General features: G+C 46.1%; 1 protein-coding gene across 2 annotated transcripts; it reads right to left on the minus strand.

Annotated features, from left to right (window-relative positions):
• Positions 1 to 12,151: 12,151 nt before the first annotated feature.
• LOC144164130 (uncharacterized) lies at positions 12,152 to 20,785 on the minus strand. Of its 2 annotated transcripts, XM_077694670.1 has the most exons (5): positions 20,541 to 20,785; positions 20,267 to 20,464; positions 19,705 to 19,771; positions 17,999 to 18,077; positions 12,152 to 12,578 (listed from the first exon to the last, which is right to left on the minus strand). In XM_077694670.1, the coding sequence occupies exons 3-5, from the start codon at positions 19,767 to 19,769 to the stop codon at positions 12,366 to 12,368; spliced, it is 357 nt and encodes a 118-aa protein (XP_077550796.1). In that variant the 5' UTR covers positions 19,770 to 19,771; positions 20,267 to 20,464; positions 20,541 to 20,785; the 3' UTR covers positions 12,152 to 12,365. The 2 variants fall into 2 exon arrangements, with proteins under 2 accessions (XP_077550796.1, XP_077550795.1); XM_077694669.1 differs by lacking the exons at positions 20,267 to 20,464; positions 20,541 to 20,785 and having other exon boundaries at positions 19,705 to 20,146.
• Between the last annotated feature and the right edge of the window lie 51,304 nt (positions 20,786 to 72,089).

The following is a 72,089-nucleotide window of genomic DNA, read 5'->3' on the forward strand; positions in this document are numbered from 1 at the left end:
GAGACTCACCTCCGGGACCTAGAAGCCCCACCTATCATAGACAATTATGTCTGGGAAGGTTGCAACAGGACCACAGGAATGAAGAAAGGGGGAGGTGTTGGCATGCTCATTAAACAAGGGACCGACTGGCAGAGAGTGCATGAAAGTTGTAAAGAGCATCTATGGGTTAGAGGCACCATAGAGGGGAAAAATACATGGTTAGGAGTGGTGTATCTGTGGACCGGAAGTAGTGCTAAGGAAGAAAATGAGGAAATGGTAAACTGTTTGAGAAGAGATATAAACGAGTTCAAAGATTCGGGCGAAATAATTATAGTTGGAGATATGAATGCCCATAAAGAAGGTTTGGATGGATACACAGACCACAACGGTTCTCTAGTGATAGATCTATGTCAGGAAAACCGGCTTGTAATAGTAAACACGGAAAGCAAGTGTGACGGACAAATAACGTGGGAAAGCGGTAACAGGCAGTCCAGCATAGACTACGGTTTAGTATCCGAGACAGTATACGGAAGGCTGCGGGAAATGAGGATAGATGAAAATGGAACAGACAGCTTAGGAAGCGACCACAAGCGGTTTAGCTTGCACTTTGGAGGCGCAACCCGGACAAATGCAGAAATAGGTACAATAGGAGGAAATAATTTGAATAATGAGCAGTTAAAGATCATCGCTGATAGATTGGAAGATGAAATCAATAAATACCCATGCAAAAATTGGGATTACGATGAAATAATTGCGTTCATAAAGGGTAAGATTAATGAAGAAAAGGAACGAAACCGATGGAAAGGGAAGAGAAAGCCGAGAAGCTGGTGGAATAAGGAAATAAAAGAGGCTATCGACCAGCGAAGAAAGGCGTCGAGAGAACATAGAGAAGCAAAAAGAACTAGTATAGAACCGGAGGTAGTGAAGGAAAAGTGGGATGTCTACCGTGGGAAAAAACTAGAAGTGCAGAAAATGGTGCAAGCGAAGATCAAGCAGAAAAGCGAACAATGGATGGCAGAAATACGGAAGAAGGACAAAAGCGCATCCAAGAAGTTTTGGAACCATGTAAAATCACTAAGCTCAAAAAACGATAACCATCAAAAATTCCTGATTGATGAGGAGTTGGAACATTTAGAAGGAGAGCACGCGTTGGCGCATATTCATCGAGTGATTAGTGAGAAGTTTAGGATAATAGTGGTAGGGAAACCGGCACCGATAACATCAGCGCCACAAAAGACTGCGGAAAGGGAAATAAGTTTGAGCAACCTTGATTGGAAAAAAGCAGAGCAAAAGGTTTCCCCTCAGACAGCAGTGGGCCCGGACGGAATACCAATGCAACTGATAAACCTACTTGGACCTAAAAGTAAGGAATCGTTTATGAGGGCAATAGATAAGGTAATAGAAACCAAACAAGTACCAGAGGACTGGTTAGAAAGTAGGATGAATTTAATATATAAAGGCAGAGGAGACAAAGCCAGTATTGAGTCATACAGACCACTCACAGTAACGTCAGTGGTGTATAGATTTGTAATGCAGGCTATAAAATCAGAAATTCAAGCATGGATGGAAGAAAATGAAATACTTGGGGAACTGCAGAATGGATTTAGACAAGACAGGCTTCTGGATGACAATCTGTTCGTGATAACGCAATGCATTGAAATTGCGAAAGCACAGAATAGACCACTATGGATTACGTTCTTGGACATTAAAGGGGCATATGACAACGTAAACAGAGAAGGGCTGTGGAGAATGTTGAAACTCCAGGGATTAGATGACGAGTTAGTACAGTTCCTTATAGCAATCTATAAAGACAATAGAGTGCACCTTACTTGGGAAGGACAGAAATGCGCCCAGCAGGTCAACATCCATCGGGGACTGAAACAGGGATGCCCTTTGAGCCCAATACTGTTCATGCTTTACATGGCAGGGTTAGAAAAGAAACTGGAAGAAAGTCAAGTAGGGTTTAGCCTAACCCATATGCTGCAAGGCGAAGTGGTACAACAGCATATTCTGGGAATGTTATACGCAGACGACATTGTTCTTTTAGCTGATAACCAAACCGATATGCCGCGGCTAATAAATATTTGCGGCCAGGAAGCCACTGACCTCGGGTTAAATTTCGGTGCAGAAAAATCAGGAATAATGGTTTTCAATGACGCTACCACCGACGTACTGTCTATCCAGCAAGGCGAATTACCTAGAGTCAAGGAATATAAATATTTGGGAGTGTGGATAAACGAAGGGGATAGCTACTTAAGTACTCACGAGGAGCAACTTAAGGTTAAGGGAAAGCGAAACGCAGCTATAATGAAGCATAGAGCTCTGTGGGGGTATAACAAATATGAAGTAGTAAGAGGAATGTGGAAAGGAGTAATGGTTCCGGGTCTCACGTTTGCGAATGCTGTACTCTGCTTAAAATCAGACGTTCTATCACGCCTTGAAGTAAACCAGAGAACGGTAGGACGTATGGCCTTAGGCGCGCATGGAAAAACAACTAACAAAGCAGTTCAGGGAGATATGGGCTGGGCGTCGTTTGAAGTTAGAGAAGCTCAGAGTAAAATATGCTTTGAGATGAGGTTGAGGGCAATGGATCAACGAAGGTGGGCAGCTAAGGTTTTTAGGTACCTATACTTGAAAAGCGTGGACACGCAGTGGTTAAGAAAGACTAGAAGGCTAACGATGAAATACGGAAAGAACAGTGGGGAATCCAAAACAGCCAAGGTAACCAAAAAAGAGGCAAGGCAGACTGAAACGAATAAATGGAGGGAAAAAATGGAAGCCAAAACGTCGTTAGAGTTGTACAGGGCTGAGAAGATGAACATCAGAAAGGAAAATTTCTACGATAATTCCCAGGGCAGTGCTTTGCTTTTTGAGGCTAGAGCAGGTTGCCTGCGAACTAAGAGTTTTGTGGGGAAATATTCACAAAATGATGGGGTATGCGTGGTCTGCGGAAAAGAAACAGAAACTATGCGGCACATCGTGCTAGAATGTGAGGGTATCCATCCAAATCTACATGAAGGGAATATTGGGCTGTCAGAAGCCCTAGGATTTAAAGGTATCACAGAGGAAGTGAACTTCAAGGCTGTCGAGGGGACGAAAAGAAGATTAGAATGCTGGTGGACGAAAAGCAGAGAGGGGAATATTGCCTAGGACAGTTACCACTTGTAACAGAAAAAAAAAGTATTTTGTGCCTAATAAGCTTTTTGTGCCTGCCCTAAGCAGTGCTAGTATTGAACCAAAAGTGTAAAACATAGGTATATTAGTCTTTTTTGGTAAGATGACATGTCATCACCCCGATACAAAGGGGAAACCAATAGAAATCATCATCATCATCATCGGGTTGGTCGTCTTTGGCTGAAGCACTACGATTCCCGTTTATCGTATGCAAGGTAAAACGGGTTTTTCTACCTTGCTCAACGCTGGAAATTATTTTGTCATATTACTTTAAGTTATCATTGCATGCAAATAAGCCGACATGACTTATGGGCGCAAAAATGTAGGGTGAGTTCCGAATAACATACTGTCTGCATAGGCACGCGCTGATTTTGTACGAGGCTTTTAACCTGTATAGAGGCTTATTCGGCCAAACGACTCACGTGTACGTTACAAATACTGTAACACCATGGTCGTCCTCACCTGGAGGATAATTTTAGTACCTTCCCACAGCCTTATCTTCCTATTATTCAGATATGCGTCATAGTAAAACCAGAGTCCTTCAATGCTTTTCTGGTCACGAAACTCCGTCCGAAGTTTCATTCAGGGACAAAAGCTGCCGCTAGGATCGCCCCTGTTAACGTGAAGGCGGAGGAGTAGGTATGCTGGTACGGCAGGGGACTAATTGGAAGAGAGTGAAAGAAGACTGTAAAGAACATGTGTGGATGAAAGGGATAGTGGAGGGTAGGGAGATGGCTTTAGGGGTGTCTTGCCTGTGGACGGGTAAGGATAGCAAATAACAAAACGAAAAACTGGCGGCGCGTCTAAAAAAGGACATCGAAGATTTGAAACGTTCCGCGGAGACTATATTGGTAGGGGATATTAACGCCCACATTGAAGATTTAGACGGGTACACCGACTTCAACGGAAATCTAATGCTAGATATGTGTGAGTACCAGAAGCTGATCACAGTAAATAGGGAACAAAAATGCGAGGGTCAAACAACGTGGGAGTGTGGTAGGAGACAGTCGAGTATTGACTATTGCCTTATTTCAGAGGGACTTTATGAATGGTTGGATGGCATGACCATAGATGAGGAAGGGGCCACAGTCTGGGCAGTGACCACAAGCGCATAAACCTGAGTTTTGGAAAACTGGGGGGCGAAAAAACGGGTCGACCGGAGCAGCGCACAAAGTTAAACAGCAAACAAATTGCTGATATAGCCAAAAGCATAGAGGCTGACATAGAAAGAAATCCTGGAGAAGAGTGGGAATATGACAGGCTCATCATGACTATGCAGGAAAAAATAGCCAAGGCAGAGGGAGCCAATCGATGGAGAGGAAAAAAAACACGCAAAAGCTGGTGGAACAAAGAAATAAAGGCGGCAATAGAGAGGCGTAAACAGGCTTCTAGAGAGCACAGGCACGCCAAGAGGATGGGGAGACATCAGGAGGAGGTGGACCTAAAATGGGAGCAGTATAAGCAAATGAAACAGGAAGTGCAGCAATTAGTGCAGGCGAAAATAAAGGGGGACAGCGAGCGATGGGTAGCGCAAATACGAGGAAGGGATAGAGACGCGCCAAAAAGGTTTTGGAACCATGTGCAGGCAATAGGGAAACGTACGAGTCCCACAGAAGGCGGTACCATAGAAAACGAGCAGGGGCAGATGCTCAAGGGAGAGGAAGCATTAGCATACCTGCACAAAATCATCACGGAGAAGTTCGGTAAGGTGGATGAAGAGGCGCCGCAGCGACACACAGATGTCGCGGCGGGTAGGCCGAAATGTCTGGAGATAGATGCGGACAAGCTGAAATGGAAAAGAGCAGAGGAAAAGGTCCCCAAGAATACCGCGGCAGGCACGGATGGGATACCGATGGAGTTGATTAACCAGTTAGGACCAAAGAGCAAAGGAAAGCTACTGCAAGCCATCAGAACAAGGATAGAAGAAAAGGCAATACCGGCCGCGTGGCAAATGAGCAGGATGAACTTAGTGTACAAGGGCAAAGCAGTCAGGACAAACCCAAGCTCGTATAGGCCAGTAACCGTCACGTCAGTGCTGTACAGGTTAGCAATGCAGGCAGTGAAGTTCGAGCTAGAGCAGTGGGTGGAAGAAAATAGGATATTAGGGGAGCTTCAAAATGGGTTTCGAAAGGACAGAAGACTAGACGACAACTTATTCGTGGTAAGCCAATGCACAGAGGTGGCGAAGATGCAAAACCGACCTTTGTGGTTAGCCTTTCTGGACAGTAAAGCGGCGTATGATAATGTAGACAGGGAGCGGCTTTGTAGTATCCTGGAGGACGAGGGAGTTGGGGCAGAATTCATTAGCTTACTCAGGGAGCTATACCGGGAGAACCAAGTGCAAATAGTGTGGGAGGGGGTAACATACAATAGGCCTGTATACACCTACAAGGGTCTGAAACAAGGATGTCCTCTCTCTCCGCTGCTGTTCATGATCTACATGACGGGGTTCGAAAGGAAGCTAGAAGTCAGCACGATGGGGTTCGACTTATCCTACATGAAAAACGGGCAGGTGGTGGAACAACGGGTTCCGGGACTAATGTATGCAGACGACATATTGTTGATGGCGGACAACCGGATAAGTATGCAGGGCTTGATGGATATATGCGGTGAAGAAGCTATCCTAGGGCTATCCTTTAGCAGAGAAAAATCGGGGATCATGGTCTTTAATGACGGCGAGGAGCACAAAACAGTATCAGTGCAGCAAGTAGAAATACCATTGGTGAAAGAGTATAAATATTTAGGAGTATGGCTGAACAATAGCGAAGATTACTCGCAGGCGCATGAGGCTCACCTTAAGACGAAAGGAATACAGAACGCGGCTATAATGAAGCATAGAGCCCATTGGGGATACTGCAAATACGAGGTGGTAAGGGGAGTCTGGAAAGGGGTCATGGTACCAGGATTAACTTTCGCTAATTCGGTTCTGTGCATGAAGTCAGAGACCCAACCGGGCCTGGAAGTAAATCAGAGGGCGGTAGGCAGATTGGCCCTAGGGGCCCACAGTAAAACGAGAAATGAAGTGGTACAATGGGATATGGGCTGGTCGTCTTTCGAGGCGAGGGAGGCGCAGAGCAAGATAAAGTTTGAGGAGCTACTTCGTGACACGGAGGACGAAAAATGGGCCGCGAGGGTGTTTAATTACCTGTATATGAGAAGCGTGGACACGCGGTGGAGACGGAGGACCAGACAGCTGACCAAGCGGTACGGAAAGTCCGTAGGGGAAAGCGGGGTTTACACAACAGTTAAAAAGCAGGTAAAGGCAGCAGAGACGACGAAGTGGGCAGAGAGAATGGAAGCGAAAAAAACCCTGGAGACTTATAGGGCAGAGAAACGGGAAATTAAGAAGGAGGGATTCTATGGCAATACGAGAGGCAGTGCGTTGCTCTTCGAGGCACGGGCAGGGTGCCTGAGAACGCGGGCATACACGGGTAGCTACAGGCAGCAGGGTGAAACGTGTGCATGCTGCGGCAGTGATCGGGAAACTATAGACCATATTGTCAGGAGCTGCACAGAGATACGGCCACCGCGGGGTGAGGGGGAAACGACGCTGGCGGAGGCTTTGGGATTTGGGGCGAGGGGGAACCTCAACTTCAAGGCCATAGAGGTGACGAAGAGGCGACTGGAATGGTGATGGAGGAAAAGTAGGGAAGGGATGGGTACGCAGGCGGAGTAATCATGCGGACGAGAATTTAGAACAGCGAGGGGAGAAAAAAGGGGGGTGGGGGTGATGAGTTTAAAGGGGTCCTGAATTGCCTTCCGCCGATGCATGGATGTACATGTAACCAAATAAAGCAATGTATTAGCAATGTCCTCCTGCAAGAATTTTGTTAAAGCGATGGGTATTAGCTGAGAAATCGTAAATCAAAAACCGCGAATTATCGTCGCGCCGTATTTCCCTCCTTTCAACTGTTTCTTCGCTGTTGGCCTCCCCTCCCATGATGCTCCGCTCCTCAGCGGTGACGTACTTCCGCTATTGCGCTCCCACAGACTGCCGTCTGCTACGGGCCAGCTCTTTCGGCTTTTTCATCTCTGTAGACACCATGGACACAGGCTGGAAAAGCGAACGAATGACCTGGCCGCATGTGTGCGGCCTGGCCTTGCCCTTTCGCGGTGTACGTAGCTGCAGGGCTGCAGTTGGTATCGGCGGCGAACTCGCAGCCGCGTGGGGAGAATCGTGCGCTCGTTCCCTTTGGTGCACCGCGCACTGTTTATCCAAAAAGCGCGGTCTCAGATGTGGCCCCGCTGGTGCCGGGTGTTATTTTGCGGTGGTTATAATTCCTACTACCGGCGGCATGTGAAAAACGACATTTTCAACCGACACAGAACCCGTGCACAAAACGCGCCGGATCGGATCGCTTTATCAGCGGCGATGAACGTGAAGGCGAAGAGCAAACCAACGCTGCACTCGATCAGCGAGAACCCGTGTTCTGACAAGCTGCACCCATGTGTTGCATTCAACACTGACGGGAAAGCGTTTGTTTGCACTTGTTTGGATAGTCGTAAAATGTCCAAACACTCCGGCACTCCGCTAGCACATCAGCCGGCGAGACATTTCGAAAAACATTTGACAGATGGCGCCGTATGCATTAGTGTGTCGCTACGCAAAACTGATGAGACGCTCTACTAAAACTCCCATCGCGGTGTCACGTAGCGGGACGCAAAAATTTAGCGTTTAGCGTATGCAAAGGCCACAAACGCTGTACTAAAACTCTATTAGAAGCAAAATAGCGTGCGTATGTGAAACCGCTTGCGTTTACAAAGCTGCACGCCGAGCGCGTACGTTTCAAACCTAGTGACATCGTTTAAATACACTGGCAAGCACAGTGTAACGTAGTCAGATATCAACCGTATGCTCAGGCGACAAGCAAGAGCTTGTTTTATGTGGGGCGGAGATTGCGCATAAAGGCCCGTTCGCACTTGCGACGAACGCGAGTGAGAGCGGCAGGAATTCCGTCGCTTTGTCGCGCGACGATCGTTTTTGTCGAATGGTCGGGACAAATTTTGGTTGCGCGACAGAATTCCCGTCGCTTTCGCTAGCTTTCGTCGCAAGCGGGAATGGAAAGTTCTGCCGGTGCCGTCTGCTACGCAGCCCGGAGGTAACCGCGCGATCTGCTCGGGCCGGATGAACGCGCACACTCCCGCACGGCAGCGCCCCAAGCGGCAGACGGCCGCGTACATCGCTCCCGGCGCCCGCCTGGAGCCCGCCCTCGGCACACTATCCAGTATATTTCAGGCACTATAATGGAGGAAAGATTTTTTGCTTCCGATGAACCTAGTTCTTTGCCCCTGTGTTTTTAAATACGTGAAGTGGTTAGCACGTCGTCGTAACGCAGCTCTGTATCGTCGTAGCATCGCTGATTGTCCGAACGAAGCTTGCAGCTAAGCCAATGCAGCGACCGAAGCTGTGTGTGTGTGTGCATCGCCTCCTGTGTGTTGTGGACGCGTTCGTTTCGCGATGAAATGCGACATTGTACTTCTGCGGGTGGATAGTGCTTCCCATGGTCTGGATTATCTTTCTCGAACGACGTACCACTCAACCTCGCATGGGGTATGTGCAGTGTGCCTGGCTAAAAGCCTTCTCGCTTGCGCGCCAGAGTTGTGACTTGCTGCTCGTCCCCGCAAACCGGGTGTGAGGTGAGTGCCGTATTTACGACGGGCAGGAGGAGGCAACTCATCGTCTGTCAATCGCGGTTCAGACTTGCAACGCATGTTGTGACGTTGCGTTCGTTCGAAACGCATCTCTGGATTGTTTTGAAGTTGAATAAAATGTACGCGTCAAACCCGGGCATTCGGCTCAGGGCGTTCTCTGCGATTGCACCAAAGAAGTGCCACGGGACTTTCTTTATGGTACGTACTCACGTAAGATAAAATACACGTCGTGTTATGGCCGTGTTGCATTCAATACAAACGGTTAAGCGTTTGTTTACACTTGTTTCGTTTGTCGTAAAATGTCAAAGCACTCCGGCACTCCGCTGGCAGATCAGCCGGCGAGCCGACGCTGAGCAGACAACTCATCTCTTTGCCGGAAGTGCGTGAAAAAGCCGCCCAATAGCAGGATGTCTAGCTCATGACGAACATCTGGGAATCGATGATGTAGACATGTGAAGATGGCGGCGTCCAAAAACACGAAGGAAAGGGTGAGAAAAAAGCGACAAACTTTGCAACAAAAGTGTGAGCTTTCCGCTGCGCGTAAAAGAGTAATACTTGGCACAGGTGACGTTGGCGACCCAATCTAGCGATTGCGCTAGTTCATTTAGTGTGCTCAAAATGCCTTTTAGGGCCCCTTTAAACCAAATCTATAGGTTAGCTGGGAGTAGGGCAAGTAAACGTAATAAAACAGGCAAGTCGGTTGCTGACAATCGACGCCCCGATTAAAAGGAAAAGCCACTAATCATCATCATCATCATAATCAGGCTTCGCCGGCGGCCGACGACGCTTGTTGGCCGGCTGTTTTTCCGTCGGCAACGCGCCTACTTTCATCTGCTCTTCATTTCCACCTGTAAAAACGCGAGCGAAGTGTGCATGTTTTTGAGTCAGTTGTCGCGTAGCTCAGCTGTGAAATTGAGGACCATGGGTGTTACTGAGGCGCATACGTTGCAGTGTTCGTTCGTTGCGGCAAGCACCGCTACGTTCTCGCTTTGAGAAGGCGGACATCTGGCGTTTTCAATTTTTCACTAGCCTTTGAGCCGCCTGCATGATCTGCCTTTCGTAAGCTACGCTTCTTAAAACACAAACTCCGAAATTCCCCTTCTAACGTCAAGCTCCTCAGCTACTTTACTTTTATTAGACATAAGCTCGAATATGCCTGTACAGTCAGGGACCCCTACACTAATCGCAACATCCGTAAAATAGAAAGAATTCCTAGAAAAGCTGTAAGGTTTATTTACTCTGAATACTCCCGCACTGATTCTCCCTCGCAAATAACGCTTAATAACAATATCCCAAGCCTCTTATCCAGGAGAAAGTGCTTCCGCCTTGATTTCCTTTCTTCACTAAACAAAGGTGCACTGTCAATTGACCCATCTCCGTTCTTGTCACCGTTGTCAACAAGAACTACTAGGCATCACAACGCGAACGCTTTCGCCCCATATTTTGCTGCTACTGACACCTTAAAATATTCTTTTTTTTCGCGTACGATACAAGAGTGGAATGAATTACCCCCTGTATAAGTGCCTTGTTTGCTTGTATTGTATGTATTTTTTTGCATTTTATCTTCTTGTGCCCCCCTGCTTGGACCTAGCCATGGTCTGCAGTATATATTAAATAAATAAACTAGCGCCAGAATTAAATCTGTATTCAGCCGCTGGCGACATGATGCGCTGAGCAAATAGGTGTGCAAACGTACAGCACGTTGGGTTAGCGCTGTGTTTGCGGTATTTTATAGCACGCTAATATTGTAAAAAAATAATCGAGATTCGGAAAGTGAGCGTGAACAGCAGTAACAAAAAACGCTCACGAAATGAAAGCAGCATAATGTGCGCGCGGAGGGGCCAGGGTAGGTGTAAATGCTAAAGGCTTGAGCCACTTTCTCGGCTGCCCTCATAGGCATAGGGTGTCACCAGAACTCGTCCGCTTACTGGCTGTCACACCCCCCCCCCCCCCGGAAAGTTAAAAAACATTGATTGATTGATTATGAGGTTTAACGTGCCGACGCTACACAGGCAATAGGGCGTGCTCCGCAGTGTAGTTCTCCGGAATAATTTTAACCACTCGGGTATCTTTAACTTGCGCCGAAATATCGAACACACAAGCGTTTCTTCTTTTCGCCTACATAACAAAAGCGGCTGGGAACCCACGTCCTTAGGCTCTTCAGCACAACGCCTTAGCCCCTGGGCAAGCGCGGTTGGCAAGTTAAAAAGCGTCCTTGGGCTTATCATCACAACGCCTTAGCCCCTGGGCGATCGCGGCAGGCAAGTTAAAAAAATATATGCAGGTAAAGATAGCCATGCTCCGCTATCCAAATTCAAAATATCGGATTGGATAACCAAAATCACAGTAGCTGCAGTCCCATCGTTGTTCGGCGACGAAACGCGACGACGTTCTACCGACGAATTTTCTCGTTGTGAGCGCGACCGTGACTTGGGCTTCGTAAGATAGGCCGGCAGGTTTTCAATTATCCGGGGCGACGCGGAGCGTGAGCTTCTCGCGCTGCAGAAGCACAGATTGTCCACTTATTTTGAACTCTTCGGCTCGAGTAATGTCCGCGGGGTCGAAATGTTTCTCGCACACACGAACGGCCTTCAACTCGGAGCTTAAAGCGTCCGTTTCCTGTCGTGGAATGGCTCGCTTTCACCTGTCGCGTTGTGCGCGGTCGCTTGGGAGGCAGAGCAGCGAAGCCTTTTCCGTTGTACTCCGATAGCCAGAGCGGCAACCAGGTACGCAGCACGCCAGAGGCATGGTAGTTCACATAGTTTGCCCTTCATGATGAGTGCAGAAAGCTATATCACACAACAAACACCAGCAAGCTCGCGCTCCAACGCACTGCAAATGCGGCCGCCGCCGTCGAAGCCGCCTTCACCAGACTCGTATCGCCACCGCGCAGCCATACACACTAAGAAAAAAGGAGTCCCTGCGACCCTCTTTGGGGGGTATTTACTTGCCACAGATTTGACTCTTCATCGACCCCTTTCGCAGAGTCACGCTACTCTTATTGAAAGGGGGTCACACGGACGCCGTCACAGTAGTCACAGTAGAATATGGGTGACTACCTCCTTAATGTCAGCACTGACCTATCTAAAGAAAAAAGAGAGTCACGGGACTCCTGCCTGATGATCATTGCGACCCTGTAACAAGAGTTGTGAGGACGCCCCTTTTTAAAGAGTCCCGTGATGCTTATGGCGACAGAGTCGTGGAAGTATATGGGTGACCTTCCCAGAGATGGTCAGTAATACTGCTGGTGGAATCATTGCAGTATACGTGCAAGTGCAATTTTAGCCCACATATGCATGCAGCTTCATGAGCAGTTTCATACAAGTATAGCAAAGCAAACCAAAAGTATTTGAAAATTATTTTATTAAAGACGAAAGTGATACACATTTGAATGAAAAGCCAGCTTAGGGTATCACAGCTGTTTTAAATTACAAAATAACCAGCAAATAGCCTAAAAATACAGATACACTAAGCATGTTTTACTGCTTGCTATGGCTTGTCACAACGCAGGTTTGCTAGGCTAGCAAGCATGATATTAAATCACAAATACAAGTTTTGTGTTAACCAGCTTTGCATACCTGCTGGTGCAAGGTTAAACTGGTGTGGAAATAAATTGCAATAATTTTTAAAGGCTTCTTTCCTTGTTGCTGTTTTTCTAAGGCAGACTTCTTACACAAGTCCATGAAGTCAATCCAGAAATCTTCACAGGCCGTGCACAAGCGTTGCAAGGTGTCCTCGGGTCCTGGCGTCTCGGACCAGGCCTTGTCTCGGACCTGCCAGAAATATCAATGAAAAGAAATTGAACAATAAGGCAAAAGCAAAATGAAATTGTAGCCAGCACAGTAAAATCATCAACAACAGGCTAACTGCCCAGTGCCTAACAAAAAAGAGGGCGAGGAGCACACCTCTTGCCATTACATTTCCTTGCTTCGCCATTTGGCTTTTGTTATGAAATGTTTTGTATGAGGGAACATATGTATAATGTATGAAGTTACATATGGAGACCTCAGAAATGCAAAAGCTTCAAAAAATATTGCATCCATAAAGAGTATCTGAAAGCTCCAGGGAGGGAGACTAAGAATTTATGAGTGCAAAAGGCTGCTACTCCCCCCTTTTGATGGTATGAAAATATCTATGTAAAGCTTAAAGGCAGCACGAGTAACAAAGCAGTAAGTGAACTGAGATACCTGCTGCACAAAGGGCATGCACCACACTGCAAAACACTGGAGGGGTACAAAGTCTAACTCAAACTGTTCAGTAAAAAGCATGAGGCAAGTTGGTACATAGTTCTTAAAAAGTCGAGTCCATAGCACATGACAAAGAAGATGATAGGACAAGCACTTGCTTGCAACTAAGTTTATTGAGTGCATCGTCTAAAATAACACCCTTTAATAGTGGGCCGCACAATGGTAACAAAGGAATCATAGCGAAGTGTCTAAATATTCAAGCTTATTGCAACACAGGTTCACTGAGCTCCTGTTTTTTATGTAATAAACATCTGAAAGCTCCCAAATCAGTGCTTTAGCTTCTTTGCAGAAGTCAAACTTGGCCCTAGAAAGGCTTGTACTTGCATGATTCACAATGAGTGGGTACATGCAAAAAGCCAAGGGACAAATTGGATACATCGACTTTCCAGATGGGAACGACACATCATAGATCCTGCTTGTTCCGCTTTTCTTTTGCTTTTAGGCTTGATAGCAATTTGCCTGAACCTTCTATCTACGCTTCACTGATTAACTTTAACGCTTTTTTTTAAGTTATTTAATACGCTGACTATATTTTCTACTTTGCATGCAATGTCCGCACCCCGTTTAGTTTTTTCCTTCAACAGTTTTTAGCTTAAGTGAAAGCATGAAGCACTAAATAATGCTTACAGTTGTAGTTATCGAGATCACACTTATTACTGATGGAAAAGAAACCTAAGTTGTCAGTACAAAGGGCACCACTGCCTTGTTACGTGCCTCGGTTTCTTCATGTTTTTAGTGGCCACAAGAAAAAATTTTAAACCACTTGTCTATTTGAATTATTGTCAACGCGTTCAGTTTCCGTACCCTGATCTTTTAACTTCTCATATAATTAAATTTGGCACAAAACTTGTTCCAAAATTTCTAATTCCCTGGATGGGCTTTTCTGCACGAGTTGTGAGCGATGCAGTAAAGCTGACACTACAGCCTTGATGGGACATGCCACAATAATTAGTTTCCCTATCCCAATTTACTGACTTTGGATGTCCAACTTTTTGTTCTCGAACTTCTCATGCACTAGAGGGGCTTCTCTGCACAAATTCAGAGTGATGCAGTAAAGCTGACACCAGCGTTGATTTCAACTCTTTTGTTACTGCAGAAAATTGACCAGTTTTTAGGGCTCTAAGAAAACATTTCTTTTTGCTAAATGTGTTGGTTAGGCACATAGTGCAGTGGCAAAAATGTGGATGATTCAACGCCCTTGCTAGCACCAGTTGTGTAATGTTTGCATAAATAATGATCGCAAAAAAAAACCCAAATCAAACTTTTGTCACCGTAAAGAAAAATGAAAAAAAAAGAAGTTGTGTATAACAAACCACCAATAGCGGAAAAAATTTAGAATATGCATTTTGAAGGTTTACATTAAAAAATCCTGTCCAAGAAAAAATTCACTAGTGCAAATTAATTTGTCCCCATGGTGCCCACGTGGTGCTTGCACGCATGGTGCCCGCGTCTCGTGGTGAAGCCGAACATTCATTCGAAAATACACAATTTTGGATGGTTCTCTGAAATGGTTTGATATTATTAGGGGCCCAACTTAGTCCCCACGTGATGTAAAAACATCTTATTAAAGACTACAGCAAGCACCAGGTTCACGGCAAGCAAGATATACCAAAAAATCCGCTTGGAATTTAAAACCAATCTCAGTGGTGCATTTTTGTTGACATTCTGATCATCAATTATCTACCAGAACATCCACTTGCGGTTTATTGTCATCTTCTGACTCGCTATGGTAGCCCTGGTTGCAGGAATAACTTTCGATGCACTAGAATTGTGCCCAGCAAGCTTTCGCACGGCGAAAAGAGTGCTGCCTAACATTTTCAAAAAGGCACCATATCAAACCTTTTGGAGACTGCCAGAATAGACAGTTGCAGTAAGAAGCAACACTAGACCTCCAAAAATAGCCTCATACTAACAAAACTGGCCAGTGAACAGCTGGCAGTGTTCAAGGCTGATTGGAAATCTCTACTTGTCTGAACTGATATCCGATGACTTGGTGTTATTTTTTGAGTTTCAGCTGGAGCTGTTATCGCAAAAGTAGGGCATGAGTGAAGCGATATCACAAAAGGCGTTCTTTTTTCGGGGAATAGTAGAGGGCGACGGGGGTGCTATGGCAAATCGGCTTGAAGTTGGGTAACTGTGTAGTAGCACGAAATATTAGGTTTGCAACACACAAACAGAATGAAAACTGCTGGAAAGTGGCTGAAAATGCCAGGTCCACTTGATACACATGCGGGGAACCTTCAGAAATAAGCTTTCACAAAATAAAACGACCATTTCTTTGAACCAAAGCTCAGTAGTGGAAAGCTGGTGTCATTTCCAGGTAATTATCATCTGTCACTGCCATCGGATTGCAAAACTGGCAAAATGATTTGGTATTTGGCTTGCTGGAAGACTTTTGATCAAGAAAATTCCATGGTAATGCAGCATGACCACGAGTCGCATGCTTTTTTATCAAGCGCAGCAGCAACGCTCCCTTCTGAGAAAACATACACACCTCACCTTGCAAAAAACTGCCATATAAAATCGGCAATATAAAGCACCAATCACCGATGATCAATGCTGTATATTCCTGATATCCATGTTGTCATTTCTCTTGCAACTAACGCATCCCACTGGTTAGTCTAGGCACTGCAGTTTTAGAATCAGTTCTAATTTTCCTGCTCTGGCTACACTGAAATTTCTGACGGTGTTTTTGAGGGTTGAGCAGCATGTGTTGTTTCGATAGGTGCCATAGCTGCTGCGCTATACAAAAAAGGATGTCACTTGTGGTTACGCTGCATTAACATTAGATTTTTTGATCAAATGGCTCACAGAAGTCAAGTATCAAATGATGTCGTCAGCTCTGCAATCCGTCTGCGTTTAAAGGTGAGAACTACCAGAAAATGACACCAGGTATGCACTAGTGAGCTTTGGTTTACAGGACGGGTAGCTTTTTTTCAGTCAAAGTATTCGTGGATGTCTCCGCATGTCTGACAAGTGCACTTAGCATTTTCAGCCCTTTTCCTGTCATTTGTTTCATTTCTGCATTGCGCAATTTATATTTGGCACTACTAGACAGAGAACTTCAACCCGATTTGCCTTAACTCCTTCGTTGCCCACTACTTTTCCTAAAAAAAAGCATGCCGTTTGTGATTTCACTTCACCCATGCCTTACTTGTGCAATAAGAGTTCCAGTTGAAAGTCAATTGATAACCTCAAGTCATCGGACATCAGTTAAGGCAAAGAGAGAGAGCTTAAAATTGGCTTCAGTTTTGATTCTGTACGAGGATATTTTCGGAGGTCTAGAGTTGCTCCTCAGTAGAACTACATATTCTGACAGAGTCTGCCACAAGTTTGGTATTGTTTGTTTTCTAAAATGTTAGGTAGAGGTGCAATGCAGGAGGCTCATAGAGCTGAACGCCTTTTTCATTTGTCACGCAACAGTTACTCGGGGATAGCTAGCTGGGCACTGTTCCAGTGCATCGCACCTCATTCCTGAAAGCAGGGTCAGAAAAGTGAGCCAGAAGATTATAACAACCAGCAAGTGAAAGCTTCAACAGGTGCATGATAGTAAACTGACAGTGACCGAATTTTGTTTTCAGCCCCAAGCAGTTTTTGTCCTATCCCGAATTTTTACCTGACAATTAATGCGATGTTAACCATTGACAAGATGTTTCTACATCATGTGGGGACAAATTAGTGCCTCTAATAATGCCAAACCACCCGATTTTTTTCAGTAAACTATCCGAAATTGCATATTTTGAAACAGAGGTAGGGCTTCACTGCAGAACGAGGGCACCACACATGGTAACATGTTTTTCATATCTGACAAATTGTACTGGGCAACTAAACTTTTTTCCAAGATGTGTTTTTTATTTTTGGCAAAAATTATACTCCAAACTTTTTAAACTATTTGCGAACTGATATACACAACTTATCCATATTTGCAACGTTTGGCCAAAAACTGATTTTGTTAATTTGCGAATCTGCTCTTGTTGGAAAGGGCATCGAATAATCTGCATTTTGAGCTGATACAGAATGTGCCTAATCAATATGTTTACACAAAAATGTTTTGTTAGACCCCAAAAATTGGTAGACTTTCTGGGATAAAAAGAAAGTTACCGCCCTGTCTGCGTGCCATATTCCGAAGTCTATTTTTAGCAGATATCAGCGTCAACGCCAGAAGTAGTGTACTTAGCGAGCATCACAATGCATACGGCAGCTTCTGGATTTTCGGGCCGTCTCGAGCGTTTTGATGTTCGGGACAGGTTTTAGTAGTAGGAAGCATCGCTTCGTTCACAGAAAAAAAATTACCTTCAAACTGTAGCTTTAATCAGCTGTCATGAGACAAATTCAACCAAGCTATTTTTCTTGGAAAACTGTTACTAAAGACAACTGTTTTTCTAGTGGCTCATTTTATTCATTACTACGTTGGCTGAAGTTGTTGAAATTGCAACTGTGTGAGATCTTTTTATGAGTTGAATATGGGAGCGTTAACCTAATTGCTTGTAGTATTAGCATGACTAGGCCGATCTGGAAGACCATTTCGTGAGAAACGAGCGTTATCACTGCCAAAATAGCTTAAAAATACAAAACCCACCCACACATCAAGATATTCATTGATGCCAGGGTCCGTAGGGGAAATTTAGGAGGTGTGCCACGGTGTCACAGTGGTGGCGTGGTTATCAAACCAGGTAGTTATTTTGAAGGTTGGTAGCTAGTAGCTCAAAATATGCCTTTTTTGTCTGCTTCTTCAGGGTTTTTTTTTTCGAAGATTATTCGGAGCGAGATTATAGAGAAATCGATAGATGATTTTTGAAGACTGGGAACGATTCCAAGAAATTTAAGCAATTTCGCTGACACAACCGTTTTTCTAAAAATTCTAAAACCACACAAAGAAGCAACACTCAGTTTTTCCAAAGTTCCTGCGAAGTTATTTCATTAAAAGTAATTACTGCTGTACTTACCAGTGCTTCTCTGAAGGCTTCGACACCACTTTCATTCAGCAAAACAGGCCGCAGGACAGTGTATCCACCCCTCTTGCATCTAGTGATAAAAAAAATACATATCACTGTGACATGGAAATTAATAAGATGTGGGGGACCAACAAAAGAGTATAGAGGAGGCCATAAGGAAAAATATCCACAGGGCTCCAGCTTAACAAATGCAATGTGGTAATTGCTACGTTCCTCATATTTTCACGGTGCATTAACAATTGCTTTATTATCAGGGTCTCTACTTCCGCACTACTTTCATTTAGCAGTATTAGAAGTGGAACTGGATTACAAGTTTGTGAAAAACGCGGAATTGCTGTAAACACACAGATGACAACGTCAGCACTGTTTCTGCAGCAAGCAAGCAATAACACATGCAGTAAAGGGTCCATAAAGACTGAATTCAGCTTTGTTTAGTTTGAAAGAACTAGCTTTTCAGTACTCACTCGGCTCCCTTCCAAGCCGGAAATACATTAGTCAGATATACGCAAGCAACACAGAATAGTTTCAAATTTCTCACTGAGGCTTTGGCATGAGAGACGCAATATGGGCTAGCACTAAAAAATGTCGACAGACAAGAGTCTTCTGCCGGCCCTGCTACATTAGAGTGGCGTTTCTCCACCACGTCCTCTTAGGTGTTTTCCTAGCATTTTCTGGGCATGTGTTCGCTTCTAAACTTCACTTCACATCAGACTACTGCCCTGGTCAATGAAGGGAGGAAAACTGCTTCTTCCTGTGTTGTGGTCCACAAAAATGATTAAACATATCAGATGTGCAATATACATAGCAAAAGTTGCCGCAAGTGAAGACAGAAGCCGCACCGCACATAGTGAACTCCGTCTGGAACAACTTGTATCTAGCCTGATAATTTTATTTAGATTTTGTTTCGACGGTAGGCCATATTTGGCCCCTCGCACCAATTTGAGCCCTCCGGGAAGGGGAAGGCGTTGTTGCACTGTTCCCTTCAAGTTTCCGTTCTTCTATTGCTCCCTTTGTCAATTTCTGCTCTTAAGGCTGACCAGCCCTCCTTTTCTTCTGTCCCCCATTTTACCCTCTCCCAGTCTCCTTTGCCTTTGTGCTATCGAGAATAACTGGTTTGCATGTTTTCATTTATGTTGGTTACATTGGTCACAAAACCGGAGGGTGGAAAAAAAACTTTTCCGAACTAGTGTTTGCCGTGCTCGGCATTATTTTAGTGTAATATTGCCTTGAGGAAGCTTTGTCCACTGATCAAATCTGTCTGAATATTCAAATCCTCGTTAGGGTTTCTACAGCTGTTGTATGAAGGTCTCGACGTATTCATAGTATTTCAGGATTCCTTCACCTGCTTTTCTCAACGGAATTGGCGGTGGCCAATTTTTGGGCCAGAACGTTTCGCGTGGAATGACCCATTAGTATTATGAAGCTTTGGTTTTTTTATGTGAAGCCTTTGGTGCGTAAACGAAAAGCACAAAACTGACACAACCCCTCTGGGAATAAAAAAGAAGTGACACCAAGGTTCAATTTTTAGCAATTTTCACAGCATTTTAACATCCAAAGATGCCTTCGTGCAATAACAGTAGCCAACCGTTATTTGGAATTAATTTGAAATCAACAATATTTATGCGATCTCTACGAGAGCAAATGGTGGTTATGAGCTGAACTGAAAGAACTAAGATAGAGACAAGTGTAATACAAACCTCCAAAAAGGCAAAGACCCCGTGAGCATGGACATCCACAGGACTTGAGGATTAAGAGCAGCCATACCTGATAGAGCCAAAGGTCAAGGCAAAAAGTAAGGGCAGGAGCAGTTGCAACAAATGACAATTTTACACAGACGTCAACCGCACAAGCAATTCGAAGTCTCAAGGGCCAGTCCAAAGCAGGCACAAGCAAATTTTATATCCCCTGAAACCTACTACAAACCCGCATAGCCTCATACAGCCATGTCGATGAAAATCTGCAGCCCTGCAAGATTTTACCTGCTGTTATGACATGTTTCAAATGCTGGGTCTTTCCATGCCAAACAGCCAAGTGTATGGTGCTTGACACTCTAACCTTTCGGGAAAAATTAATTGTTGATGCGAAGGTTCTCTTGGCCTTGCAGGAGTGTGACACGTTCACACGCAACTCGGGAGAAAGGAAACAGAATGAGTTACAATGGCGAACGGTGAAAGGGAAACTTAGCACCAAACAAGGACACAAGGGTCAATGTGCCCCGAAATCCAGTACAAGCGAAGAGAAAAACGGAAATACTCTCACCAACACGAGAAGCACCATTCAGCGATGTGTGCCGCGGGTCATCGTTGGTCCAAGTTGCAGCAGAGCATTGGCCCCCGAATGCATGCACTGCTCGGACAAAGCAGCACAGGCAGCACCCCGCCCTGCGTGGCAGGTGTGGTGATCCATCCTGGGCCGTGGCCACCAACCGCGGCCAGGTGTAGAACCGAGCCCGGTTGTCTGCAAGCCAAGTCGCTCGCCTGGAACCTCTGGTACACAGAATCCGCAGGCCCATCTCCAGTCCTGGTTAGCTCACCAGCTTCAGAGTCCTCTGGTTCCGCGATCGGCCTCCACCCGAACCTTGTTCCTTGCTTGAGCACCTCTTCCTTAATTAATGTAGACAAGCTGATGTGTTTATGCCTCTGTAATACAGTACATACGAAATATAACGAGAGGGAAGATGAAGACTTGGTTGCTGGCTAGTTGATTTATGGCGCACAAAGACTGCGCAAAAGATGAGGGTGACAGGAAGAGCGCTGAAGCATGTCTACTTGTGCAACACTGGTCTGCACGCTCGAGTAATGCCCAAGTGACAACATGTCTGGCAGACAATAATGATGCAAACAGGCGACTCACTAAATACAGAAAGTACACTCTGAGTGTGTGATCAGGACATGTAATATTTTCCACAGCTTTATGTCGGGCTAGTTGGTGTAAGCTTTTGAAGGTAAGTTGCTCTTGTTACGATCACAGAGACGGGCACAAGAAAAACGCACGCTTTCACGAGAAGATGGCGCCGTCTACTCGTGAAATTGTACGTAGTTTTCTTGTGTCCGTCTTTGTGATCATAAAAAGCACAACCTACCTTCAAAAGAATATTTAGCATGCTCCAGGCTTCTTTTGATGCCTATATTAAAGGATTCATTTTGCATTGGGGCCTATTTTCTTTACCTGCAAATATCGCGCAAACGTGACAATACAAGCCAATATGCCATTCATAATGGCTTTTCCCCATAAAAAGGACACTAAACGGTCCCAACAAGTTTGCCTATACGGGCAGACCAGTGTTAAAAATGACGCTGCACCAAAGGGTTCAAAACGATTTACACCCCCCATGTACTGTTTTTTTTGTAGTTCGGTTTGTTATTTCACGAAACGTCAAAGAAGAAAACTACAGAATAAAAAGGGAACACTTGACACACTTTTGAATAGCCTGCCATTGCAAACTAGCGCCGTGTATTACAGAATTGTACCGCTCCGCCCAACAGTCAAATGGTTTTCTGCGACCGATGGTGCAAAAAGCAGCCGTTAGACAGCGAACACAACAGTAGCGCTAGAGACAAGCTTGACGTGGGCTAATGGACGAGGGCAAAAGGAGGGTGTGCTGAAGAATACGGACGGCATGAACAAGTTAGAACAGGCGCCTCGTAGGAGCTGTAAAATACCCCTCCTCCATACACACACACCCCGAGACTTAATTCCCTGCGGGGCCACATGTCCGCCTTTCACCTCCAATTTCCACGTATATGAATTCTGTACCCTGTGAACTCTACGTGAACTCAAAGACGGGCTTCGTCATTAGCTCGTGAAGCTTGGCAACGTCAGGCGTTGTGGAACTGCCGTACTCGCTCGCTGGCGCGCGGCCCGAACTCTCTCTCCGTGTCCTGCATTTGCATACTATTTTATCCCCCTTGCACATTGCAAATTCTCATCTGTTTAACTACATTTCCTGCGTCCTCACCTCTTGCCAACTTTTTTTTCCCGACAACGCCACCAGCACACGGTCAACGCGTACGCTGTAGGGGCGCGTTGGAGAGCGAGTGCGGCCACAGAACAGGGAGTACGGCAGTTCAACGACGCATATCGCGGCCCGCAGACCGCGAGCCATAGAGTTAATACTACTGACTCTAGAGCAAAAGCTGCCCGGCCAGCCCGTGCATTGAAACCGTGCTACACCCGGGCGCTGACATGATGCCACCCTCACAGCGTTGCCCGCTGCCTTTTTGCCTACTAGAGTTGGCGGCAGTAGTCGGTATTCACCTAGTAACCAACGCATTCCATCATGGCAGCCACCGTTGCTGTGAGTGCGCCGTGAAAACTTTGCTGTGCAGAAACGTTGTGTGAAGCTTTTCCTGTGGTAGGTAGCGAACTTTTGTGCCATGCTGCCACGTTAGATGCAGTTTTGCATTCTCCGCAACTGAGAAGGGTAGCGCCTAGATTAGCGGGTACTTCGTACGCTCGGAGAGGTAGCTTTTGCGGGTGCGTCAGGGGAGTTCGGTCGTCGCTTCGGAGTTGAGCGAACGTGTTTTTTCGTGCTCCTGTGCTTCGGAGGGGCTTCATTTCGGCGGCCCGCTCTTGGGGGCCGTTGGACGTCGCCTGGCTTTCGCTCTGCTGGTGTGGGCGGTCGAGTGCCAGCTCCCCCCCCCCCCCTTCCCAGTACCCGTCTCCAAAGCGGTCGGGACCGCCGCAGACTTCGCTCTTCGTCGCACCATGCTCGCCTCCGCGCTTCACTGTTCCCTTCGAGGTTTCTCGTCTGCCGAACGCAGCATTACGCCAGCCAACAGTGTTCGTGGTGTGTTGTGTGCGACGGAATCGACCACAGTGGAACTACTCTTCTCTACTCTTTCCTCACCTTTCTAATCTTTACTTTTCTTTCTCCTATCCTATTTCCCCAACTATTACCGCTTGCGGACTGTGTTAAATGCAGGTGAGCTCCCATGAGAGCTTAATAATATCCCCAGTCCATTTATTTTCCTGCTTCCTTTAACAAGAAATCCCTTCCCCTTGATTGCTTTTTTCCCGATTTTTTTCCTGGTGGCTTCCCCGGTATTCGCGCATGCGCTGTTTCTGTATATATCATTTTGTGTGTGCTAAAAGAGTTCAGTTGATATGCAGCGCTAGTCCTGTGTAGTCTTTTCTTTGTTGTCCCGTCTGTACAGCGCTTTTTTAACATGTTTCACACGCCTCCCCCCGCCCTCCACCGTATGCGTCAGCTGATTGTTTTTGCAATCTATTGAGGTGCTCTTTACAACTACTTGCTTTTCTAGCGAATGGAAGTTCGAACTGGACAACGCTTCCAAGAAATGCATGTAAATGGAAATCGTATTTGTGACTGCACTTTATGCTAAACAAACATGCTTTCTGTGCCTGTTCCTGTGCCTGTCTATGAGGCCCCTGCAGCACGTGTGTCAACTTTTTTCTCCAGTTGAAATGCTTTTAGGTAGTGGCCCTTGCATTAGCTTAGATTCAATAACCGTGGAATACCCAAGCCTAATATTACTAAGTTATGTGCATCAAGAAACTCTCTAAAGAGATTTTCCGTATTTCTAGGTATACGCTTAGAGGATTTGTCATTGATTATATGCTTGGGGACGTCACACAAGGTACATGATTAATGTTGTCAGGTTACATTAGGTCGCAATAATTCTATTTAATAGCAGCTTAAACAAAATCTCGACAAAAGCAAACCAGAGACTAGAAGATATCATGTAGAAGGCGCATTTCCATTCTGGGTTTGTGGAACTAAAGCTTTCAGTACTTCCAACTACAAAGAAAGTAGTGCAAGTGTTCATTAGTCGCTGCAGGGCTCTTTACCTTTTAAAATTTCATGCCCCCTCTCCCAGAATAAAGAAAGAGGAAAATTGTGTGAGGAACTAACTATTTCCAGCAAAGCTATGGCAGGTTTAAAGCCAATAAACAGACAGTGTTAAAAGCCAAAAAACCTTTTTGAAGAAAAAACAATTTCATGATAAAAAACCTAAGCACTGGAGAAGAGGAGAAGAACGAAATAAACAAATACAAGCAGAGGCAGCATAAAAGAGCAAAAAATCAACAAAGCAAAGGCAGTTAGTCACGAAAGCTTCCACGATGGAGCAGACACTTCAGGAGAAATTTTAAAAAATTAGAAATTATGTACCCTATTTACATTATGTACACAGAAAATCAGACATATTTCAGTGGTTTTAGACAAGGTGGAGCTGAAGTAGCCAAATCAGTTCTTGCCTTGAAGAAGCAGATTGCAGTGATTAAGAGAGAAAAACAGTCACAGGTGCTGTAGGGGTGTTACCAGCATGCAGCATCCTTCGTCTGCCCATTTTGTCATTTTGCCTGCTTCTTTTATGCCTATCTTTTTTTCGCCCATGGTGCTGTCTTTGTACTGGCCATTTCCTCGTCATGTTTTTTTTTTTCTTCCGAATTTTTTATCCTTTATTTTATGCCAGTCCTTTCCTTTCCTTTCAAGTTTACTGTTCTCATTTCCACATGTAGCACAGCCAGCTGGACAGTTCTTCTTCTTCTTTCCTTGGTTAACCTCCCTAGCTTTCTTCTACAGTTTCTTCCTTTCTTTGAAGTCGCGCATTAGGTCATCTTAGCCTTCCTCTTACCATCACAAACTTCCCTAGAGGTCTGGTGGTATTACTGGTGGTGAAATAAAATTTGTTGGATAAGAATTGCTTCTACATATGACCCTCTTGCTTTTTCTGTGTTTATTTTTGCTTCTGATACACGGACTGATGGCATTGCGATGGCCCACTATTTTTGATGAAAATAAGAATGCTAATGACCACAATCTGAATGAGCATTAGCCAGAACTTTCATAATCAGCTACAGCATTACTGGAACCCAGCTTCGGTAATGCAACTTCGTCATCATCCTTGTTGCTGTGAGCACGCTGGAATGGAAGCGTGGAAATTCTACAAGGTCTGGTGTGGCACCTTTGTGGCCACCGGTTTGATGTTGGCATAAATGAGAAGGCTGTGCTACACATATCGAATTCCTTCGTTCTATCGCATTCGCATATTGCATTCCTTCCTTTTATCTAGTGTATACAGCTGAAGAACGTCTCCAGATGGCCCTGGCTGAACCGATACGTGCAGATGTAACTGTCGCAAATAATAAAATTGAGAGTTCAATTTATTGTCGGCTTTCTTAATGACTGCCATATGCAATGCACATTGTCTGAATACTCTATATTAGCGATTGATAGTCTCATGCTAGGCAGTCTGATTCACCTGCCATAGTTATGTTTGGCAGCTGTTTCAAAATTAACCACTATGATTGAACTAATGAGCGGCAATAACAATTTATAGGTGCACTCAAATTAATTTACTTTTCAAGGGAGACGTATATCCTTCGTCGACTTCGCCTTGCACAAAATACATGACGGTCCCATCGCGACCCTAGAAAGCGCATATGTGTGTTAGCCATAGCCTCCTCAACATGCTTCCTAGGCGGTCTCTGTTGACAGACAGATTTCCGGCCGAACCCGCAGGCATTTCAGGCAAAACCGCCTGCAGGCGGGGTGGTCCTGATAATTGGGCGTGAACAGAAGTGGTTTCCGTTCATTGGCGAAGGCACCCCGGGAAGGACAGAATATTTTTTTCTTAATGCCCCACCACACGGGTGCCCATCTCACATGAACGAAGTTTACTCCTCCCCTACCTCCTCTGTGCAGGTATATACATGGGCCATATGAGAGGAGAGGTGCAAGTATACGTAATTAAACAACGTCGCTGATCCGCCGAATTTAAGAAATGTGTCATGCAAAGCATCAAATATATTCTCGAAAATTTCAGATTGCGTGTTTCAGCGATCGAAAGAGCATGCACCAATCGCACACACCCATACAGGAGATTTCTGCACCTACATTCGGGATTACCTTTCGGCTTCACCTTGTCCTCCTCTAGAAAACCACCTTATCGTGCAAATAAAGTTACCATTATTATTATTAGTTGGCGGTTGTTTTATGTCTGACTCAAGTAAAAAACCGTTCAGTGAAAGTATAACAGCACCCGTAAACAAGAGCCTAGTTATACGCTAGGCATGGTTAAATGGTTCGTACATTTGTTCGTTTTTAATTTACGAATCACATACGATTAAAAGGAGCCGATCTGCCCAGACATGTTTCGCGTAACATGATATGACCGGCTGACGGCGAGTTCAAATCGGCAGCAGCCACTACGGACATGTAGAGAAGGTGTCCTTGAAGATAGGCGGCGGCGGCTTTATTCCGTATCGTAGGCAGTCTTCGCAAGCGTGTCTTCGCAAGCAACGAAGTGACACAGCAGACACTAAGGCGTGTTAGAGTGAACCTTTGTAAATTAGCCCCACACGACTGACGCTCCTCACAATATACCGAAACTGAATTTGGCGCCTCAGCCCGACGTCTTCTATTTGCTTATAATTTCATTCATTTTTGTTCGTCAAGCATGAATACTTCAAGAAAACTAATAAAAAGCATACAAACTCGTAAAAAAAACTCAGTTATTGCCATAAAAGTTGCCTAATTTTAGCTTAGGGCCCTAAATTTCTGCCTCATTTTCAAGAAAAATTGTTAGTCATATCTTCAACTACTGATCTGGCAACTACAGCGTGGCATCATGGCGGCATTCGTGTTTAGACACATTTTTGAGCCAGCTTTACCCGCCTGCCGCGAGCAGCCGCGAGGAAGGACGGTCGCGGCGGCGGCAGCCGGTCTCACGAGCGCGATAGCTTCGAAGCGCACTTCACGGAATTAACAGTCTCAAATAGGAAGGAGGGGGCGAAGGAGAGATTTCACAATGCTTACGAGGCGCCAGGCAGCAAGCAAACAAGCACAGCATATGCAACTTTTTCGGCATGTGTCCGGAAAGCTAACCGAGACAACTATTTCACTTGGTATTATTAGCAGGGACAGTACTCACGTGAAAAAACACGATGACACAGCCTTTGTTCCGGCTTCGCATTCAACCGTAGCACGCCGTCGACTTGACGAACTGAAGAACTCTAGTAGGCGATTTCAGGCGGTGCGCAATGAATTCCGCACAGCCAATTTCATACCGGTGTCACGCCGTTTCCATCCCGCAGCGGTTTTGATACGCGAATTCGACAAAAATGCGTCAACTCGCCCGCTGCCTTCGCGCCACTCACTGGCTTACTCCACTTGGCTCGCAGTGGATTCTATTGATTCGCGTTGTCTAAAATATTTGCATTTGTATTCTTGTTATTGAGTTTTAAAGCGAACGCTAGACAAAAGAAATCTGGTTCTGGCAGAAACTTTTTATATATGTACGTTTTACGTAATGTACACAAGTTTTTATAAAACGAACGCAAATCAGTCACGTGACTACTTGGCGGCTTTTTTAAACGCACTGAAAGAGGCGACGCTCGCACACAGGTTCAAATATATAATAATTGTGGGAAACATGCATTAATCATTTAAATAAAATGATTGTCGCAATATGAAGTAGTTTTTATTGAATAAAAGCAACTACAAGTAAGGATTTGAATGGCTAACACTTGAATTCTGCTTTTTGGTCGGTCAGCTTGGTGTAAGTTTACGCGACATCTGAACACAGAGCTCTGTACTCGCGCAAGTACGATGCCTTACATCGATATGTACTTAATGTACAAAATTACTAGTGGCACATGAAGCATTGAACATACTGCTTAAAGGGACACTGAAGTGATATGTAAACATTGCGGGATTACTTGCGCAAATTGTAGTCCGCAGTCCCCAGGCCATGTTTCGACCACCCTGGGCGCGTTTACGCGATTTTATTTAGTAGAAAAATTAGTTCGAAAATGCTGTCCTCCTCTCTTTACGCTCGCCCATTTTCTGCGGCGTTTTCGTGTGACGTCAGGAGGGGATAAGCTGGCAATTGGCTACGCTACTGCACGGCTCCCCGGCCTTCAGACAGAGTCAGTCGGCCCAGCGTTTCGTCCGCCAGCCGCCGACGGGTCGTCGCAATTCGTTCGCTCAGTTGAAACGAAGCCAGGACACGTTTGTGAATGGTAGAATTTGCCTTTCTTTACTTGGTTGGTTTGTACACTGTATCTAGCTCCAAGTCAAGGTCGCTTCACACAAGCGCTGCACAAGCGCATATGCGACGCTTCGCTGACTGGTATGCCAGTAGGAAAATATAAGGCCTCTTGAAGGCGGGAGAAGAGTCAGCGAAGTCAATATAGGTACTCAGGAAATAAAATCAACTGATATTGTTACCCTACAGCGTAAAACTAGGGTGCGGGAAGCACTTTTTTGCGCTGGGCGAACAAGCACAGCGGTCAGCAGCACGACTACGCATCTGCGAACGCTTTTCCGTCTACGAAATGCAATTGCTAGACGTGAGCTATTGTGGAAACTCGGGCGACGCTTACTGCACGAGCGCAATACAACAAATAGTCACCTAAGCTGCTTGAAATGTCAAAACTAAAGAAAAGTGTAAACTGGTGGTACAATATATACCCTATATTACCGACGCCAGCCGAACCCGCTTCGTGGCCGAGCGGTCTGGGTTACTGGGTGTGCCACCGCAAGTATTTTGCAAGTCACGAGTTCGAATACCTGCGGGTACGTGCTTTTCTTTGTTTTTTTTTTGTTTTTTGTAAGTCAACTTTTTCGTTTTCCGCCGATGTTTTCTATATTGAGTTCACCTTTTTTTGGGCCGCAACGTTCATGGCTCATTGAACTAGTTCACAAAACGGGCGCAGGCTGGCACTGGCGCGGTAGCGAGTTCTCGTTGGCGTGCTGTTGCCATAAGCACCGACTGCTTGCAGGCAGTGGGCACATGCCAGAATGAACAGACCCTTGGCCTGGTGTGAACACGCTTTTTACGACACAGGCATGAGGGAGGCAAGCTCCAAATATGGGGGAAAAGCGCATGACATTTGGGCGTCTGCGGGTACGCGGAGGGCGTTCATGCACTGCGAAGGTTTAGACTAGTGAATGCTACGATTCCAATCCGTCTTAGGAGGCTTATCTTTATGCATTTTTACAGCTGACAACATGGCAGAAGCGCGGTACGATGATTACTGAGTTATTGAGAATGCCCATCCAACAACGCCAACGGTTGTGTTTTACAGAACCGAAACCGAAACCGAAACTTGTGTTATTGCTCACATTGGACATCGTCCAATCACGGTGCCCGCTCCTCCTAACGTCACAGCTTTAGTTGGTGCGGCCGCCGCAAACCGCGCATGGTAGTTTTTCTTCTTTCGCGCTTTGTAAAATAATTACCGATTTGTCAACCGAATAAACGATGAAAAGTGTGCTAATTTGAGCCAGTCTACGCAGTGCAAGCAAAAACGGGAGCTTGACAAATTCACTTCAGTGTCCCTTTAATTGGTAAAACGCGAATGAGAATAACATCTGCAGTAAAGTAGGCTTTGTTGCACGACAACGAAGCTTTGCAAGAAAGCAGGCACGCAACAACGTGCATAAAGAGGCTGAATTGTAGAGCGGCAGAATTGTGGCACAAAAGCTAGTTACACACACACACACGCCACACGTCCTGATATTCTCCCGCCTATTTTGTAGGGTTCCTGGGAAGGCCATTTAGTTGCGTAGCAATATATATTACGAAGCATAGTTTTATTCGTGTTCTTATTCGCAGAGCGTTATCCGGTGCACAGTTGGCAATGTTTTTAACGTAAAAAATAGACAACCCATTTAAATCATATACAGAAGCAATGTCAATCATACTTTCTGCTTATTTCATCAACATTGAACAGCATTGCAGTAAATACTTTAATTCGTATATATTAAGTATATTGTATTATTGTTACATGTGGTTTCTATGCAATGTTAAAATATTTGCTAGTCTTTGCGCAGTTTAGCATTTTCATTCGCCCATAGTTACCGACAATTGTAAGAACAAAATAATTTGGCTACCACAGGTATGGTATGTATTGTAGATGATTGCTTTCTGATACGACATATTCAAAAAAATTGTTAAAGTGAAGCTCTCTATGCCCACTCATGGCGCTTTTACGCCTGTACGCACTGCAGGAAAGCCAGCTTTATCAAATGGGAGGGCTTATGGTGGTGATGATGATGATAAACTCAGTGCAGGAAAGCCAACTTTAAACAATGGGAGGGCAAATTGTGGTGTAGCTGTTAAAACGCGAAGTAGGAAAGGCAACTGTACAAATTTGGAGGGCACACATTGAAAAAGAATAATAAGAAGACGAAGAGGAGCAGGATAAAAAAAGCGAAGCTTTCTCCGATACAAATGAAAAGTCGACACTCCTATCCACCAAAGTCCAAATCAATGACAACACTGAGCTAACCGAAGCAGCATATTCAGATGACCCAATTAATTACACACTAAAAATCATAAACACCACATTATCTTAGCTCAGCACTTTGCATTGTGGACTTTGCGTTTGTATCGTAGAAAGCTTGGCGTTTCAACCTTGTGTGTTCCATAAACAGCGTTAGATTTTTTTATGCTTTACAGTCCTAGAAAATCAAATTTTGTACCGTTTTCGCAGAAGCGGACAAAGTCACGGGACACACACCTGTGTGCCCTTACTTTTCATGTTTTTGTATCTGCGCCACTAAATCATGCAATACGGTAGCAACAAACCTAAGTATCAGTGTGGAAATTCAATCAGTCAATAAATATATGCTAAAAATGCTGTTGACCCGTGACTCCCATTGCAAAGTGCAAGGGTCCCGTGACCCCTCCCTGTTTTAAAGAGGGTCGTGGAGCGTAAAAGAGAGTCTTAGTAGAGTCTAAGGGAGTCATTGCAGCGACGACTCCCTTTGAACTCTCTTTTTTTTTAGAGTGTAAGAAAAGCCTATTAGTCAGGAAGGTACTGTACGCCTTACAGCCAGAAGAAAATATATGAACTTTCCATTCATCCCCAAAACTTCCACTAAGACGTTTATTACGCTTCAGAAAAATTCATGCGTTGGGCACAGGAAAAAAGAAAACACTTCCACGTGGTGCTAATGGACGACCACGAAGGATATAAAAGACAGCCGTTCTATTTCCTGCTGAGCGACGCCCGTGTATGGGCTTGCAGCTTGGTTGGCAACATTTTAGTCATGATTCTTCACAAAAGCATCTCAAATATACTTAAGAAAAGCCTACGCGTTTTGTATACTTATCGAGGAGCTCTGAGCACCGAACCTCGCAAATGCGCTAGAGCGGACGAGTTACACACGGTCATGTGAGCCATGCTCTAAGGAAAGTTCTTTCTTCTCGTGTGTTGCAAACTTGTGCAGGATACAGCTTGTTATTATACAGAAGTGCCCGAAGCGGAGAAAATAACTTAATTACTGTTGATTCGCTTTTATGGAGCTAAAACATCTAAGCGGGCGATTTCTAGCCTAGGTACTGCTGCCCTTCAAAAGCGCAGTGCAGCAGACGACAGCGGCAAAGTCCCTGAGCCGACGTCAGGAGCCAGGGGGCGCCACTCAAACATCTGATCCCAATTGCGCAGTACAGAGACCATTTGAAGACCACTTCATGAAGCAACTACTCTTTTGTGATGACCGCAGTGCACTCATATACCAAAATTGCTGCAACACGTGGACTCCTGAACATTTCGATTAAACAAAGTCGTATGGCATCTTCATGGTCACCACAAAGCGCAACGCCTCTTGGTTGTAGTTACGTGAATAAAATACATTATTCCTCAGAAGGCACCACCAATTACTTTTTCGTTTTTCTTTTTTTCCGCTTTTTTAGCAGGATGTGCATGGGAGCCCGATTTTGCTCCTGAACAGCAAGGCACTGGTACTGTCCTTGCATAACTGTCGTCTCAAGATCACGTGAAAATTGACAAGACTCTTCAAGTTAAATCAGGAGCACATATAAAGAAATTTGCTTACACTCTAGATGATTGGAATGTTAACTACTTCACCGGATTACCCTTACTGCAGCTGCTAGAGTGTCTGGTTGCACCAAATGAGGGAGTGCAGCCAGAAGACAATTAGAGTCCTCGGCGGTACAGTATTTCACTAAAAAACAACTGACACACTGATTATTATATAAGTAGCTGTAGCTAAGTGTGCATTGCTTTTACAGAAATTGTAGAGTATTAAATAGCTCCACCCGATCCCTTTTAACTCAACTGTCGTACACTTGCAGGACGTGAAGCAGTGATCGAATGAACGAAGTTAACTTCAATTTAAATTATTTGGTTTATATGGCCCACCTGCCTTTCGGCATTGAATGTTGCATAATTTCTGCAGCAAAGGAACAATTTTTAAATCACTCTTGCAGCATCATACTACAACAAAATTCCGAAAATGAAAATCAATCCCAGCAAACCACTATCATCTCTGCGACATCCCAGAAAGATACGCAGCTGGGCGGATGGATGTACGCGTCGCTCCGACGTCTGCGTCTCTTTTGTGGCATTGATACCGCTGTAGTGCTCTGTACAGGTACTTCAAAAATAATACGGAGCACGGGAGCGGTGGGCGGAGCGGTCGAAACTAGAGTTCCTGTATTGGCCGCGAGGCCCACCCCTGGAGAAGCCGGCGCTGCGATCGTTTTGACGTCACTTGTAGGATCACCGTTCCTTTCGTGCTGCGTAGTTGGCTTTCAACGCGTGACACTTCGCTTAGGAAGTGCGTTGTAAAAGTATCTCCGCGTTAATTTCCTTCGTCTGAAGTTAATAATCACTGCGTGAAGCACAGTTCGACCTAATGGTGACTGTATAACTGTATCAACTGTGGTAGATTATCCGCAAACACCATGAGCGTGGTGGTGTATTACGCATGCGACCGAAGCGTAAGCAGCAGCTTGTTTCCCCGATGAACAATGTGGACTACGACGATCGCCGAGTGAAGTTTCTAGATTTCCCTTGTTTGCAAGAAATGTATAAAGCAGGGAATCGTGAAGCGTTAACTGCTCGCAGAAGCACACGCATCCGCCGTGCCTGCCCGCACAGCCGAAGGTGCGGCTCGAACCGACGCAGTTCGCGGCAGCAACAACTTGTCGCCGCTTTTTAAAATCACACAAGTAGGGGAAAAAAAGTTCCAGATTGGTGAAAGTGGATGTTAGTGTGAGGAAAAATTCTGGTAGGTAGTGTCATCAGCTGTGGTTTTCAAAGCGATGCTCAAATATCTGCCGCGATTTACGCCGACCGGCCGCGGAGGTCGGTCCCGGCAGCGCCGGCCCGTTCACGCACGGTGTGGCGAGCGGTCGAAGGATGGGTGGCTATGCTTGCGCGCAAGAATCGGCCGAGGCCGCGCAGGTATCTTGATCGTCGATTGCTTTAACGGAAATCACCCCGCTTACAGAGTTCCCAGCGCGGTGAAACGTTCTGTTAGGGACTGTCACTCGCAATTCTAACGGCGATGAAATATCTGCTGCGACGCCAAGCCTGAAGTGCCCAACATCCGACTACGTGCATCCGAAGCCGGCTGCGAGCTGTTGGCGAAGGCCCTCCCGTCGCGCACGCGCGTGTTGCGTTTGTTTTCCTCTAACCTCTAGGGGGGGCCCAGCTCTCGGTTCTCCTATTCTAAATATCCTCATTACCAGAAATCATTAACGACGTGTTTTTTCGCCTCGTACGCAGCTTCGCCTTCTGTGAGCAGTCGTTAGTTTCGAAATTGATGCTTGAGAAATTTCGGCTTGCTGTAAACATACAAAACACGCTGCAATTATAAATTACCACCCCGAGCACATAATTAAAACTAAATATAGCCTTGTCCGAAACCGCCCGAAGGCGTTAGAAACTCGCGTTTATACCGTTCATACATTGCGGACAAATCGCGAAAAGTAAACATCAGCCGAGTAGAGTACAGGCTACGGCAGTGATCGTTAATCAAATCCGGGCATGACTATAAAAACATCGTAGGGGAAATAGGCACTGATTAAGCCAAACTGCAGACCATAACAATATTTTTAAGCATGTGCGGCGAAGCAATCTGATCACTGTTCTCGCGTCAATAATTTACCAGGCAGTACGAGCAGTTCGCGCGGTGAGATCATAAGTGAGCGACGCCTTTCCGTCGCTGTTACAAGGTGTTTGCTTGCACACACATGTCCCGTCACAAGTATTTCATAATGAATTTACAGCGTACTTTTCTCGGCATCAGTTGCATCGTCATTGGCGTTAGCTGGCTGCGTATGTAAGAGCTGTGGGTCGCGATGGTAGCAACTACCTAAACGCGGCGGTGTCGCCGCGAAGAAGCGAGTCGCTGATTGCTTGCCCGAATTATTTGGGTTACAGAGAACTTTTTTGGTAATTTGCATCAAATCCACAAGGAGGAGGTGAGACGGTGGCTACAACAAATAAAAACACAAGCTTCCGCATACGCACGGGAAATGTGTTGTAGCAGATGGCAACACGATTCGGCGTCCTACAAGTGACGCCCCTCGTAGGTGGCGCTACGGTATATGCTCGAGGCCAATATCGCAAAGCGGAAGAGTTGCGCGTCTGATTGCCACATGCCGCGAGTTCCAGTTCGACAGGGAATCCCGCTATCAGTGCTGCGCACAAGACCCTGTATTCAGGCAGTTCTGCTCAACTGAGCATCAGTGGTTGCGGCAGCCGCTCATGCGATAAGCCGCCGACCAGCCGACTATAGTGCTCCAGTTTTTTTTGTCCGCGCGGCTCGTCACCACTCCTCCTCAACGCTGCAGCGGGCGCGGCAGCCTGGCGGTAGCTCCTACATGCGAGACGGGTGGCTTTCCCGCACCACTTAGAAATCAGGATGGTGGATCGAAGCGCAACTCTGCTTCCTAAGGGGAGCTATATACAGGAACTCTAGTCAAAACTGCATGCCAGCGCGATCTATGCGTGGATGCGCGGCAGATAGCCAAAGTGCGTGGGCACATCCACGACCGGACTGGAGGAACGGCGGGCGCGCGCCCATCGCTCCTGCGGCTTGGCTGTGGCACATCCGGCTGGCCCATGTCGATGTTCTTGTGCTCGCCTCATCGCCTCCTCAAGCGAAGCCGCTCTGCTGCCACTCCTGCTCGCCACGGGCGCTTTCGGAGCTTCATGAAGGCCTATTTACGCAGAGCCAGCGAAGAAAGCTTCTTCAGCGGGATCCGCTTTCTGCATCGTCATGAATGCCACCGACGTCACTATGGGAGCCTGCCGTGCTTCACGATCCCCTTGATTTTGATTCATGTGGCTAGAATAATGCTTGGCTCCACAGAACGGTCGACACTACCGTGATATTGATAAAAATTTGGGCGGGTGTACCTGACTGGTGGAATAACATCGTTCGCCTGCTGCTAGCGGCCGCTGAAATTGTGAGTCCCCATTTCATTTTTCCTTGCGCGGTACGGGAGAGCTCGCGCTTGTTCCCGCCAAAACCTCACCTGTTTTTTATAACAATTGGCGCGCGTGAGTGCTGCTTATAGTGTTGTTGGTTCTTGCGAAGAATTAAGCAGTCACAAACATGTTCTTTCGTTTGTGTGACGCCCGTTTTAGCTATCCTCTTTCCGGCTTTGTGTTTTGTGAACAAGCGGCCGTGCTCCTAATGCAGGTTCACGGCGTTCAGCATGCGTTGAAGCTAGACTCGTGTGTAGAACAGCCACTGATGTATTACGCTGGCTTCATTAAACCCTAGCTATAAATGAAGCTATCGTGTCACTATTTTCTTGAGCAACGGAAATATATTGTCGAGCGACAGGGCAAGTACACTGCCGCTGGGCTTCTCCGGACTGTCGGTTCCGTTCGCATCTGGCGCGTCTGACGTAAGACCAACTATACTTGGACCCGCCCAGCGAGCGCGGCGTGGCGCCAGCACCACCGTCGCAGGGATAATTTTCGCCGCTGCTAGTGGAGTGGCGCTTCTGACGCCCTGTCGTTCCTGGCCGCCGCGGCCGCCGCACGCGTGGGCGCAGCCATGCAGAACGCGCTATTGCAGACGCGGCTTGGAGCGTAAGTTGCGTCAGCTGTATGTAAAGCACGAAGTTTCAGACATGAAAAATACAGCTTATTCAGTCCTCTGAAGCGCGATTTTCTTTTGAAGGAGCACGATGGTATACTGTTTCGTACCTTATTGCAGATGTGAAGAAGATAAGGTGAGAAATGTTTCCTTTCACGACATCTCCGTCACCGAAGTTTGAGACAAATGGATAAAGACAATCTCAAGAAAAGATGAGAAAACCCTTTGTTTTATTTTTAGTTTTTTTCCCTTCCCAATTGTGTTTCATTTTTTTTAATTGGGCGCTTTATCGCTCAACCAATCACGACAAATTGAAAATGGCCTGCTTCGCTGCGTATATTTATCGTATATTAATATGGTCGTTTGGTGTTAAATAACAACGAGCAGCGGTGCGCTGTCTTTACATGTGAGCGTACCTCTCATGTTCCCACCGAATTTATTGGTGTGTTTTTAGGTTATCCAGTTCCAAGCTTCAAGGCCAGCACACTTGGCCTCATTGCGGGCTTTCGTAAGAGAACCGGCGAGGAACACATTAAGTGCTCACTCTGCGTGGAGCGGCTTATGGCGCCTCGATCATCTGGACCGGCCACTGCGGTGATCTTCAATTTGGATGGGGTGGGCTTCTTATCCGAGGCTTGAGTTCCTGGAATTCGTCTGTGCAATCTAAAGAGCGGCCCAAGCATTTGTAAAACTTGCGATATCCTACAAAAACACCGATGGCACTTTTTGTGAAGACGATGCTACCAGCTGCACTGGAAAACAAGCTTTTCAGCCAAGACGGATGAACGGATAGTCATACGAGAGCAGTGGTTAAGCTCGGGCTGGAGAAGTTCAGCCTACCTTTTTTCACAAATTTTGTTGCGGAGAAAACGGCCAAGGGTGGAAAAGGGAAAAAAATTGCGGAAAAACCAGACTCCGGAATAGTGCTGAAAGTGGGACTGCTGTGGTCCATGGTTCAAGTGAAGTGTATGGTTGTGAACGAAAATGAACTTTTGAAAAAAAACGCCAAAGTGAAAAGGATTGTGAAATACTAACGTTCATTAATGTTTTGAAAACCTGAGTACAGTGTGGCATTGTGTGCCTAAACCATGGCATTGTGTATGTAAATACAATTAGCCTGTAAATAGGCTTAAAATGACATCGTTGTTGAGTTAGTAGTGTAGCAGGTCATTCTAGCACTTCACATGCACTCGCGATAAATAATTTCCAATTTGTTCGCAAGGAAGGGGCCAAATCATCGTCGCTAATTATTGCCTGTAAGGTCATTACTATCATCTTCGGTGCATGAATTTTTGCATTTTGTTTTCCGAGCATAGAAAATTCCTCCGCATCCTTATAGCAAGGAAAAACCGCTACACTTCATGAGGAATTCCAACAGAAAGCATCAATTTTGTTGTATTTAATATAACAAATATAGTTCCTGGGAAGCTTTTATGGTTTATGCTTTATGGTTTAAGTTTGGTTTATGCTACAAACTTTCCAATGTACATCAAATTCTGGAATAACCTCCCCCCCGCGAGTATGAACCTGTACACTTTGGTTAGCTGGCCTGTTCCGTTGTCAGTACGTGAGATAATGTTATTTCTTTTCGGCATCACTTCATATCAGACCACGAAACTAAATGCGTCGCGTACACCGTAACTCATCTCACAACGGCAAAGCCAGTCAAGAGGCCCCGCCCCGCCTTAACACGCTGAATCAGAAAAGAAACATTTATTCAGGGATGGTCACCGTAAAACTGCTACTTATTCATTTGGAATTACAAAAATCAAATAACTGAAGTGTGATTAAACACGAATTCCCGCGCCAGACGGTTGCTACTAGCGCTCGAGCACGCACTGCCAGCGTAGCCGCCACTCGACGAACAGTCCGTTAAAGCGCCCCTAGCGGCCTGGCGCGAAACGAGACTCGGCGCAAGGGCTCAAATAGAGCGCCGCTGGCTGGGCAGGTCCGAAGTTAAGTTGGTCGTGGTCTGGCGAGGCAAAAGTGAGCGACGGCAACAGAAGCAACGTACCCCGTTTAATCAGTAAGGTTTTGAGTGTCGCTTTAATTGCCGCTTTAATTGGTTACCCCTTTAAAATATAACCCATTAAAAGGTCACAACGCTTCTCATCTACCACCAAGTTGGCATAGATGTCTCGCAAAGAAAAACGAAACGTTCGTGCGTTCCAAACCCATTGTGTAGTGCTTTAGCTTGTAATCACTGATCCCGCGTTGTTAGAAAACAAAACAGGCGCAAATAAAAATTGCTGTCGTGATTATTTGTTTATGTGACTACAGTAGCCGCGACAAAGTTTCACGGAACCGCTGGCGTATGTTTCTTTGTCTATTGGACTTTGTTCATATTACCTTGCGCGAAAGTCACTAGTGTCACTCCCATTTTTCGGTGAAATTTGGGACTGTTTTCTCGAGAACGAGAAAAGAACTGCTACCATAAAACGCAGTACTAAAAACTAAATAGTGCAGTGCCTTTGATGTTTCATCGCGACTGTTAACAAGCTTAAATTTAGTATGAATATTTTTACACGTGCATGTGTTAAGGATGCTGCTGGGTGCTGCATTTAGTAGGTAGCCTGCATTTAGCGTTGTAGTGAACGTTTTTTTTTTACTTATTACAGGCTCTACAACGTAAAGGTGTTACCCGAGGTCATGTGGCGGATGCAGCAGAGAGAACAAGCCTTCCGAGCTGGACTATTCTACAATAGTGCTGTTCAACGATATATTTTGATGTTGCAGGTCGGCGAATTACCGGGGAGGAGGGTCTTATGTTCATTTACCTTAGTGCTTTTGTTTTGTAGGCATATCAAGCAGTTTAACCAAGCATACACCGGTTCGCGCTTCGTGAGCAGCTCTTTTTTATTTTTTCTCGACTATCTGTGTTTTTAATAAAATAATTTTGTATTCTTGCCACTGTTAAGCCAGGTTTCGCATTCTGAATTTGATGTGCATAATAAAATATGTAAGCACAGACGCCTGGTGTGTTGTGTTGCTCAATTTTGTTTTGGCAAGTCACGTAGTTACTTCGCAAAGTTGACGCTGTTTGTTTATTGTTTATTGTGCCTCGCGGACCTATTTCTGTTTTATACATGCCTTAGTACACCTAATTTTTCACCGAGGGCGCATTGAGTAACTTCTTGTATAATGGCATGTACAAAGCAGCAATAGGGCTGCGAGGCAACTGATAAAATATGCATTGACCATAAGGACTGGCCACGAAGTCAGAAATGTGCATGAAACTAGCGTGGTGTCTACCCATTGGCGTTTTCATGGCAAGATAGTTCAATGAGCGTTGTCCATTATTGACTTTTCAGGGCTTGGTCAATTGTTGGCTTGTCACCTTTCCCAAACACCAACCAATATTGGCGGCCGAGGTATTGCCAAGCTCGGAACACATTGCCCAATGATTGTTTGCCATGCTTGGGCTTGGCAATTTCTGATGCTTCGGGGTTTCGTCAGGGGCTGTCAACTATCACGCAGGTAGTAGAGACCGTTCACAATTTCGGTACAATACTAGATGAAAACGGTCTAGTCGATGTAAACTTTTAAGACTTCGGAAATGCGTTCGATCGCCTGTCACACTCAACGTTACTTATCAAGCTCAGAGCAATACTCAAAAATGAATCTCTTCAGGCCTTGAATAAATCGTATTAGATGCGAAGCTTCTCATGCTCGGGGCTGTGTCCCTCCATTCCTCGTTGTCGTTGTTCGCCGACCGCACTCCACTGCGCATGCGCGTCTCTTTAGCCACGTCAGCGTATGGGCTGACGTCAGCGCAGTCCACTATAAAAAGAAATAGGCGGCGCCCGGTTTCCATCCAACGACTCTCTGACCGCAACAGGAGGTACGTGGCGCTCTTTCCACTGCGCTACAAACTAAAACGGGAGGATCTGCTACGCACGCGCCTTATTTCGCTCACTCATTCAGAATACGTCAAGAAGCTACTGATACGACGAAGTCACGCGAAGCTGAACGTCAACGGAAACGACGAACTGACAACAAATGGGAACTTCAGTCGACCCCATGGCTGCTTCGCATACTACCCAGAGTTCCCCTACGGGAAGATGGTGTATTTTTTTCCTTCCGGAATCAGACTCTAGCCGCGGATGGCGTATCGTCAAGCACTGCCCCAGTAAAACCATGCACAACACAAGGTTATGTTTTCGGGCCCATTTCTTTTTACTTTTTATAATAATATATCTCGTGATATCCCTGTTAAGATAAAGCTGTTTGCAAACGACCGCATTATCTATCATGCAATCCGTAGCCATAGCGATGAGGCCATCCTTAATGAAGCTCTACGTAAAATACAAAATTGGAGCCCAACGTGGCAGATGATTTTTAACTTAAAGAAAACGGTAGCCCTGACAATACCACGCAAGAAAACTCGTTGGTATTTATATACAGCATAAACAACCATGTGGTCTCGGCAGTTACAAGCTATAAATATTTAGGTATAATGCAACATCGGATCTCAAATGGAATCATCAAATTGATTATATTATGAAAAAGGCAATGCAGACGCTAAGTTATTTAGGAATTCTAGGAAAATCCACTTATGGTATAAAACTTCTAGCTTTTAAAACTTACATCAGACCTCTACTGGAGTACGCCTCAGTCATATGGGACCGGCACAGTGCGACCAACTTTTCGAACTGGAGAACGTTCAAAGAAAGGCTGTAAGATTTATTTTTAATTCCTACAGTATACTCGTGTCTCCTACAGCGCTTCTGCATTCCGCGAATTGAGAAAGTTTCGCAGTTAGATGCTACCTTGAAAGATTGAAAACATTTTGTTTTCTTTATCACCACAATTTCCGAATCGACACTAGCTCATACATGACTCCGTTCATTCGTTGGCAGACACGCTCGCACTACTCGAAAAAAGTCAGCGATTGCGCATGAAGAACTACATCTTACCAAAATTCTTTTTTTCCGAGAACAGCACGGGAATGGAACCTGTTGCATGCACGTGTTGTACAATGCGCGGATGTTTTATCATTAATGCGCGAGTTCCCAAACCCACCTAAATGTACTTGACTTATGCTTGATTGATGTACATTTTTTTTCTTTGTTGCGCTGTTTCTTTTCGTTGTATCGCCCACTCATGCCCAAAGACTTGCCCCAACGCTAACGGTAACCCTTTAAATAAAAAAAATAAATAAATAAACGACCCCCTTCGTGATGCCGCGCTCTAGCACTACGGCTTCAGTGACTACTTGCTTCGGCGTGCAGTAGACGTCGAACCCGCACGCTCTGCGCCCGCTTCGCCCTAGCGTATTGTACCCTCTTCACCACCGGCGCCCTTCCCCGCCACTAGTGCCAGCCCTGAGGCACCTAACTCCAAATCGTCTTGCGCAAGTTCAGCGGCCAAACATTGAAATGACGTCATCGCGGACACTCACTGGTCCCAGCCTCCCTCGTCTGCTACTATGACACGACGAGAACGCACATCTGATCCGCAGAGTACCGAGGCGGCGACCTCCCTCCTCCGTTCCTCGTCGGGTAACACCGACGCCATTGACGCCCACTGCTAACCGTGCCCTGACTCTGCTCCACGATGTGCGCCTTGCAACACTACCAGCTCAATGCGAAGCTGCGAGGCAGGCACAGTGCGCCCCTGACAAGGCGGACATTGCCGGAGCCAACGACTGCCGTCAGAAATTTTTCGCTCCTGTTTTGGGGAAGCCACGCCAACACCGTGACTCGGCAGGGTCCTCCTCCGTAGTGACATTACATACGCAACTACCATTCCTCCACCTGAAATGCCCAGAAACATGAACAATATGAGCTAGAGGACTGTCGAGTGAAAGTGTACGTCCCTACACTTGCTGCACACAAAGCTCAGGCAGCCGCACTATGTCAGCACATGGAAGAGGCCAATCGTCCTCATAACCTTAAACGCCCCCTTTCACCTGCTCATGCGCTAGAGGATCCCACGCCTTTTGGTCCTCGCCATTCAAGCTGCAAACAAAAACAAACAGCTTCGCGAAATCATACCCAGCTTCGCCAAAACAGCTTTGCCGGAAACAGTTTCGCCAAAAATTATCTCTAGTAAATTGGATGTACATGACTTTAAAATAAGTAATAACCCACCGCAGTGGCTGAGTGGCTAAGGCGTTGTGCTGCATAGCACGAGGTCGCGGGTTCAATTCCCGGCCGCAGCAGCCGCTTTTCTAACGGCGATGAAAAGCAAAAACGCCCGTGTGTACAAGATTTCGGGGCACGTTAAAGATCCCCAGGTTGTCAAAATTATTCCGGAGCCCTCCACTACGGTGCGCCTCATTGCCTGTGTTGCATCGGCTCGTTACCCCAAAATTAATCAATCAATAAGTAATACACCCATTCGCGGCGCGGTCTGGATATTGTTGCTTTCCGCTTTCAGGGTTACTGGAACAGGGTTACTGGAACAGGGTTACCGGAACAGGGCATTTGCGTTTTAAACAACGGTGAACAGAGTTCTATACACATGCTCGAACCGCTCAACTCGCGGCAAGGGAAAAAAGAAGGATTTACACGCTGCGAGCCGTAGGTGTTGGTCCGCCTTGATGAAGGTGAGCAATACGCCTCCGTGGCTATCTGGTATGCCCTGCTCTGGCTGCCACTCGGGCGGGTCTTTGGCATGGCACCATGGGTGGTATGAGTCCTGAGACACAGCCGGCAGCGCAGACAAGTCCTTCGTCCACAATCGGCGGTCGAGACCCGGAAAACACCGTCCAGGTTGAGCCATACCGGGTCACCGTCACCTACTCTCCCCCAGTCAACAATACGAGACTTCCCGATCGTCTCCGTACAAGAATGGCAGACGGTCATGTTTGCATCGTGGTTGCCAGATCATCAAGCAATTTCGCATCAGGTTTATTCCAACAAAACATCTAAAATCTCCCACCTTTTTTTTTTCAAACAATTTGATAATCAACGTGGCGTTCGGCGGTGTGGCTGTATCTTTTCTGGTCGTTTTTTTGTCCTCTGACATCGTAGAAACTGTGGGTGATTCGGTCATTCGAGTATACGTTACGGAGTTGCCATAAAATCTGCTCTCTCAGACTGATCAAGCAGGGAAAAAGAATGTTTCTTTTCGTTTGTGCAACGAAAGCCTGTGAGTAAGATATCAGAAACATATGTGTTTTGAACATCACCGCCTTTATGTCTTTTCAAATTTGATTTATACGGTCGAATTCATTGCACCGGAATGGGAGCAGAGTAAATTGAAACATTTCAAGTGGCGTATGTACGTTTGTGTGGTTATCCGGGCTGTCTGGTTATTTTGTTTATTTTTAACCCAGTCTCTCGTTCATAATTGTACTGGATGTAACAAATTTAAGATTTAAAAAACTACACTATGTCTTCCCGTTTGCACTCGATGGCGCAGGTATGTTTATATAAGTGAAGACGTGCTGCTGCTGGCGACAGATCTGCGCATCCTTGACGTAGATAATACCCGTATATTTCGAGTGTTCGCTACATGTGAATGTAAAGTTTTCGTCTGACGTTGTGTTCGAATATTCTACATGTACCTGACTATCTCTGCCCCTCGCGGTTGTGGGCAAGGCACAGTTCCAATAGGGTGGATTTAACCAATATTTTGTCGTTTCACGACTTTAGCCTCAATTTGATGTCTTATGTGATGGCGGCTGCGATTGGCATTATGATTCATATTGGCATCCTGTGTTTCACTTGTAGCTGTGACTGCCACGTGAGTTCATCACTTCGTGGTAATCGAGATAATAGCCAGTCAAGAAACGTATACACACAAAATGAATGCACTGACTTATGCTGTGGCGTGTTTTTAGGGCTTATCGTCGGTGTTCATAAAATTCAGGTATTGGAAACGACGAGTTATCTTCCTATGCGCCAATGTATTAAAGTCATCGAATATTTTTTAACCAAACAATAGAGAAAAGAAAGTGAGATGGGCGGAGTAGTTAGGGCGTAATAGTGTAGTGCTAAAAATAAAGACTTTATTGTTGCCATAAATTATTTCTGTTGTTGCTTTTTTGCGACGCTTAGTTCCCGTAGAATGAGACACCCACAGCATCTCCGTGTTTTAAAGCAAAGATGTAATGTCGTCGAGCGGTTTCGCCGTCAGGGTAGATTCGACCATCATTAGCCCGCGGCTCTGCCGCATCATTGCCGATGCCACATATGACACGCATCAATAATATCTGCTTACAGCCGCGTACTGTCAGCCGCTGTGGTTTCCCGCATGCGCTTTACGTTGCTTGTGCGGTCCAATCCACATGACACACCACGTCCGTGCCAGCTTCGCCATTGATGTAAGTGAGGGTCAGGACGTCGTCTCTGAGAGTTGCACTGGAGCTTGTGCTTTCACCTTTCGTCGGTGAAGCATACTTCACATGGCGGAAGAGCACGCCCGCCTAGGCGGACGGGTATGTCACGTCCACAGAACGTCGCCTTGTACACCGGTATGGCAGTGCAGCAACACTTTCGGAGCGACTAGGAGGAGACAGCAAGGAAGAAGCAAGGTGGCTCACTGCCGCCATCTTTACCCGAAACGCCAAGGCGTGCTTCTGCCCTTCTCCGGACAAGTTGACGACGAAGAAAATCTTTCTTTATTCAACTATTAGCTAACTTACCCGCCGTAGTGGCTCAGTGGCTAAGGCGTTCCGCTGCTGAGCACGAGGTTGCGGGTTCGGTTCCCGGCAGCGGCTTCCGCTTTTCTGCTGGAGGCGAAAAGCCAAAACGCCCATGTGCACGAGATTTCGGGGCAGGTTAAAGATCCCCCGGTGGTAAAAATTAATCCGCAGCCCTCCACAACGGCACGCCTCATCGCCTGCGTTGCGTTGGCGCGTTAAACCCTACAATCAATCATCAATCAACGATTAGTTGACTTGTTAGAAGAGTGATGGGCTTCTTGACTTCGTGAGGTGGCCAGAAGGCCCCCTTCATGGTGCCTTCTAAAGCTCAGTTCACGACCTGAATTTGGGTCTCACGGTGGGAGCTCGTCACGGCCGTATCACATTCTTTGGTTAGAGAGATGCTATTCGGCTTGAGGTTGGAGATCAGGTCGGTCGTGTAAGATGTGGGCGAGGTCAGCCATTTCGGCCTCACACATTGTGCTTTGGGGTGTACAGACCTGGGTACATGACGGCTAGTTTGTTAAGGTTGAAGAAGATACAATATTACAGTTTGTTCCAGGTCGTTTGCGGAATTTGTGTTAGGGAATAGTGGGGGACTGGTTAGACACGTGATAACTAATCGTGCTCTTCTTAGACAATAACAGGCACGATTGGTCCACCGCCTGGGTAAAGAGTTCGCCTGGCGAACCTGTGGGCCGCTTCGTTCCGTGGATTGGACGAGTGCGCAGGAATCCAGATAATGTGTATCTATCGAGTCTCTAACTAGTTTGTTATTAGACTTTGAGATGCTGTTTAGATAATTACGTTCGTTGAAAAATTACAGCCATTGTAAAGTCGTTGAAGACCATGTTTGCCTAGTTACTAGTGATTGCAATAGAGATGGCCGCCTCTTCCGCTTCATCCGGGTGGCTCTAATGAACAGTGGTCGCAGTGTTGTGCTTGAGTTTGTTAGTGACGGCTGCAACTGCAAAGACATCCTGCACTTCGCGTTCGGCTGCATCCCGAATGCAAAGCGCTCGCGGTGTTTGCAATGCAAAGCTCTCGCAAACACATCCTGCACTTTGGCTCTAGCTCGTCGCATTTCATTGTGATAAATAGAGTGCACATTTTAGGAATGTAGTTAATTGTGAGGTGCTTAAATATGTCTCTGGACACATACTTCTCCCTTGTTTGTGTTCCTTAATCAGATATATTTAGATACCTTGAGATGTACTGTCCCAAGGGGGGGGGGGGGGGTCTTAGATAATCATTCATTATGAGTGATTCTATGTGCCTCTAGTAATTCTTCGAGGGTATGGTGGATGCCAATTTTTTTTAGCTTAATGCTAGGACTTCACCTCGGTAAGTGCAAAACTGTTTTTATAAGATTGTCTAACTAGTGTACTTTCTCCTTCTCCAGCTTAGGTAAACTGAGGTATGGAAGGGTGAGACAACAAAACGACTCAATACAAATTCTTGAACTAACCTCGTTAAATCAGTTTCTTTCAGCCTCTGTGTTTTCTCGCTATGCGGTGAATTAGATGGTATGCACGCAAAGCGGTCAGTTCACTGAGCATGATGGCGTTTTGCTACTTCTCTGTAAGTACATTCTCAGTATCCTGATTGTTTCACTCAGGGTACTAGTCTGTTATGCATATAGATTTGTATTAGAACTGGTGCATCCTTGAATTGTTTACAAGGCGCGTCACGCATTAGCAGCAGCTGAGAGGTTTTAGGAAAGCAAAAGAAGCCTAGAGCCCTAGCCTGTTCCTAGACTACGTCAGCTCCGGTTCGGAATGTGTCCTCTATTTCTCAGTCGCTGTTCTTCATTGCACACAGCTTAACAGGTAGTAGGGCAAATTAGGTACTTTTGCTATCAGCTTCGTCACGGGTATGAACGGCATGTTAAAAAACCAGGGAAAGAACATTGAATCCCGCGGTGTCTTCTTCCTGCCTAGTGTAAAAGGGTCGGGGTTGAGCGGCTGGAAACTAATGTCAGCTGTTCTGTTGGACAGTGAAGCCGTGACATAGTCTTTGTTTCGATCACCGACCTGTAGGGTTGACAATGCTGCTGTCATCGCCTGATGTTATATATTATCAAATTCTTTGGCGAAATCCAACTCAGGGATTGCACGGGTGTGTTTGTTATGTAATGAATCTACCACCCTTCTGACATTCTGCGCATAATATCTCGTGTAGGTAGACGTGGCCTCAAACCTATCACAGTGTCTGCAAAAATATGGTGTTTCTCCATGAGTTTATCAATCCTGTTAAGGATACCATGTTGTCAAAGCTTCCCTAAAGATGATATGTGGAGATATGTCTCATATTTTTAATGTACAGGCGTTTACCTGGCTTGATAATAAAGGTGACTTTGGCATGTCTCCAAGTAGGCGGAGTTGTCCGTTTTTTCTAGCATTGATTGAAAGGCTTAGTGATTGTCGCAAGGACGCTATCCTCTATGTTCCTTAAATTTGTATTTCATATTCTGTCTGCTCCAGGGGTACAGGAGATGTGGAGTTTGTGCATTGCCTCCACAGCTTCCATTCTCGAGACCTGCTAATCAATCTTTGGATTTGACTAACTCATGTACTCTGGAAGTTCTGTAAGACAAGACGTGTTTACGTACTTGTCTTTTAGCGACCGTGGGAGTTCCTTACCTCCCGGTGGATGACCGCGGATGATTGTTATGACCTGTGTGCCGACCTGCAGTTTTCCGCATCTAGTAGGAACCTGAGAAGGTGTCATGTGTTTATGAGATGTAGGTTGTTGTTCATCTTTTCACAGGTTTGCCCCCATTGCTGGTGTACTAATTTTTTGCATACGCTTTTATGTCTTTAACAGACGTGCAAGTTTGATTTGAGAGTCTCAAAAAATATGGCAGAAACAAAAACACAATTCTCTATATAACGTTAGCGCCAACATCAATATTCCAAGCTGCGGCAGCACCGGTCAATTGCTCAGTCGTCGACCACACGCTGTTGAAAAAGCCGCCCTCGCACGTGGTTCAACGTAAATCAACCATCAGGCAGGGCCTAAACAGGTTACATTCCCGCAGAGGCCAGTCGCGGTAGTCCTAAGACATCCGGCGGCATTTTCTTACCCGGTCTATTCGCGTGCTATCTCCGCTGTGGAACAGACCCTACAAATGGGCACGTGACTGAGCTCCGTGACCATAAAGGCGGCTTTTTCAGTCGTGTTAAACCCGCTTCAGGGGCGTCTAACCACCCCGCGGACATCGCCTGGTAAGCCGTTCATTTAGAAAACCGCCGGAAGCGGGACAACAATCGTACACAAAGGCAGGGCTTGGACGAATTGTATAATAATCTCAGTGAAAATATATGTTAGCTCGGACGAATCCAAGTTTTTTGCACAGGAAGGGTTAGTTAGGCTTAGCCGAAGCCATTTCTTTCTCTTTGTCTTGCCTGAGACCTCTTACATCCTTCGCAGTATCCGCCAAAAGAAGAAAACAATGCACTTATTTATTCTTTATATACCTTAAGCGCCCTAAGAGCATTACATAAGGGGTTCCGTAGAGGAATTTATGAAGGCAGCAAATATGTTTTATCAAAAAGATCGTGCGCAGGATACCCGGTCGGGCAAAAAAAGGTACATCAAAGAACACAACAGTTAACAAATAGGCACATTGAAGCCGCTGCACTTCACGTTACACAGCAGCAACAAAAAGGCGATGGCTAAGATTGCCCATCAATTCAAACAATGCAATTTACCAATGATACCTTCTGCAAAGCCGATTTCTGTGTACGGCAGGCCGAGAAGTTCATTCGCTTATTGAGAAAACAAGCCTTCAGTTATTGGTTGTACGGTTTTCGCGTAATCGAAATAACTTTATTTCATCGGAATGGCAATGTTAAGAAGTAGGCTGATCGTTTTACCACCAATTTTATTGTCCAGCAAAGAATGTTTCTACTCCTGAATTGCAGCCCATATACCACTTAATTCTAACTGCCTTTGGTCGAAGTCGGCTCGTGTGCGCATTTAAATTGGGAAAGAGTGTTGACTAAAAAATCATTTCGGACCAATGGAAGAATAAAAATTTACAACGGCGGTTTTCCTCAACAACCATGAACATCTAATTACTGTGATTGCTCCTAAAACGCAATACAGACGTATCAGTACACACGCGCTTTTTCGGCTCTTCACGGGATGCCGGAAGAACAGAAATACAGACTCATGTACAGCTTGATTGATTGATCGTAGGGGTTAACGCGCCGATCCAACTCAGGCAATGAGGCGCGCTGTAGTGTACGGCTACGGATTAATTTTTGACCACCTGGGGATCTTTAACCTGTGGTGACCTGTGTCTCGGGCACAAGGGCGTTTTTGCGTTTCGCCTCCATCAGAAAAGCGGCCGCCGCGGCCGGGAATCGAACCCGCCACATCGTGCTCAGTAGTACAACGGTTTAGCAACTGAGCCACCGCAGCGGGTGACTCAAGTACGGGAACACGCAGACAAAAAAGTGCTCAGATCGGAATCAAAAGACCAGAAAACAGAATTCCAGCTTGAGAGCGAATGAAGGCAATGAGAGAGCAATAAATTGGAGTTACGTGACAAAAGGGGGAAAGAGAAATAGAACAGGAGAATGGTAAGGCCAGATGTTTGTAAGGAAAGAGGCGATGGGCAGCATAAACAAGGAAGGCAGAGTGATCAGAAATACACTGACGGGACTACGTAGGTGAAACATTGACTATAACGGGATGACATCAGCTGGCAAAGGAAGGGGTGGAAAGGATTAGGGCGCGGACATGCGCATGACTTTACTTCGTATATTCAAAATAATCAGGCGCAATAAATGTGCAATTATGAAAAACAACTCAACTTTACGACAGACGACGACAACAAAAGCTGTTTGGTGTAATTTTCGGCTAATTTTCATACATAGTGTTTCCGATAGTTTTCCTAAAACAATGGCTAAAGCCGATTTCTGAAACTACATTAACGCTGAAGCTGGCCACGTATTTACCGCAACAGGAATACTGCAAGGGTTACATCTTTACTGTGAACTAAGTGTAGGAAGTGAGCGAAACGCCTCGTAAAGGTGGAGCCGAAATTTTGACGAATTCTGATGCAATAATACTGTATCTTTGATAGCAGCTGATTTACAGCTGCTTCTTCCAGTATTTTTCCTGCGTAGGTACGCGTGCTTTACTGTCCAACCAATTGCGGAAAGGCCTGCTTGCAGCCATATATTTAGGGCTGACGTCACTTCTAGACACAAATGCATTGATCTGAATAGATTGTTCCGGGCGCAATATTGCCCGTCTTGAAGAAATTTCGGCCAGCCTCGCAAATGAGCCTCCAAGACTGAGGGAACATCGGTCCTGGTTCTAACCAATACCTTTCCCTTGGCCTTAATTGGGGTTATTTTTTTCTTCAGTGAAAGGTGATTCAAAAGCGAAGCTTTTTTAATTAACGGAGTTATTTCATAGTCAGATATGTACCCTTCTAAACTGCGAAATATGGGCTGCAAATTTCGAAGCCAAAATACAATTCAACTGAACAAATGTACAAAGCCAACGCCCGTGCTACGAACCCAAAGGAAGGGCTGTGTGCAATAAATTGGATGATATCGCAGTCGGATATATAGCTGCTTTTTAAAGTTAGCGCCCCAGATTCGATTCCGACACACGACTCGTTTTGACATCGCATAGGGTTTTGTTTCAGCTCGGGCCGGTGGCATATGCAAAAAAATACCCCAAAAAAAGACGGACTAGGTGCCCCCCAGCGATTTGAGAGCGCCCGAAAGCAGCGACGGTCACAAGGAGCGGAGGTCATGCTCAATTTTTCGGCCCTAGCCCCGTAGCACGGCTCAACTCAAGCAAGGACGAGCTTTCAGAAGCGTCCACACCTATCCTCGCAGCCGCCTCAACCCTTCTCGGTGAACACGTGGCACACAATGTGATCAACTTGCACAAGAAGGGAGATAGCGGTGTGTAAGCAGAGCCTAGCCTCTACTAGTTCATGTCGACGCGTCAAGAACACACCGCGCCTCGTTATGCGACAATGATCGTAGCTTTTCGTCTGCCGCGAACCATGGGTCGGGTAGGAGAAAAGAGTATGTAATACCAGGCGAAGAAGAGCAGTGTGAACTCTGTCGTTTGGCTGGTAAAGAACTTATACGATGGATGCCCTCTGACCCCGATTACGCAGCGAAGCCGTCGTCTCTAAGTGTGCATGAATAGCGGAAGATCCCAAGTACCTCGCTTGCCGGTCCCCCCACTGAAAGCGGATCCCTGGGTGAAGAAGATAGGTCGACCGCAGATCCGCTGTTTCACCACCCGTACGGCAGTTTTGCAATCTACGCCATATTTAGGGCGTGCTGTACCATCATCTATGCAGGGGTTCCTTGCCTCCTCGTCACTTCTGTTGACACCCCTTGGCCTATAATTTCACCCTATCCGCTTCGCCGGAAGTAGTGACCTATTAAAGATCGGCACGGTATGAGTACGAGCATAACGAATGCACTGTTCAAAATATTGTTACGAGAGTAACGTGAACCACCAGCGGTACGTGACCATCTGGTTTCAACCCCTACGTCTAGGCAGCTATGTGTGGGCGCAGCCTATATCGGCGTTCGCATGACCACTGTAATGATGTAAATACATCGCTCAACACTTTTAACAATTGTTCTCGTAGCAACGCCAAACGCCACGTAGCATGCGTCGACCACTGGGACCCATGGCATGACCATTCCTCATCCCCGTGCACCCAATCAATGATCCGCTCAGACCAGCCGAACAGGCCAGCTCCGAACTGCCCAGGAGCCTGCGATGCTTCCAAGTGCATTTCCCCGTCGTCTACACAATGGCTTTAGACATTCCTTCATCGCGTAAGTGGGCTTTGCTGCCAGCTTCTCACCAACGCCAAAATCGACACTTCATGGATGGTGGCCTTGTTCCGGACCTCTGATTACATTTTGTGCTACCAAGTAACATTCATGCCTCACCTGTACCTTTACTGTAAATTCGACTGCGAGAGTCCGCTCAGACGAGAGGGAAATGTTATGAGAGGAAGATGACGCACGCCGTGCCATTTGTCCAGGGGTGCTATCCCCCACAATGGAGTTGTGTGTGGGTACGGCCTGCTCGGGCTCGGTCATACCCGCTTTGCAAAAATATAAGTAAACGGTTCATCAACTTCACCGTGGCTAGAGAAATCTGTCCAGCCACTACGTAAGAAAATGAAGGCTCTAGAACCTCATGTTTATACATTTTTAAGTTTGTTCGACGCTGCTAGTCTTTTCGTGGAGGAGAGACCTGCTCTAACGTGAGGGTCAGACGATACCACGACTGCCAATCGTGTTGCCCAGCCATAGAATAGCTCCCATGAAAAACCTACGTTTCTCAGTGGGATATCATATTTCTATCACAAATAGTTGAGGTATTGTTGCGCAAAAACGTTTACTTAACACTTACGCCTTTGCTGGCAGACTTGGAACATCAGCAAAGCCTTTTCAGTTGCGTTTTTTGGTTCTGTTATATTTGGGTACCGAAGTAGAGTTCCTGCAAAAAGCAGAATAAGGTTTATTTTGTAAGCATTCAGTCCACTATGAACGTCGCGTCATTTCAAAAATGAGACGAAGTGTGGGTGAAGGTAAAAGTGGCTCACAGAGCTCCCTGCCAGTGTCGCGCATTGGCATATAAGCCGTAGATAAGAATTTATGCTGGGCATAGAATACGGCGGTATGTAATTCCTACCGAAGGTGTACCCATAAAAGAGATAAACACTAATTAAAAGTTTTAGAGACTTCTCTTCGTAACTCCTGTGACATTCCAAACTCCACATATTCCTATAGAGTGCGCACATTCAGTCGCTTCCTATGTGCATTTCGTTTTTTCACGGTGGCTAGTGCGACCAATACAACTGCATACCCTCCGCAAATATATTCAGTAAAGCACATACCCGATCTCAATTTGTACGCCTGTATGGGAAAAAAAGATGAATATTTGGTCAAAAACTACTAGTTTTGTTTACAGTCATGTTTCACCGCTGCTTGTTTCTTTGGAGTAAAATAGTGTATTTGAGTACAGCATTTATGCCATTTCGTACGCTTAACTCCAAATTTCTGCGTAGCGCAAAGTGAACACCGTGGACGAGTTTCCGTCAGGTGTGTCTCATCAGTGTTTCGCAGCGACAGCTAACGCTTACGGCGCCTTCTCGTGAATAAAATACAAAACTGCGCACGATTCGTCCGATGTTCCAGCGGATTTCCGGCATGCCTAGACATTTTACGGTTGTCCAAGTCGGTGCAATCAAATGTTTCCCCGTTACTATGCAATCCCAAACTTCCATAAACGGACATCAATATTGCCTTACCTGAATGCGCTCTACCAAGAAAGCGTTTAGGTGACCTTTTGTGCAATCGCACACAATGCTCTTCACCAAATACCTTTTCTTCCTCTCAAAAACATGCTACAGATGCGTTTCGTACAACCACAAGGTCGCAACATGCGTTGAATGTCTGGACCACAATTAACAGGCGATGGGCTGCTCTCGGCCTGTCTTAAATTAGGCACTCAGCTCTCGCAGTTTTCAGGGTCGTAGAGTGAATCAATTAACACTGGCACGCATGCCTAGAAGTAGGCTTCTCAGCACCCACGGTACATACTCGATGGCAGAGAGAGCCGTACGCAGCTACAGATAACCCCGAGCATGATAATCATGAGCATGGCAATTGCAGTCCACCCTTAGAAAGCGCACCCTCCCATTTCATTTTAAAGTGAACGCGTCCACACCACGGAAACAGCTTCAGCCTCAGACATGGCTCTAAAGGTTCTTTCGGGCAGTAAGCCATGTCATGGCGATACAGGGCGGCGCGACGGAATCAATGAATGAAACCACGTTTATTCAACATTACAATATCCAGAAGTCACTGAGATGGAACGGGAGACGATGTTATAGCCGAAGGAAAGGGTAGGGCTGCCTGCGTTTTATTAACGGACGTTTTGCAGGAAGCTGAGTGGGGGCCGCCAAAATCTTGTCCTGAAAAAGCGTGGTAGTGCGGGCTTGTTGGTACATACTTGACAGAGAATAACACCGCCTAAACGGGACGAAAGAAAGTTTGCCAAGACAAGGCGCAGTCTTGTCAAGTTTTCTTTCGTTCCATTTAAGCGCTGTTGTTATCTTTTAAATATTCTGGCTGTTGCGGAGCCGATCCCCAAACGGTGGCGGCCCGGGGTCTTGAAGGAACAATAGGAGTGCTCACCAGAGCTCTGTGGCTCGATTCGGAGGCTTTGGATCCGGATAGGCCGATGTCCGGAGAGAAGAAGGCTAGGGTACCCGTTTTATGATGGCCAGGTCACGAAGCCTACGTGAAATGTTGAGGGGGTACTCCCAGCGCAGGTGGTCGATATCGGTAGGACAGTTGCACGTGGAGCAGATGCCATTTACTGGTAGTGATGTGTCACCCTTGTGAAAAAGGTTGGACACAAAACGAGTAAGAAGTGTGCGTGCCTGAATTGTCCGAAGCAGGACTGACTCACGAAGTGTGAATACCTTCGAGAGGAGCGGCGGTATCGAGTGAGGATTGCCAAACGCTTTGAGGTAGGCAGAACATTGTTTCGACAAACGCTTGTCGGTCATGGTAGCTGCTAGCTCGCTTGGAGTAGCTAGCAGAGGAAAAGGAGTTTCGGAGGCTCCGGCGAGCGCGGTGTAAAGATGAGAGCGCTGCGCGAGAGCAACGTGCAATCTACGCGGAGTTACAAAAAAAGCAGGATCAAAGAACTTTGTCAATCAGAGGGAAGCTGCAGTTGATACAAGAGCGGCACCTCGTAGTGTAATCGTAGCGTAATACTTTCGGCCATGCAGTAAACAAAGAAATTGATTGATTCAATGTGGGCTTTAACGCGCCTACGTTAACACGCCGATGGCTCGGTGTCAATTTCGAACACCTGAGGATTCATTATGTGCGCCGAAATCTCAAAAAAGGGGCGGTAGAACCGACTGACACGGCGGTCAGGCGTGTGGCAATTTTTCTACAACACTAAACCACAAGTTTTCGCACCAGCCCTTTTTTACACCCAGTTTCCCCAACAAATCTTTTGTACCCATTCTGTACCGGAAACCCCGTAGATGGTTCAATTCTGACTAATTCGGTAGGGAATCCGAAGGTTTTCCCAAAAATGTTCCTCGGAATAATCATCATCATTGGATACCCCACGATATCGATGGACACTAAGACGCACCCTTACTCTACTTGATCCTATTCTTTACCCCGTTTTGTCATGTTGCGGGTCAAAATGAATTACCATTTTGCCTTTTTGTTTGTCATTTTCTCATTATTCCTTTACCAGATGGCTTGTAGCGCACTAGAAAACTGTTCATGCTGCGTTAAGCCCCAGAGATTTGTAGAAAATTTAAAACGTACGATTTTTAACCCCGATTCTAGGTTTTTGGCATTACGATTATTTACAAAAGGATGCACAAGAAAATGCATATTTTCTATATTGTGAATAGTGCGGTATGAAGAGGAAGAGCAAGTACAGTCGAACTCTTAAGTGGTGATTTCAGATTAGATCGAACAAAGTGTGGCTGGTCGACCTCTAAAAGCGGTTTCAGAATTTTTTTATATTATTTCCGGAATATTCCAATGTTGAGATTCAGCCATATGTTTCGAAATGGAAATTTGGCTAACTTTAGAAAAATGCAACTTCAGTGACGTCTAGCTACAAGCATATTTATTAGGAACAATCCGTTATTCTCAGCCTGAATCCATGCCTGCTGTACATTCTGAATTATCGACTGGTGTAGAAGAATATGAATTTCTCGGTATAGAACATGAAGTTCTGCTTACAGTGCAATTCCTTCCTAATTTCAGCCTAGATTTTGAAAAAAGCATTCACGTTACAACCGTAAAATGTTACTCGCGAGAGCTCCCCACAGATGTAAACAGACACACACTACATAATATGTATGTATGCTGTTAGTCTACGATGTCACAGGCCTGCAAGTTTGACGAAAAAACCTAAGCACACCACTTTTAGGAGCAAATATGAAAACAAACAAGAGTATTCGATTTTTGGTTCAACTTATCCTTATATGTAACCCTTTACATGGACATGCATTATCATCAAAAGCATTGTTTAGTTTCTGGAGCGGGTACACCCCGAGACAGGGGCCCGGTCTGCCTGGTTGTCCACAAAGTACTGTAGAGACTTTTCTTATATCTGTAAGAATTATATATCGTTTGTACAAAAGCTTGATGATTCCCCAACAAATAAAATAGGTTTCAAAAGAAGAGGAGAAAAAAATTAAACCATCTTGCCGTGGGGAACTCTGCTAAGGATGCGAAGCATCATGGGGGTTCTGTGTGGTTCCATTGTGTTACCGTTATGTTGAGTGATCTGGTCTTTAGTAGCGCCAGGGGGAATTCAACGTCCAGGTTCACACCGGTGCCAAAGGCACACAAGTACTGTTGTGTTACGGTGAGTTGGCAGTGGTTCTCGAGGCGCCGAAACTCGTCCATCATGTTCTTGTCGATGTTGTCGTCTCTGTGGTAGCATCTGTAGTCTTCGTCAGCGTTCGAGAGGTAATGGTTGTTGACGTTGGTGCACCGGCTGAGGGCAACGTACGATGATGATGATATCCTCAAAGCTTTTGGCACGTTCCCACAAGAGGGGATTGGCCATGGCTAAAATTGGTTGTTGAAATACGTGGGGACTTCAAAATACTAAATTATTTCCGGAAAGAGGCTGTAAAAGGAAACTGAGTTGTTAATAAAACCCGAATTACCCATTAATCAGCACCGGTTAGCCAATCCAGTGACATAAAGCAGAAATAAAAGTTCGAATGAAATTATATATATTCCTTTTTGCAAACCCTAAATTTGATGCCCAAATAGATAATATAAGTGGAATCAATAAAGTCTGCCCTAAACGCTCAATCGTGTCCTTCAAAAGCAGTTTTCTAGCTGTTGAGAAACGGCGACAGTCGAGAAAAAAATGTTCGGTTGTTTCGGGGACCTGGCACCGCACGCATAGTTTCGTAGGTGAAAGTCCTAATCTTAAATGATAGAACTTAAGCATTGGAATCCTGCAGCGCAGCTCGGTGAAGGTCACTTCGCATTCCCGAGAACCACAAAAATGACCATTCCACCCGAACTCTAAAGGTTGGTGCTCTTCAAATGTTAAAAGTGAATCTGAACGCGTAGCGTGTAAATTCCAAAATCGTGTTAATCTTGCAGATGCAAATAGAGCCAGATCAGTAATTCCGAATGAATGGGAGCTGTGACAGCGAGATTAGCTAAATGGTCCGCCAGGTCATTGCCCCTGATGTCCGTATGGTCAGGGACCCAAGACAAGCATACCTCCTTCACGTTCCAAGGAACAAAAAATAATAGTGTGCGGTACAATGGAGAGTCGCAAGAGGAATTTAAGGCCGATATAACTGTCATCGAATCGAATAATATGATGATTTTTAATACATGCTGCGGTACTTTGCATAGTGCCAGAGCTATTGCTGAAAATTCGGCCATAAAAATGGGTGTGTAATCCGGGATTCCTAGACAATAACTTCAACCTAAAGATTGTGAAAAAATACGAATTCCAGCTTTCTCGCCATTTTGAGATGCCTCAGTATAAATCACAGAAGGTGCATACTTGGAAAAATATTCATTTAAAATAGGGGATAATAGCGAGCGTGGGAGAAGGTTTGCAGCTGAAGGGAAGGGGTCTTGAAAATAAAACTCAGTATCTTTCTCAATTGTGGATACCAGAAAAACTTCATATCACTTAACAGAAATACAATCCAGGCATTATTGAAGGAATAGCACTGGGGCGAGATACGTTTAGGCCACGAAGGTGTAAAAAATATAGTCGGATCACAAATAAATACAGGCTTGGCAGCCCGGAGGGGGCTTCGTACATGCGGAGGTAAGTTTGCACCGTGAGCAAAATAAATGGGACCCTGAGTTCAGGATGGTATCTTACTTAACAAATTATAGCGCATAAACCTGCATACATACCATTTTGCTTCGATTAGGGAGTTTTTGTCTGATAGAGAATTCTTTAGTACAAATAGAAGGCTATCTTCAGGAAGATTTCTACAAAATAAATGTGTGCCTCAAGGATCGGTTTTATCGCCTTTACATTTTAACATCCTTTTGAGTGACATTCCCCTACTCTCAGATGTAACAACCTACGTTTATGCAGATGATACAGAGTTTTTTGCGGCCCAAGTCGACATTCGTTTGCTATATGACCATTTGTAGGCCTATTTGTCTTTCTTGGAGACATAACTTCACAGCATTTATTTAACGCGAAATGTGTCGAATAGCGCCCTACTTGTCTAAACGGTTGCAGGAAAAATTTCAATTTCTCTCGCTTACAAAAATCAAGTCATTCCGCAGGTGTATTCGCTGGAATAGCTTGGTCTTACATACACGTCTGCTGTTGATGGGCAGGCACATATTAACGCATCCGTCACAAAAGTGGAGAGAGCATTTGGTCGCATGAAAAGACTATGTGGGAAACGAACAGGAATGCGCCGGGACACAATTTTGCTGTTGTACGGTTCCTACATCCGGCCAGTCATAGAGTTTGCGTGCGTGTTGGTTAGCAGTTGTCCTATTACAAACTGCGACCGTTATACCTGTTGGAGAGGCGCATTCTTCGATTTTGTCTTTGCCTCCCCCGGTTCGTCTCGAACCGAGTTCTGTATTTAGAGCAACGTACACGCCCTCCTCTTCGCAGCTTTGTCTTCTACTCGTTCTTGTTCTTCAGCGGTTCCCCTACGGTAAGATGACGACGGTGGCTGAACGCGAAGCTATCTCGTGATGAATTCTTTGGTAGGCCAATACCTAGGGGCATCCTGTACAACCATCATCAGAGGCGCTGCGGACGGGGCGAGAGGAAAGTACGCGCCCTCCAATTCGCAGCTTTGTCGTCTTCTCCTTCAGTGGTTCCCCTACGGGAAGATGACGACGGTGGTTGAACGCGAAGCTAACTCGTGATGGATTCTTTGGTTGGCCAATACCTAGGGGCATCTTGTACAATCATCATCAGAGGCTCTCCGGACGGGGCATGGACGAGGGACACCCACCCGAGCAAGTGATGCTCCGCATCTAAAAAATGGCATTTTTATGTACCAACTTGGCACCATAACAACCAATCTGCACAAAATTGAATGCCATTGGCGGAGCCCCATACTTAAAAAGCGCTTTTTCAATATTTGTGAAAATCCTTAAACATGTTGACGGCTAAATATAAACTCTAATGGAAGAAGGACGGGCAAACCTGGGTTTGGCCGGTCTGCCCTTAGCGGGGATGATAGATTTAATAACAGGGGAAATATACATGATGAAGATGATGACTGGTGCATAGCCAGCAGGAGTTTTACCATCCTCCCGCGGTCGAAACATTCGTTTCCGGTGCTATACAAGTGCTGTACCGCACACCGTATTTATTGGCTTGTCAGCAGCTTCTGCGTCTTGCACCGAGACCGCGTATCGGCCAATTCCAACATGGTCCTCAAGTAGGTGCCTTTGCGGATGATGAACGCGCAGAAGGTCTCGCAGGTAATCCGGAATCTTGAGCCTCGAACGGGCTCTTATCACTATGCACTGATGTCTCGCTTTGACGCGTATCAAACGCCTGCACCGCGGCGCAGCTTCAACGTGCGTATACAGTTGTTTGTTGAGTCGCAACTCTGCAACTTTTGTACTACGGCGCCCGGCGTACTTCGCTGGGGATCTAACATTTAGCCCCGCCCGCGAGATAGTTCCTAGAGGTTAAAGAGTAGGTCCAAACCCGCAACGTTTCGCTTTGTTTCAGGAGGTCAATACTTGTAAAGCTGTCGGCAAACGCGGTCCCTTTTCGTCTCCAGCGGTGCTTGCACCATCTTGCCGATTTTAAGACAGCCCAGCCCCAACACCATAACCCGCACGACAATCTAACTCTCCGCTCTGCTTCCTGAAAGATTTCATGACCTTTAGTCTAGATGCAATTGCTCTGAAGATTACGGCGGAAAACCTGGAATGACTTGGTGTCGAACGATGTTCTTAGATCAGGTTTGTCCTCTCCCAGCAAACCACTAACATCTCTGCGACGTCCCAAAATGATCCAAACGTCTATGTCCCAGCGGTATCTCTATTAGACATCCGTACAACGTGCAATATTTTTATGAAATTTTCTGGATGTTGAGATAACTTTCCTTGTACCTTAATGTCGGACGTTTTTATAACTATTTAAAGACATGCTCCCGATGTTGCTGCTCCTTCATTTGTGGACGGTATTTAGACATACTTTGCTGGCGTTGCTCAGATGTTCCTGGTATGTGCGTTTTTTACTTCGTACATGTCTCTCACAGTTACAAATATCTTAGCTATATCTGCTATATTTTATTTTCTAACTGTCCGCAGGCGTACTATTTCGAAGTTACGGAGGTGTTTTGCATGTGTTTTGAATGGGTTTTGTACCGAGGGGTTTGTGCAAGTTATGTGGGCTGGTGGGCTCTCCCCCGGTCACTTTCCTTACCGTATGGACATCTTACACCGCAACGGCACTAGAGGCGGCAATAGCCCTGCCCGCATCGCCAGGCTTCCACCACACATATCACTTATTCAAAGACGGCCATTCAAAACTTCATTCGTGGTAACGCTTCGGCTACAGCACTCACGATTCTCCAAAATCCCCATAATCAACCACTCGACATCGTCTGGACCCCGGCCCCCACTGGGGTGGGAGGCAACTAGGCGGCCTACAAAGCAGCACGAGAACTAAACAGCCGTGCTGGACTCGCTCCTGCTTTCTAACGCAGTGCTCGGTCGGCACGCGGTCGTCTGCTCTCGTATCAAGAAGCCAGGGAGCACTATCGCATCTCACGCCGCCGTTTTCCCACTGCTCACACATCCCCAGCGCTCAGAAGCGCCTATGGTGACTCCTTCAGACCAACTCCCTCGCCCGTCGATACCTATTCCACAAGACCTACTCCTCTGAGTTCCCTGCTTCAAACTGTCCCTTCTGTGGCTCCCAGGCCGAACTAAGCCACGGCATGTGGGACTGTCCTCTTAATCCATTCAACCCCATCTCTAGCGTCGAGCAGTGGGAGCATGCCCTCGGCTGCTCGCCACCGAGTTCGCAGCTACTTCTGGTTGACCGAGCCGCCACTGCTGCCACCAGCCTTCGGCAGGCAGACACCACGCGTTCCTACTCAACTTGCTTAGAAAATAAAGTTATTTCTCTGTCTTTTTCTCTCCCCTCGTCGGAGACCCACCTGTTGCACCTGACATGGATTTCCTAACTTGCTCCTGAAAGCTCTCCATGAATGGCCGTCCGGGATGGTTTCGTCCGTTGGCCTAAACATATTTCACAAGGTTGAACCTGTAGCACGTGCTCGAAACGGCGGCTACAGTGTTCGCGAACTCGGCGTCTGCAGCGCGAGCTGTTTCGTGCTGCCTACTTCCGGCGCGAGCGTACGTGAACTGGCGAACAGAACAGCACGCGAGAGATCACGTCACAAACGCTGGCAGAGTGTTCTAGAAGAGCAAGTTGGATATTCCCCGACGTGGCAGAAGCCCACAAAAGCCTGTATGATGCCGTGCGCTTAAATTGTATGATGCCGTGCGCTCAAACAAAACTACCTGAAAAGATGTATACCCTATGCCCCGAATAGGTGACGCTTTGGACTGTTTTGTAAGGTGCGGAATATTTCTGGAGAATTGACCTCTGATCCGGCTATTGGCAAATCCCGATGCGTGAATTTGACAAAGAAAAAAAAAATTCCCCGCATTTCCCCGAGGGGAAGAATGTGAAAGTGCGAATGCACGAGTTGAATTTGCGCGGTTCGGTAATGTTCGCGAAAGAGAGATCACGCACACACACACAACTACAAAGAAAGAAAGATGCATTTATTCACAGACACCTATTTGTGTTGTCGTTGTACTTGTTGCTAGAGCGGATCTCAGCTTTGAAATACCTTGTCAGTACTCCTTTAAGCGGGTGCATTAGCCCTTCTCACGCCCGATTCCTGGCCATTCCCCCACGTGGGTATGTGCCATGTCAGCGGCCAGGCAGCGCGCGCCCATCTCCCCCTGTTGCTAGGGAAGACGAGGAGCGCGCGCACCCGCAGCTGTTGCTATGCGGACTACGGCGGCGGACGATTCAGGCTCGCTTAAGAAGTGCATTCGCACTTAAAAACCGCGTTTTCCACCCCGGACGGACATTATGAATTCAATGGTATGCCTTTTGGATTATGTAATGTCCCAGCTACGTTTGAGCGTCTCATGAATTCAGTGCTGCGTGGACCCAAATGGAGGACATGTTTATGTTGTTTGGATGATGTAATCTTCTAATAGACTTTTACTCAACATCTTGAGAGCTTGAACAAAGTACTTACATGTTTAGCAAATGCTGGACTTCCGATCAACACAAAGAAATGCCGTTTCGCCAGCAAAACCATCAAAGTCCTCGGCCATAATTTGAGCAAGGAAGTCATCCAACCAGACTCCAACCAAATAACAGCTGTGCTCCATTTTCCTCGACTGTTATTACAAAAAGCCCTCCGCCGTTTACTCGGACTTGCCTCTTAATTTCGCCGTTTTATTTCCGGTTTGGCCACCGTTGCTTCTACTCTAAACAGAATTATGCATTCCGACGTCCCCTTCACCTGGTCCGACGACTGTCAAAAAGCTTTTCAAGCTCTGAAAGGTCCACTTAGTTGTCGCCCAGTGTTGTGCCACTTCGATGAGACAACACCCGCACTTCTCTATACCGACGCCAGGGGGACCGGCATTAGCGCCGTTCTCCTCTAACGTGATGATGCCAGTCGCTCTCTCATGCCCGCCGAAAAAATCTACAGCATCACAGAACAGGAATGCGCTGCCGTCGTTTGGGCTGTCCAGACATTTGGGCCATATTTACACGGCCGCCATTTCACCATCGTCACCAATTACCACGCACTCTGCTGGTTATCGACTTTAAAGGACCTTACTGAACTCCTTGGACGATATATTCTTTCTTTCCAAGAATACAAATTCTCTGTCACATACAAGTCGGGCATAAAACACCTCGGTGCGGACGCTCTGTGGCCTTTCCCGCTATCGCCTTCACATACCGCTCGCGTAACGCCACCGGCAAAAGCGTTTGCCCCTCGCGCCTGTCAGCTCCAATGTGGTCGGTGAACTTTTTAGATTGAAAAAGTACAACAAGAAGACCACTATTCTCAAAGCATAGTCGACCGACTCAGCGGTAGAACACAGCCTCCAAACAGTCCCTTGCGCCGCCAGCAAACAAAATTTCGGGTTGTCGATGGCGTGTTGCATCGTCAAATTTACCATCCTACTTGAGAAACGTGGGTTCCCGTGGCACCCCGGGCACTCCAGCAGAACATTTTAGAAACCTTTTATGACGATGCGACCGCTGTCCACCTTGGATACCAGAAAACTAATGACCAAATCCGAGCCCGTTTCTTTTGGCCTGGCATGTTCACAAGCGTATCCAATTACGTCGCGTCCTGTGCCTCATGCCAGCGTCGCAAGCACCCCACATCACCTCCGGCTGGACAGCTACAACCTATCTCTCGTGCCCCGCTCAGCCTTGTGAGGTTGTTGAGATTGATTTGTACGGGCCGCTGCCTTGAACTCCTACCGGTTACTGCTGGATCGTGATAGCTGTGTACCATCTCACAGGCTATTCTGAAACGGCTTCGCTGCGTACAGGATGTGCCGAAGAGGCTGCCACCTTCTTTTTGCGTCGCACTATGAGGCGGCATGGCGCCCCTCATGTACTGCTTAGTGACCGGGGCAGAACGTTTCTATCACATATCGTTGCACAAGTCCTGCTTCCCTTACGAACTGTTCACAAATTAACCAACGAATATCACCTTCAGACTAATAACCTTACTTAAAGATTTAATCGCACGCTTGCTGACATGCTTCTCATGTTACATTGCTCCTGATCACTGCAATTGGGACCACATACTTCCGTTTGCAACATAAGTTTACAATACGGCTAACCAACGCGCGACCGGTTATTCCACGTTCTTTCTCGTATACGGCCGGGAACAGTTCTCGCCATTGGACACCTGTTTCTTTACCGTCCCTGCAGCACGTTCTGCTCCAAGCACTGAACAGTCCATCTCTTGCGTGAAGCATTGCCACCAGCTTGCTGGTGACAACATTACTGAGTTCTAGCACCACAGGACCGAGCGCTACAACGCATCTCACCGGACTGTTGATTTCCGACCTGGCGATGAAGTTTTGTTATAAACTCCATTCTGGGTTCCGGGACTTGCGAAAAGTTCCTTCATGGTTTCCTTGGACCGTATACCGTTCTAAAGAAAACATCACAGATCAACGTCCGCATTTCCCCCGTAACTCCACCTGCCGACCGCGGATGCCGAGGCACCTAGATTGTGCACGTGTCTCGGCTATAGCCCTTTCATAGTCGTCCTTCCGCGTGATTGCGGCCGGGAGGCCGCTTCGACGGGCGGGGGAAATAAGTGTGAGCGCAAAGCTCCGATGCGCAGAAAATCCTTTATTTCACTTCCGAATTATCCCTATCATCAAACACATCGAGGAACGCTTCATCTAGTACGGGACTGATCATTATCATAGTTGGTCGCTGGACCGATGATCGGAGACGGCTTTGTCGTAACATAAACGCCTTTATGTGCATCGCCAGTATGTACATCGCCGGTACCCGTTGCTGATCATTTACATTTTGCCCCACATGTGTTCGGATTGAATACCGTGGAACGCATGCACTGGTCATCACTATTCTTTTTTAACGCGATCGCTTTATTAGGCGCATTTTTCGATTTCCTCTTGGTTGCTAGGCGTACGCTATCAGCCATGCTCACCAATCGTCCGCGATAATTCGTTTACGCCTCCATCGGAAAGCTACAACTCCAGCAGCTGGATACGATGCCTAGCCTTAACCTGGAATGTCGCCCACCGGCAACCGCGTTCCGTAAAGAGAGGCCAATGAGAGTACGGTGAATTCACAATTAGGGATAAACATTTTCAGCTGATGTGTGCCTGCGCAACTAAGTTCATTCTAAGCGGTGTCGCCGGTAGTATGCTCGGTAGACATGGTCGCTAGAGGTGCCCGCAAGTGACTCCATCACACCAAAGCGCGTCTCGACCGGTTGTTAAAAGCATTATATTAGATAAATTACATGCGGATGTCAAACCTGTGACATAAGAAGTACCGTAGTCGAGGCCTGAAAATTAGTTTAAAGCACCTGAAAATCTTCAATGTGCTCCGAAATCATCACTTACGGCATTTGTAAAGAGAGGGCTAATGATTTTTACTGATGTCGGTGTACCACAATAGGTCCTGCAGAAAAGCCAACTGCCTCACGCGATGATGATGAATGACCATGGGTGAAGTGGAAGAAAAAAAAACACGCTTTACGTGCGTGGAAACGAACCTGGGCCCCTCGCGTTTTGAAGCCGGCATCTATAGGACTGCTCCCTTTCGCCATGGTCGAAATGGTTTACAAACTGAGACGACAACCAAACAATATGTAAGTTCTGCCTGCTGTAAGGGCGTCAGGCACAAGTTGTTAAACCTGACTTCGTAATGTAATGTTTAAGATGTAAAGTCTTACGTCACAACTTCTGGTTGGGCACCTCAAATCAGCACCCACTTAACCATTGCTCTATGAACGCCAATAAGGACGTACCGCTTTACGCCGGACACCCAAAACCCACGCGTTTGGCGTACGTTGTAAACACCCGAGAGTTTCTGAGGGCATCTAAGAAAACTGGTGCGTATTTGCGGACTACCACATGCTCGCACTATGGGACTGCCGAACAAAAGAATTCATCAAGAGTAAGCTTCGCGTACGACCATCGCCGTGGAGAGGTGAAGGGGGCATGACATGTTTCTGCCAGAGTAGTTGCAAACTTCATTTCCCTCCACGTATAGGAAGTGGGTTCTCTCGACATTCTGAGGCAATAGTTTATGTTTCGCAAAGTATGAATTGCAGTCCTTGAAATTACCTTGCGTTGTAAAAACTAGCCTGATGTTTAAAGATTTCGTCGGCAGTGTCCCATGCATCCTTTGCAATTGCAATCGAGATTCATGTTAAGGTCGAGTACTTTTCCTGTGGAGTCGCATGGCTCCCACATGAGAACCTTAATCCGCCTGACTTTACTTTCTACAGGAATGCTAGGTCTTCAGTGCATGAGATACGGCTATTGTGTGCGTGTAATTTCCCACAAATAGCACTGATCTGATGGTGCGGTGAAAATGAATACAAAGTTCAATTTCCTGGCTTTTATTGGCAGTTTCCTTGTATTTTTTATGTATGCAATATAACAGTCGAACTTCTCCTGCAGTGAACTATCTGATTTTATAAAGCGAATACCGCGCATTTAGAATAGCGGTGATCATGAACACAGCGGGCTGCCGATATGCAATTGTTCAGCATATCAATATAGCACGTTAAAAGGAAGAGTATCAGGGCTTTAGGGTACCCATAGAAAGCTCTGGAGTCTGAATCTTAAGAACATCGTGATCCTTTCGTGACAGCGCGCATTTCCACAGTACGTTCCAGCGTTGCTGATTTAAAGGAGTATCAAGCTGCACACAAGGCAGTATCGATATGATTCGCGGGGTTTCTCCTTCTACTTAAGAAAATATTGCTGTCAACAAGTTGGACGAGTCACAAAAATTCAAAGTACGTGTTTTTTAAATATCGGGCTCAACCTAAGACATTTGTCGTATTTTCCCAACCAATAAAATTTAAATTAGTTGCAGGCTGGATGTTCGCCGCCAACCCGGCCATCAAACATACACTTTTTGTGTTATATTCTCACATAATGCCTACGGGGAGGAATCACGGACGCATTATACGAGCTAATCAATTAGACCGTAACGAACCCTTTAGGAAAAAAGCACCGAACGGTAATCTTCTAAAAACCTAGTTTTAACCCACTTAGCGTCCGCTCCAAGAGTGTCAAGCATATTAAGAAAACACTGATCCGATTATAGGGCTTAACGCGCCGACGCAGCGCAGGCGATAAGGCGCGCCGTAGTGGAGGGCTCCGGATTAATTTTGACCACCTGGGGATCTTTAACGTGCGCCGAAATCTCGCACACACGGGCGTTTTTGCTTTTCGCCTCCATCGAAAAGTGGCCGCCGGGGCCGGGAATCGAACCCGCGTCCATATTAGGAAAACATCACAACATCCTAATTCAATGTGTGCGCTTAATAAGTATATTTCCCGAACCACCATGCGTTGGCTACTGGCGTAAAAGAAAATTAGGCGAATCTTTTTGCAAGTCTCGTATCAGCCCGCCGGAAACTACTGGTTCCACAACCTGTAATAAACCTCGTTGTAACGTATGCCCCACGTGACCACCACACAGCGTTGCAGTGGCACGGCCTCAGACTACTACCTAACTGTAAAATGTAACTTTAAATCCGACCCCACTAAAGCTGTATACCTTCTAGGGTGTACAATTTGTAGGCAATAATATATCGGCCAAACTGAAACACGCAATCGAATTCAGTTCAATAATCACCGCTCTCATGCAAAAAGTAGCCTGTATTTGCCTCTGACAAGACATGTGAACGGTCCAGGTCATGCATTTGAACTTCTTAAAGCAAAAATTTTAGAATCCCCTTTTAAAACGTCCCACAACCGCGAGGTTCGGAAATCTTATCCAATTTTGGGTTTAGGCTAATGACGCTTGGTGTCAATAAAAATTAGGAAAAAATTACGCGCTTATCCCTCGATTAAAAATGGCGACCTCATTTTTTATCACAATCCAACGCTTGAGTTTCCCATCAGAAGTCCGCGAACTTTCCAACAGCAGCAGCGTTATAATCGAAATGTAGCTAGACAATCGGATTTATCCTTGAAAAGGAGGCCGCGTTCGCCACGCAACATTGCAACATTTACCCCTTTGTGAACAGTGTCCCCTACCCATTTCCTGTTCAGTTGCTTGCTCACTGTGCAATGCTGTTTTGTGCACCGTATCTATTCTTTCTATTCACCCAAGGCACACCCAAAACAGTCTTCCGTGATGTCTTTATGAATTCGCCCGTACCCGCCCCCCCCCCAACTGAATACCGTAATCTGTATACTTATTTTTGAAACGGGCTTTGTCCTCGCCTCCCCAGTACCTCTACTTGCAGTCCACACCCCGTGCGCTGTCATGTGGTGGAGCAATCTTGAGAGCTGCCAAGCTAATTCAACCCCTTTCCCTTTTTCTCGTTGTTGTTATTTTATTAAGGGCATAGACCGATTGTTTGCATTCTCTATTTTTCCGAAACATCGTCCTGTCCTTTTCGCATTTTTTCGCTGAGCTAGAAGAAAACTCTTCAAAATGTATGTTGCAGCAACATCATGGATCTGTACTCTGATGAAGAGAAATCCCTTTGCCCGCACGTGAGGTAACCTTCTTTGTTATTATTCTTGTTGTGTATCCGAGTCTTTACTTAAAATATATGTATATATATATATATATATATATATATATATATAAATATATATGACACAGTGATTTTATTTGTTACGATTCTTGTGTTTTCAACTTGCCATCTAGCCAGTTTGGTTGGTCCCATGGCACATACCCACGAATATACATACGAACAATGAAAGAAGCCCAAGTAGCGAGATCTCGGTTTGTAATTGATTTTGTGCTGCTGTGGTCTGCTGCCTAATACGTTCCTCCTGGTACGTATCTGTCTATTATATCCCTTTATTTCCACCTACTCGTGATATTTAGATGGTATGCGTGGTACAGCCCATGCTGATTAGTGCGGAAGAATTTCGCACTGGTGGTTTAGACCTCGTGTACTCTACACCCATTTACAAGCGCAGCGGGCTCTGCGAGGCCCTGAGCCTGAGTTAAGCCTTCTGGCTACAGCTACTCGGGCCGTACGGCATGCCAAATTGTTCAGTGCAGCGCGGCAACCTCACCACTCGTTTTAAATGCGGAGAATTTCTTAGGCTCGCCTGGTCCTGCGTCGTTGATGGCGGCGCCGTCCACACGCTCACTGCGCATGCGCAACTCTCCTCCTTACACCCACAGCTCCGCGTACTACACTATATAAAAAAGAAATTGTTAGCGGCGCCCTGTTTCGATCCCACGACTCTCTGGCAGCAACGGGAGGTACGCGGTGCTCTTCCAACTATGCTACAAATCCGGGACAGGAGCAAGTGCTACGAACGCGCCGTATGTCCTTAACTCATTCAAACTACGTCCAGAAGCTACTGATACAACAGAGGCTCGCGAAGCTGAATGTCAACGGAAACGACGAACTGAAAACTTTAGCGGGGGAGGCTGAATTTCCCGTGGGAAAGCTGTGGCGGGAAGCGCCACGCGCCTTGCAGCTCAACCAGCCCCGTCCGCAGCGCCTCTGATGCTGATTGTGGCAGGATGCCCCTAGGGATCGGCCAACCAAAGGCTCCATCACGAGATAGGTTCGCGTTCAATCACCGTCGTCATCTTCCCGTAGGGGAACCGCCGAAGAAGAAGAAGAACGAGAAGACAAAGCTGCGAAGAGGAGGGCGTGTACATTGCTCTCAGCCGGTGCACCAATGTCAACAACCTTTACCTAACCAAAGCTTACGGAGACTACCGTTTCTACCACAGAGACAACATCGACAAGAACATGATGGACTAGTTTCGGCGCCTCGAGAACCACCGCCTACTCACCGTAACACAACAGCACTTGCGTGCCTTTGCCACCGGTGTGGACCCGGACGCGGAATTCACTCTGGCGCTAGTAAAAACCAGATCACTCAACACAACGGCAACACAATGAAACCACACGGAACCGCCACGATGCTTCGCATCCTCATGAGGGTTCCCCACGGGAAGATGGTGTATTTTTTTGACGCACCGTGCACGCTGTGTTCGAATAACTGAGGCGTCTTCCAATTCGCTGTAGATTAGCTGGACTTTATCGATCGCGTAGCCATATTCAACGAGTGGGACGACATGCGGAAGCTTTGGAAATGATTACATTTATCTGTAAGGATAAGCAAAAACTTGGTTCGAACTGAACGAGCACTCGCTGGCAAGGTCTCATGAGTTTCAGCGCCAGTTGCTTCAGACCTACGTTAAGAACAAAAGGAACGAGGAGGCGGAACGTGCTCTCCAGTATATGGCTCAAAAGCCACATGAGAGCGGGGCCAGGTTTGTGGAAGACATATTGGTCTTGCTTAGGCGTGAGCGAAGCTACGACGGTGCGCCGCCTCTTGCCTTGAAAGAGCAGCTTTTGCAGGGCTTGTTCGGTGGCCACCAACGAGCGTAGCCGAGTTGGTGTGCAAGGCGTGAACAATAGAGTGCCCACAACAGCAAAGCGCCACCCAGTAGTGCCGCCACTTCAATTTTGTTTTTCCTCGTCGCACTTTGACAACGTGACAGCTCTCCGGGTACGAGAAGAAATTGAAGTGCGTCGCTTCTTCAATTACATAGCAGGCCGAAACCCTCGATTGTGTCAAATTTTTGCGCATGTCCGAGCACAGTTTCACCTTTTCAACAACTAGCTCTACAACTAAAAAAAACGTTGGTGCCCAGAAACGACAACCTACATGTTGCGCCCAAGGCACTCAGCGAGGAAATCCTGCACGTCTGAAACAACGAGCCATTGTCCTGGCATCTCGGCTTCTCGCGCACGCTGGTCCACATATGCCGCACGTATTACCTGTAAAAGCGGCGCGGGAGTTTAAAGCGGTATATAAGAACCTGACGAGACTGTCACAGGTTCAAGACGCTCCCTAGAGAGCCAGCTTGGCTTCTGCAGCCAATAGATCCAACTAAGGTTGACTTATTGTATGGCTTAACGCGGCGGCGCTACACAGGTGATTAGGCGCGCTGCTGTGGAGGTTTTCAAATTTATTTTACCCACCTGGGGATCTTCAACCTGCGGCAAAATCTCGTACACAGGGCGTTTCCACTTTTCGCCTCCATCAGAAAAGCGGCCGCCGTGGCGGGGAACCGTACGTCAATATCACATGTGTGTAATTTCATGCTGAGGGAGGTGACCGTCAGTTACTACCACCTGCTGGTATTGTTTTATGAACCAATGTGCCCACAGTATGGTAAAGCACTAAAAAAGTGAAAAGAGTACTACATACAAAGAGCCAAATTAAAAGGTATGATTTTAAGACACAGAAGAGAATGGATTCACGGTAAATCACAGACACCAAATTCTTGAGCACAAACATAAAAAGGAAAGGAAACAGTTGGGAATGCTGTATGATACAGAAAAACTAAGCGGGGGTATTCGGAGCTAAAGGTGGTTCAATGATACTCCCAAAGGGCACCTATTTTTGTATGATGGGACATGGCGGAGACGTTTTCAGGAATACAAGCAACAAATATCCACGAGGCGGATCCACAAGGGCAATAAAATACAATTGACCAAGACAATGTAGCAATACATTTTGTATTTATTGTAAGACGGATGACACGAATAAGGAGAAAAGAAAGATACGAAGGTAAGACACACATACAAAAACGAAGGGAAAGTGCGCTTGTGAAGAGCATTCGTGGAAGACCATAACCTCCAACAAAGAAACCAAGGAAATTGAGAACAACAAGTTTTGTAAATAGGAAGAAAGAAAGGAACACAGTGCTGGGCGATGGCAATTGATAATTCCCGCAAAATCAAAAGGGTGCAAATTGTGACTTTGACGTATATTTCAACCTATAGCGTATGGCAACTGTACACAGAAGTGCACATTTCTTTCAGGGCCAATTCCCTCAATTCGACAAGGTATAAATAGGAACAAAATTGATAAGTACATTGAAGGTAAAAACTATCCGCAGAAAAAAACGCGCTTTTTATTCAAAACAAGGTACTGAGTTGCTCGCGGCATGAGCATCCTCCGGTGCAAAACTTTGCATGACGGACAACGTGTCTGTCTTTTGTAGCGAAAGCTACAGTACGCTACCACAGGGAGTTTTCCTTGGGTGACCAGCTTTCACCATGAGAGCAAGAGGTGACACAACACCCCCTTCCCCAAGCGCCCGGTTTGGAGCAGCGCCCGATGGCGGGGAGAGATAGGTGAGGAGGGAACATAGAAGCGTGTAGGCCCTGTGCCGCCACCTGGCACAGTTTTAGGAAGGTAGTGAACGTCGAATATGCTACATTAAAAAAGCACACAATTTTTGCGCTCTCACAGAAAGTCTGGTCTTATCTGAGAAGATGCTGAGCATGTGGTGCTGCTTGAGACCAAGGCTTCACTAATCATTGGGTGCAGGTTGATAGAAGCTGCTTGCTGGTTACACTTTCCGTGGACGTGAGGATATTGACCTTAAACGACATTAAAATATCTCTAAGGCTCCTCGCACATCTGTACACGATGCAGGGGAGTCCATTGAAAACACTTCCTAACCACCAAAATCTTCGTTAGAAGAATGTGGTGATTCTTACTTAGTACCCTGTTTACGTGAGAAGACCAGCTGGATTAGGTTATAATGAGGTTGAGGTTATTGTTAAAAGGTTCCCCTTTCATGTTGTTTATGACGTGGGAGTGGTTCGGTCTTTGCTACGTCAAATAGCATCATTGATGTTGACAGCAGGCATTGTTGTCGAGTGAGGTCTTTGCCTAATTGTTCACTGTTAGAAGTGGATTGAGCAAGTTCGCCTCACATTGTTCTAAATTGCTGCGACTCACACACTCGTATGTCGAGTTCGCAGTGATTCACGTGGCTGGTTTTATAAGTCTAGTAGTGATGTA

Source organism: Haemaphysalis longicornis, unplaced genomic scaffold, assembly GCF_048455015.1.
Source record: "Haemaphysalis longicornis isolate Haplotype H1 unplaced genomic scaffold, Haemaphysalis longicornis Haplotype H1 scaffold_13, whole genome shotgun sequence".
In the NCBI taxonomy this organism is placed as follows: domain Eukaryota; kingdom Metazoa; phylum Arthropoda; class Arachnida; order Ixodida; family Ixodidae; genus Haemaphysalis; species Haemaphysalis longicornis.

What these genes read in the sequence shown, in the direction of transcription:
- LOC144164130 (XM_077694670.1), bottom strand. Translation starts at nt 19,769, where the DNA reads ATGGCTGCTCTTAATCCTCAAGTCCTGTGGATGTCCATGCTCACGGGG. An exon ending in GGGTCTTTGCCTTTTTGGAG is followed by an intron (nt 18,078 to 19,704) that starts GTTTGTATTACA and finishes TTTTATCACTAG; the next exon opens with ATGCAAGAGGGGTGGATACA. An exon ending in AAGCCTTCAGAGAAGCACTG is followed by an intron (nt 12,579 to 17,998) that starts GTAAGTACAGCA and finishes TATTTCTGGCAG; the next exon opens with GTCCGAGACAAGGCCTGGTC.